The sequence below is a fragment of the Astatotilapia calliptera genome, chromosome 7, assembly GCF_900246225.1.
Source record: "Astatotilapia calliptera chromosome 7, fAstCal1.2, whole genome shotgun sequence".
Taxonomy (NCBI): domain Eukaryota; kingdom Metazoa; phylum Chordata; class Actinopteri; order Cichliformes; family Cichlidae; genus Astatotilapia; species Astatotilapia calliptera.
Window position 1 is genome coordinate 67,843,826 of NC_039308.1, and position 72,089 is coordinate 67,915,914.

Here is a 72,089-nt window from a genome sequence, read left to right on the forward strand (position 1 = left end):
TCCTCCTCCTCTTCCTCTTGCTCTCCCTCCATCCATGCTTGCAAAGTTCTTGAAATGGCTAAACTGAGGGCTTTTTGTGGCTGGCTAATTGGTGTTCAGTTTTGCAAGTAAGTGCCTTCAGGTGTATATTTGAGTGGTTGCAATTACCCGATGTGTTTTGTATTTTGGATACATGTGTTTTCCAAATGGCACCCTGAAATTTCATTTTTGAACGAAGTGTCTTATGTATGAAATAGAGTGTAGTATGCAGGACCATGTGTGTTGCATAAAGGAGTAAGTGTGTTGCATAATTGCAACCAGAGTGCAAAGCAGCACTTTTGTTTAAGGTATGGGTACATGTGTTTGGGGTATGGTAACAAAAGCTTCAAGTTGTGTTACTTTAGTCTAAGCATGGGTTTATAGTGTTCAAGCAACGAGCAAAAACTGTAATAAGCACACAATGCACCAACTAAACACTGATGGTATGAATAAAAAACACATCTGGCTTTTGCTTTCTCTGTGCACAAGGTAGGCTATGTCAGTTTGAGCTGAGTACAGGGAAGAGTGGGTGATCTGTAAACCAGTTGCGGACCGAAGCAGCCCTATGGAAACTAACATTGTCCCATATGATGACGTCTGCTCTGCTCTCTGAACATTGGTGAGCATGTCATGTAAGGTGTCCAGGAATGTTGTAATGTGTGCAGTGTTATATGGGCCCAGGGTTGCATGATGGTGAACAACTCCATTTTGACTTATAGCTGCACACATAGTTATGTTACCACCACGGTGTCCTGGGACATTGATTATGGCACGGTGTCCAATGATGTTCCTGCCATGTCTCCTTGTCTTAGTGAGGTGAAAACCAGCCTCATCCACAAAAAACTGCTCATGACCCATCTGCCTCGAGCTCCATCACTCTCTAGACAAGACAAAACAAATTCAGCACAGCAGGCACATGCACAACACTACAGTGTGCACTTCCAGATTCAGTACCAATGATACTATAGCTTACCTGCACATATCGCAGCTGTTTTACACGTTCACTATTTCTTTCCAAAGGTGCTCTGTAGATTTGTTTCATTCGGATTCTGTTGCGGGCAAGTACACCACCTAATACAGAAATGCTCACATTTCGTATGTTTTGGAAGGTGGTGTCATCCTCAATTATGTGCTGCTGAATTTCACGTAGTCTAATGGAATTATTTGCAATCACCATATTGACTATATGGGTTTCTTGGTCTGCAGTGGACATGCTTCCTCTGCACCAGCATCTGGTCAGCTAGCAATTCTATAAAGTAACAGTTTCAGTATTGTTACATCTATGGTATTGTTGTGTTCCTCATTAGCATACGGCAGTGCTACAAGTCTTAGTGCAAAGTGACTGTACTCACCGATTCTCATTTCAAAATGCTACAGTGTAGCGGCTCGAGTTAGGCTGAACCCGTTGGCCAGCTTCGCTCAGGGTCACTCCATGGTTGATTACATGGTCCCTTCCACCTCCCCCTCCTCGTCCTCCTCTTGCTCCTCCTTGTCCTCTTCCTCTAACTTCACCTCCTTGTTCGTGTCGTCCTCTTTGTCCTGCTGCTTCACCTCCACGTCCTCTTCCTCGGCCTCCTCTAATTCTCACTCTTCTCACTCTTCCTGCTCCCTCCATTGTACTCCACACGAACAGCTTACCTGTAGCTTATTTATAGTGCGTAGGCTGATTGCAAAGTGAACTAATTATCTAAAACAGTTTTCACATGAGACAGTGCGCCAGACAGTTGGCAAAATAGTGTAACTAACAGCCATAAATGTGTATAGTTTTGTTAGGAGTTTGTTGATCATTTGGAAATTCAGTGTAAAGCAGTGAGTTGTGTTTACAGTTCTGCAAAAAGAGTGCTGTGCAGTGGATTGTAGCTACAGGTTTGCAGAGTGTGTCTTACAAAATGGCAACCTGAGTGCAAAGCAGTGTTTGTGCTTTTAGTTTTGAAAACTCGGTGAGTGATTTTGGTATAAGTATTAATAGTTTTTGAAATTGTGCTGTAAGAATCACAGTTAGGCTTTAAGCATTCAGAAAAAACTGTAACATCACTTTGGGTTCTTGGCTAGCTTTGCATTAGCACGCTCTCTGTACTGAAGCTTGCAAAGAGCTGATGTTGTGCTGGCAGCATCAGCTGTTTCTGTCCTGGACGTACACGTTACAATCACACTCTTGTCCTTTTGTGTAATAACAAGAAGTAAGTGCTGTGGGCCACTCTGCCATTTTGTCCTCTTGCACATGAACTGTAATGCAGTACTGGAGTTGTCACTACAGTACTGCATGTTACACCCAACACTGCCACCCACCTAAACATGATTGTGCATCATGAAGTGATCATAGCAAAACCTGAAAGGAAGCAAACAACAGGCTTCAAACAGGATGCAGAAATATTCCGGCTATCCAAGAGAAAAGCAAGAGAAAAAAAGAGCCGTGGTAATACGAGAGGACATTTGTATGTGTGCAGAGTACAAAAGACTTATGGTGCTCTTTTTCTTGTAGATGAGTAGGAGGGGACAATGTGACGAGCCAGACTTCTTTAGTACTCTTTAAGTGGAAGCTCACAGTGGGAGGTGTGAAATGCTGTAATTCTATTTGTTTGTATGATTACAGATTTTGGAACTTGAAAATGATTTGCTCCAAATTATTTATAAACTGCCAACACATTCTTATTGTTTGATAGAAATAATCTTGTTCTTGTGATGAGCCACTTTATGTGTGCTTGGTGTAAACTCAGACCCTTTTCTTGAGCCTACCTCTTCTGTCCAATCTAATAATAATAATTTTTAAATTATGACTAAACTAGTATTTGCTGGTAGTGGTAGTTAGCTCCTGATCTGTAGTTTTGGAAGCAACGTTCATTTAAACTGAAACAGCTGTCTGTGATTTCATTAAGAGGCTTCCTCGTGCCCTTGAACCAGCTCCATGGTGCTCCTGTGTAGTGACACTCAGGGACAGCAAATGAAGCAATTATCTAAAACATTTCGTTTCCTATAGATGTGTGCATTTGATTTTCCACCTCTGTCTATATGGATATAGCTGAAAACAATAGTGTAGCCTACACTGTAGTAGAGGAAGAATAAATCTAATTTCATATCATGTATCCATGTGCAATAAGTATTAAGACTAAAATATGCCTGCAAATAGAGAATGTGATACTTGTTCCTCTCGGCATTCACACCTAATTAACTTCCAAACAGCACATTTTAGTCCAGTGACGACAATCGGACTCTTTCCAGACAATATGCTGACTGACTAAAGCCATATTTTTCCTCACTTTACGCTGGCTTTAGCTGCTGCCTTTGTTCACTAATGCTGTCTTTACACTAATGATTACACGCAGAAGTCTTTTCCACACATGAACTTTGATTAATTATAGTCTCTATTCTCCGTTTTACCCCCAAAAGATGAACTTTGGTGATCTCACTTCCAAAATGTCACAGCAGCACTGCGCATCCTCAGTCTGTAGCTGCACAGCATCATCGGCCAGCAGGCAGACAGACAGACGTGCGACGATGACAGACAGACAGGTAATTAGGCTGGTAGGTGGACGGACAGACAGTCGGGACAGGAGACAGGCCTCGTGTCCGGAGGCAGTGAATATGACACCCATGATCGCTCTTTAATCTCTGCTGTGGAAAAACAAACACATGCGCACACAAAGCGGGTGTGTGGTGACAGCTTGCTCCTGTCTGTCAGTCCAGTTAAACTGCAGTCAGGCCAGTGTCACACTGACAAACAATGAGCTCTGCTTCTCCAGGGTGAGCGCGACAACCTCCGACAACTAACCCACACACGCCCAGACACTCCACGCTGACTGTCTTGGCAAAAGAGCTATGTGGTCATGGGTAAGAAGAAGAAGGAGAATGGGGGTTTGAGTGTGTGGCAGCATCTATATTTCAGTGTATGACAGAAAGACAGAGAGAGAGAGAGTGACAGAGAGTAGATGTGGCTTGTCCCCGGCGCCCTGCATCAGAGAGAAGTCCTTTTGGCCTGTCATTCACCGTCAGCTTGTATTAGAAGCTAAAGGAAACCCCTGGGAGAGAGAAACAACAACGGGGAGATGGTGATGAGAAGTGCAGGAATGACAGAGGGGAGGAGAAACACACACACAGAGAAAGACAAAGGCAGAGGATAAGAGATGAGAGAGGTTAGAAGAAAGAGGAAAAGGATGGGAAACAATTAAAAGTGGTGCTGAAGTGGGGGAATGGAAAGTGAGAGGAAGGAGGATGATACAAAACGAGGAAGACAGGTCACGTTGCCAAAGTTACACTGTATTTACACGCGTTTTACTCAGCATGAATTACAGCTTCTGTTTTTCATTTCATCAAGTTTGTCGATACAAAACAGCTACAAAAGGCCAAACTGCAACAATTACAATGCTGCTCAATCACACATGAAATCTACCACAAATGGGAAACACTCTAAAAAAAGATTTGTAGGTCACTGACTTTGAAAGTACCTCATATCTCAGTCATGCTGCATATCTGTAGTGATATGGACTGGTTAGTGTGTTAGGTACAAAAAGGGATGCCACATTGTCAGATGGAAATGAAAATGATCACCCTACAGAGGGCTGAACTAAAACACGAAAACTCAAAGTGAAAAAGTTGACGTGGCATGAGGTGTTGATTTTGGGGACTATTAATTTTCGTCGTAGTGCTTTTATGGACAAAAACAAAGACAATAAATTTTAAAAAAGCTAATGCGAGAGGACAAAAACTATAATGAAATGTATTGATGAAAATAAGATGAAAATGTTCTGGATAGACAAGATCCAATCAGAACTAATCAAGCTGTGTATAAAGGCGGGATGAGTTTGGAAATGATCCAATCAGAAGTAATCTCTTTGTGCAGTGAGGCTGGATCACACCTAGCTTCCTGTTTCTCATGAAAACGCAACAAAATGTCAACGCTTGGTAGGAAGAGAAGGGCAGACATGTGGACACGCTTCCTGTTTAAAGTCTACGAAAATAAAACATTTTGTCAACCATGTGGAGCAACTCTCTGGTAAAACCACAACAAACTTTTGGATATTAGTTTTAATTTTCTACGGCCCCCACATGCCAGACAATGTTGGCGGATGTCCCTAATTAGACGATGGATAGCGTCCTGAGGGGTCTGTACTTCCAGATCTGGAGCAGGGCATCACTGAGCTCCTGGGCGGTTCAACCTGGTGATGTCAGATGGACCAAAACAGAACTCTCAGAGGTTTTCTATTGGCTGTAGATCAGGTGTGCATGGGTGCCATTTGGTGGCCTTGTTTCCACCATCCTCCAAGAACTGCATACTCCGCACCACATGATCAAAACTCGGTGTTGGGGAGTAATGGAATACATGTACCGCCGTTACATATTTAAAATACAAAATATGAGTAACTATATTCCGTTACAGTTACCGTTTAAAAAGCTGGTTTTTAGAATACAGTTACTTTGTTGAAATAAATGGATTACACAGCGGTCTTTTCCTGTTTTATATTGTGGCGGGTCAGGACTGTTTGGGTTTGTTTGATAGCTATGCTCTGTTGTTCCAGGCGGCAGCCATGGTGACGCTCTCTCGCGAGGAGGGAGAAAAAGGAAAAGTACGAGCTGTCACCGAGCAGAAACGGGAGCTGGAAGCATGTAAATATAATAATAACCACTGCAGCCAAGAAGAGAGCCTGACGAGCCCAGCTGTAAGTAAGCTATTAAGACTCGACTGTACACCGTGTTCGTGTTTTCCTCCGAAAACAATAAGTTCTGTTGGAGCAGCCTTTCAACGCCTCTCTCTGTCTCTGCTAGCAAAGTTGACCCAGACAACAAAGTAAAGCTATTTTTCAGCTACAAGCCCGACACGAACCCGACGTATTAGCCAGAGGTCCGGTTTGGAGTCGCGGACCTTCAGTAACAGTAATAAATCACACAGCAATAGGACATTCATGTAGTTGTAAACAGCATTATAATATATTAAGTAATCCAAAGTATTCAGAATACGTTACTCTCATCGAGTAACGTAACGGAATACGTTACAGAATACATTTTGCATGTAATCTGTAATCTGTAATGGAATACATTTTATAAGTAACCTTCCCAACACTGTCAAAACATGAGGCCGGGCATTGTTGTGTACTGGCAGGAACCCAGGACCCACTGCACCAGTGTAGAGTCTGACAGTGGGTCCAAGGATTGCAGTTGCCAGGCCTGTAGAGGTCTGTGCATCCCCAGATCATCACCATCACCAAACTGGTCATGCTGAACGACTTCACGAGGCCACTGTTTTTCTGATTGTTTGGTCAGAGACATTCACACCAGCGGCCTGCTGGAGGTTATTTTGTAGGAATAATGCAGGGCTGCTGATGGCTCGAGGATGCTCTACTGTCCTGTGCAGCTCTCCTGGAGTAGCTGCCTAGTTGTTACCCCTCTGATGCACCTGGTGTTATTTCATTAACACCAGTGATGCTGAAATCTCCTCTGTTACTTACCTGACCAGACCAAGGCCCCAGAGGTTTAACTGACTTCATGTTATACTCTAAATAAAAAAGGTTTTGTTGTTGTTGTTTTTTAGCAATGTACACGTAGCTATAAGGTTAACAGATTTTATATGTCAGAGTTAAATTATTATCTATATCAAGAAGCAGGATTATTACAGTTTTGTTTTTCTTATTATTTTATATTTCTACATATTTACCATTTACTTTCTGAAGGTCTTTAACTTACAGTCATGTAAACATGTCAGTGCTCAATAAGAGTGTGATGCAAAGCTTCATCTGGCAGCTTGGGATCACTAATTTGACGATACACACCCAAACTAAAACTAACGAAATTCTCGTTCCATGTTTTTTTGTTTGTTTGTTTTATGAGTACAAAATATCCTTTCAAGCGCTGCGTTGGGCTGGTGAATAAGTCTCAGTGCAGAGAGATATTGAGGTGAGAGTCTACTACCAGTGCCCACCCCATATATCCACAGTCTGGGAACCAACTCTATCGTCAAAGATGGCAACGCCCAACCCCTCAGGGTAGGGTTTGTCAGGGACCTCCAGAATTTGTGAGTGGAGGAATGGCCGGCCTGCAGTCCTGACCTCAACCCCATTGATCACTTGTGCGATCAGCTTGGGTGTGATATTTACGCCAGAGTGACCAACAAAACCACACTGGCTGGCAAAAACTGGTTGAAGTGTGTGACCAAGTGTAACAGTGTTTATGTGGTATTATTCCACTTGCCACAAATGTCAGTGTAATGGGGAAACAGCGCCCCCCCCTCTCGGTGTGGCTGGTTAGGTGAGGCTGGCTGCAGTAATCGCTGCCAGTCTGCCGTAGCCATACGAGAGGTGAGTTGTATTGTTCCGCACACGATGTAGCTAAGTAGTACAGACACATAAAACATGTTTGATTAGCTGATGGGCACCGAGTGTAATAAGTGCTTAGTGGACACATGTCCAACACCAGTTTTATGTACTTTTCATTTGTTTATTATTGTGTAAAACTGTATGCTAAAGCGGAATGCTAATGGGTTGTTCTGCCGTAGTGGGCTGTGCGGAGTGGTGTGTGGCGAGCAGTGTTGGTCAAGTTACTTGAAAAAAGTAATCAGTAACTAATTACTGATTACTTCCCCAAAAAAGTAATCCAGTTACTTTACTGATTACTTATTTTCAAAAGTAATTAATTACTTAGTTACTTAGTTACTTTTTAAAAACACGATTTACAACCTGAAGAGGTGATAAAGTGATAGATCTTTAAGCCCAATTCTACTTTTTCTGCATAATCCATCATACAAAATGTAATCAAATGGAAAAGTCTCTTTTTTTTAACTTGTTTTATTAGTTTGAATCTTTTAACTTTATGCATCAAGCAAACATTAAATTATATGCAACATTCTCTGACTGGAAGAAATTAGTTTAACATTGAAACCTATTTTCTGCACATTCCAGCACATAAAATAAAATATTTTTTGTGTTTACACTCAGTCTTTCAAATAGATGCAAGTAAAACACAGCAGAAAATAAATAAAGTCAAAGACTCAGCGGTCCTGTTGCTCTATTTTCACCTGTAAAGCAGGAGTGGGGTAGGCGGAGGTTTACCCTGGTGCAGGTGTGCCGCGGTCAGTGGAAGAATCCGCGAGTTTCTCTGAGTTTCCCATTACGTGGTAGCTACTCGGTGCTTGTTGGAAGTTTAGGGGTTTTTTCGCTGTAAAAAGAAGTTTTCTTCCCACGCACAGCGGACACTAATGTTTTTGTCACTTTTTATGGAATCAAACTCAAAGTAAGGTCAGTACTTCCACGCTTTAAACGCTGCACGCTCATACTCTCTCTGCACTCCATATATGATCCATTGTTGATCTGCACACAGCTGTTGCCAGAAGTCGCACTGGCTTATGTCACTGTCATGAGACATTCTGGCAAAAAATCACGGTTTTAGTAACGCAGTAACGCAGCGTTCCTACGGGAAAGTAACTGTAATCTAATTACCGTTTTTGCAATAGTAATCCCTTACTTTACTCGTTACTTGAAAAAAGTAATCGGATTACAGTAACACGTTACTGCCCATCTCTGGTGGCGAGCCTGTGCACTGATACAACACTGTTGTTTCCATTCAGGAAATAAAGTGGCAACGATCGATCAGAGACTCCTTGTCTTCTGCAGAGTCGTGTTTTATATACAAGCTCAGGCCCATGACAAATACCAAGAGCGCAGAAGTGAGAGCCTCTGTAAACTGACAGCAGTGTGATTTTTAAAGCACAGCCACGATATACAGTGGCATATGCATATCAATATTTTACACTGCCATAAAGAACTAATGTAGGCCTACTCTCACTTAGGGAAGTAAGTGATGTGATGGCTAACTGAGTGGAATATAAGATACTTCTGATTATACTTCATGTGAACAGTAGTCGCAGAAAATACTGCAACCCTGGTTCGTGTAACCAGTCTGTGATCTTATATGTGTAGGATCCAGTTATGTTTTTTCTATTGGCACGACATCGATACTTTAAACACTGTATTGGATGCATCGATGCTTTGGAGATCGATACACCTAGCGCCACTGCAGGGCAGTAAAAGTCTACGTTTTACTCAGTGACACTAAATCACTAAGATGATCTTTAAAAAAAGGACTCGTGATGTTTTTGTCTTTATTTCCCAGCGGTGCTCATTTGGCACATTCTGCATTATTTCAACACATCTATCTGTCTGTAGATAGATAGATAGATAGATAGATAGATAGATAGATAGATAGATAGATAGATAGATAGATAGATAGATAGATAGATAGATAGACTGTAAAAAAGAAATTGAAGCAGTAGTTTGGGATGGAGCAGGGACAGAAAGAGAGAAAAGGAGAGAGGCTCTCTTAAGTAGTGGGGCGGGGAGGGGGCGGTCCGCACGCAGTGATTGGAAAATATCGAAGACGCGCACGCGCTAATCCGATGATGAGTCTCCGTTACAGAGGCAGGGAGGGGTGTGTGTGTGTGTGTGTGTGTGTGTGTGGGGGGGGGGGGGGGGGGTCTGTGGAAATAAAAAAGATAAAAAAAAGAAAAAGTGGGACCTGGGCGGGAGCATCTTTCGCTCGCGCGCCGCGTCCCTTCTGAGCCTTTTGTGTTTGAAACTCTCATATCCCCCATATCAATAATTCAAGCGCGCGCGACAGAGCAGACGGAGCTCCCCCCTCTGCGCTATGAGTTCTGCTGCCTCGTCACTCGTCCAGGGCCCTTCCGCTGCGCGCACGACTCTCCCTTACTGTGTTTCCAAGTGACAGATAAGCTGCCGAGAGGTGGGAAAACAGGAAAGGAACAGGTGAAAACTGGGGACTCGCCTGGAGATACGGGTTAATAAAGCAATTGTTGAAAAAAGGAGCAGAGACGCCTAAAACTAAACCATCTGGGTTTGAGACACTCCGCCAGGGAGTTCACGTTAGGCTAATTAAATCCAAGAAAGCGGAGTAGCACCTAGTTGTAAAACGAACCTTTTAAGGTTAATCGAGGAACAGTGGGAAACTCTTCCTACCTGACATTTTTTTTTAAAAAGGGGAATAGACCCACTCCGGTTTGAGGTGTGAAGACGACCTGAACAAGTTCACTGCTCGGTTCCGGCATGCTGGCGTTTTGCCTTTTAAGTGCCGTGTGGCTTGCGGCGAGTCCGGTCCGCGCTCAGAACGAGACGGAACCAATCGTCCTGGAGGGAAAGTGCCTCGTGGTGTGCGACTCCAACCCGACCTCGGACCCCACGGGCACAGCGCTCGGGATCTCGGTGCGCTCGGGAAGCGCAAAGGTGGCGTTCTCCGCAGTCAGGAACACCAACCACGAGCCCTCCGAGATGAGCAACCGGACTATGGTCATCTACTTCGATCGGGTAGGAGACAAAAGATATAGTCCAATGTGACAGAGAGAAGAAAAAAAGATTCCAGCTCAGTGTTTGTCTGTTTTTATCTTCTTACAACCTGAAGAAGGAATGTTGTAAGACATAAAAGTTTCAGATGATGTTTTATTGTGTAGACTATAGAATGCGTGCTGTTTTAGGTGAACTGTATTAATATGCTGGGAAGACAGTTTTTACTACTGATGGCGGGGGTGGGGGTAAAATATAATTTAGTCGATGTCACAAAGGCGTCAGGAATAAAACTGGCATTTTCCCCCTGCACGTTAGAGCACCACAGATATTCCGCTTCGCCTTCCCGCAAACTACAAATTTAGAATGTGCGCAACAAATACTCCACTTAGTCAACAGACATGTTGCGTAAGACCATTAGAAAGACGAAAAACAAGTATCCGGGTTAACTTGGGGGATAGATAATACCACAGCGGCGGAGCTGTGCGCAGATGCATCGTGTCTCCGGTGGTGTTGGCTGTCGGAGGTAACAGACTGTGGATTCATTTTTTAGGTAGTAAATTTTATTGGTAAAGTGGCTGTGTAGCCAGGTATGCGAGGCTTTTCAATATCTCAACTTTTTGAGCTGACGGGGTGGGATATGGGAACTGACATCTCTCCAAATAATTTAGTAAGGGAAGGTCACGAGAGTGAGATCGTACCCGGCTGCCGTTAAAGGTTAATTCTCCCTCAAACTGCCGTTCAATTTCACGTCATAATTCGCCTCCATCCATAAAATCAGACATTTGGCTGCAGGAGTGCATAATTGAAAAATTCATTTGAAAGCTCGATCAAGTTCCCTTCCAGTCCCCATAAAGTTTAGAAGTTCTGACAAGGAGAAAAATCCCCGATAAAAAGCAGAGAGTTTTCCATCTACATGAGTGAATCTGAGTGTGTGGTCTGGGGCGGGGGGCACAAGAGTCTTAACAGGGTGTCTGCTCCAGAAACACGTGGGTTGAATGGATTAGTCAATTCCACACCAAATAAACAATAGAAGAAATTCTGGATGAAGCATTTGGCTGTATAAGAATCCATTTTCTCCCAAAGGGCAGCACAAATTAGTTTGTTTCCTCGTCAAGTCAGTTTTGAAATAAAAATATTTTGAGTTGGTTGCAGTTGTGTTTCGCACAGCATGACAAAGCGCTTGTACCAGTGAATTTCTTTCTGTCTGTCTGTCTTTCAGGTTCTTGTAAATGTTGGGAGGAATTTTGACGAAGAGAGAAGTAACTTCATTGCACCACGGAAAGGAATTTACAGTTTTAACTTCCACGTAGTTAAAGTCTACAATCGCCAAACTATACAGGTAACGCCTGTTTGTGTATTTGTCGTGTGTGTGTGTACCTGTGCTTTTCTGCTTTTCGACCACACTGCGTGACAGCTGAATGTTCTTGCCCATATAAGTCGAACATGAGCTGCACCGTCGGTCATTAGATGTTTGAGACGTCTTTCTCCAGAGACAACAACAGCAGAGGCCGCCGTTAATAGTGTGAAAGCTAGCCCTCCGCCACCTGCTGGGCCAATCATAATTAATCAATACATGCACAGAGGATGGAGCCAAATGAAGCCCGTGTAACGAGCAGGAGGACGGGGCTGCTGTGGTGAGCGCGAGGGGTGCGTGGCTCCGGCGTCTTTACTTTCAGCACCACGGACAGCAACGTCCCCCTCTGTCTCTTTCCCTGACAAAATGAGACGACAGGAAGATTTTGATTATTTAGAAGAGATTTTGAAGAGAGCAAACACAGACAGGCATTTTAATTTTCTCCCTCAAGCACACAACGTCACACACAAACAGGTTTTAAGTAGAAGTAACATGTTTTCTATTTATTTGTTTGTCACACCCTCACTCGCATGCACCGCCTGGAGTGTGGTCTGTCACAAGTCTTCTTTTATCCCACTAATTACTCCTCTTATAGCTTAGCTGTAGTTTCCACATTTCTTTTGATGTGTCAAGTGATAGGAAGCTCTTAAGCAGTCCCATTTTTAACATTTAACATGCGCGTGATGATGCTTTACAAGCCACACAGCGTTAATTACAATGTAAGTCTTGCAATTTAATCCGTTGTGTAATTATGCTGTTGGCTCCCCTGAGGCTTTGGCATTATGTTTTGCTACTTATACATTATTATTGGAGTCTTGCATTAATTAGCATGGCAGTGGAAGAAACAATAACAGCAGCGAGGAGAGCGGGCAATATTTGAGAGGGAAAGCTGTGTGTGTGTGCCTGTATGCAGAAGATGCTGGATGGCAAACGCTTGACTCTTGGTACTGTCACATTATCATTTATAGCTACGAGATATAAAAGTAAAAACTTTGAGTTTTAAAAGCACTTTGGGCTAAGTCCTGTTCAATATAAGCCCTCTGAAGTCTTAAACATTTTAAAATCAATAACTGTTGAAAACTGATTGTGGATGATTCGAAGAAGCTTTATTCTGGCATGCTTTCTGACATAAAATAGACCAGTGTAGGTTGTCCTCTCTCCTCCAAGCATCCAGCCTGCGTGCTGCTCACCCTCAACCTCTTCCACTCATCCTCCTCCCATCCATCCAGCGCATCTGCTGTGTTGAAAACTCCCACTGTTTGATTGCCTTAGAGGCAGCTACTGTGGTGCATGCAGGAGACGAAAGACAGCAGGAAAAGAGTAGCAGTTGAGAGTAAATTAAAAAAAAAGAGGGACAAGGGGATGGAGAAGAAGGGGGTGGGCGCACAGGGGTGAGAGGACAAAGGAGAGGAAAATGGGGGATGATAGAAATGGAAAGGAGAGACAGGAATGCATTAAAGAGAAAAGGAGACATAATGGACCAAACGGGAAGAGAACGAACAAATGAGACAGGAAAAAGCCAAATATCACGAGTCGCTATTGATTAGCAAATGCTGCATACATGTAGGAAAGGATAAACATTTTGTTCCGTCTCATCAGTCTTTTCCGGTGCACAGATCTGCCTGTTTATCTGGGAGGTTCAGAGAGGTAATGTGGGTGTCTTTGCTTTATGCCTCCGAATTAAAAATACATATGGAAAATGAAACGCGGCATATTCTCACATCTAAAGGGAGCTCGTATCGCTCTAGCCATCCATGTCGGCTAATAGGGGGCTTATTTACAGTGTTTATAAAAATCACGGACTGTATAGCTATGAAATATTTTGCCACTTGTGAAAATGAGTTGCATTTGCAGCATGTGCCACAGCACTCAAAACAAATAAAAGAAATAAATTCCACATCATGAATTCTGAATGTTTCACATCTGTAACTCTAATATCAATAAGACGTTCACACAAGGTGCTGGTAGACTTCAGTGGGCTGATTTTTAATTAGATGTTTATTTTTTGTGCATTTTTGAAGACGTGATAATCTATATTGAAAATTACTGGAGGTAGTAAACAGAGGTTAATAAGCTCTTTGACCACTGCGCAGCAACTTTATCAAAACACAGGATCACAGCCTATTATCAACAGCTTGTTATTACTAAGTAGATGTTTGCATTGTTTTAAAAATTGGTTTCAATTATCTCTGTGAAATTTGCACTGGATATTCATTTTAGCGACCTATAAACAATTCTAGTTTTTGTTAGTAAAAGATCCAGCAGAACATTATGAAAAATATATTGCCATCTGGTTTTACAATGTAAAAAGGAGATATTTTACAGCAGTATTTTAAGCATGTGAGCATATTCAGAAGTAGCTTTCATAAAAGCCTCAAGTCAAAGCCGGCCTGTAGCTCTGAAAGTGACACAAAGAACAGCTAAAATGCCTCACGCTGTGTGTATTATAGGCCTTTCTGTTACTTGGATTTTCCCATTTAGAGCAAAAACCCAGAGGCTTGACTTCAAGCTGCTCATAGTACAAGGCCCAATAACAAGAAATGTTACCTTTTTACACACAGCTCTTCGACCAAGTAGTTGCACATGTCCCTAACACACCTACATGTATTCCCAAGGCAACGTTTTTTATTCTCAGCTTAAAGTGAGTGGGGTCATTCAAATAAAACATCTTTATTGTCATTACACATGTATAAATACAGGCTAACAGTTTGCATCTAATCAGAAGTGCAATAGGAGCAGATTATATACAGATGTTTATATTGCTATACAGAAAGCAAATGTACAGAAGTGCTGCTCAACACGATTTCAGAAGTCATGCAGTACAGAAACCCGGTGTTCACTACACTATAGCAAGAAGACCACAGGGGCCCAATATAACGTTAGTCTGCTACATCCACAGTGACACTGAGACGCATGTTTACCATCACCGTTGGTAACTGTCGTCACTTACTGTGGCACATGAAATCACATTTATCTGAATGATATTATAAAGAATGCCAGTTTATCAGTTGTTTAAGCTTAAAAGTAAAAAATTGCATTTGAAGCAAAACGTTAAATATTTCAACTGCTTCATATTCTGAGCAGTGCTGCTATTAGTTACATTAAAAAGTAATTATTCTGATTACACAGTAACATGTAATAAGATATTACAAAGAGCATAGTTTGAATCAGATTTGGTCAAATCTATTTTTTTAGAACGTACAGTATTAAAAATCTATTTAAATAAATAGGAGTATATTTTGACAATTATACACTCCAAGAACATTGATATAAGATCTATAAATTCACAGTATACATGTTACTGCGTTACATAAGGCCATAGTTTTTAGTCATGTCTCAAGTGGTTTTGCCATAGAAGCACCACTTCATTAAAGTGTTGGCAAATTCTGTTTTAAAAACACTTTTAAAGATTGATACGTGCACACACCACTGAGATGAACATTTGCATAAGCCACATTCCTTCTAAACGTACTTAAATATCCTCAAACAGTTTATTTAATATAGTGTGACTCCTCCGTGCTGCTCTCCACTGCAGATAACACATTTATTAGACACAAGCACAAAAATGGGAGGCCACGTTACCTCAACCGAGGTGTGTGTTAAGACGCGGCAAATAATTATCACGCCAAAAAGATTAAAAAATGATTTCTGAAAATGGCAAACGGTCGTAGTTTCAAGCTAGGGCCTGAAAGAGCCTGCTGCCTCGTCTGACACTATTCAGCACTGAATTCAAACAAGCGTACAAACATTGTTTAAAAAGTGCTCTTTGATGCCTTTATGTTAAAATGCTAGACGCCCATATGAAAGATGGCTGAAGTTTTTAATAACTGAACTTTAAAGTCTTTAACACTTCTTGACTTTGGATGATGTCAAAGTATTTTTTCATTCAGTTGTCTCAGGCACAGTTCTGGCGTTGACCACTAAAGGCACCACCCATCCGCTGTTCACATATTCTGTGTGTTTGTAAGGTGGAGCCGGTCGGGAGAAAAAAGGGCGGTTGGCCTTAAAAGGAGTGAGCTAAAACAGCTTGTTTCAAACCGAAGGCTGCCCCAGCACCCAGTGTAGCGCCAACACGTAATATATGTGTAGCCATTTAGCACCTGTCACTTGTTCAAAGTGTATCTAATGTAGAGCGTTAAACACTACAACAAGGATTGGCACAGTAAATTACCACTAGTGGTAATGCCGATGAAGGTCAACAAATACACATTATAATTATGGTGCACATTGTACCGTGATGATAATATTTATTTGATTTTATTGCTGGAAATGGGAAAAAGTTAAACTACGTAGCTTCAATTAAAAGAATAGACTGAAACCCAGGTAACCTAGCATTAATGTGGAGCAGACTGTACTGCACATGGATCTGTTGCACCGTGAACAGAATGACCTGCATGAAATATAACAAATAAATAATAGAAATACGATAGGCTTCTGCTCCTGGTTCAGAGAGTGTTTCATGCAGTGGAAATGAGAGGCGAGTCAAAGCCACATAAATAAACATCTTATCTGTTCTTAGGTTTTCTTGACTTGAAAGTATGGCAAGGGTAAGCATTGCTCTACAGGTAATCAGTCAGTCTACTGTTTCACACCAGTGCAACCGTTATGGTCATCTAAAAATCACTGTATTAAATTTTATATAAAGGGTACATATACGAGGACACATACAAATTTCAGTGATCAGCTGCGTTTTAAAGCCAAATGGGTACCACCATTAGCATTTGTGATTCAGGGCTCAACTGTAATGTAAAACCACCCTATATACGCACCACATTGTACCAAGTCGATACACAAGCAATGCCACCCTCATGTGAAAATATCACAACATTTGTAAACAACATACATTTTTGGTAGCGTCCTGTTAGCTACATGGTTACAGCACACACGTGTCTGTGCTTTGGTTTTATTCCAGCGGTGTACCTGTGACCTGTGTCACTCCGCTCTCCTAAGCTTCCATCTGGCTCTGTTACACTTAAATGCCCCATAAAAGGTAAGAAAACATAGAAGTGTTTGAAGAAGAAAAAAATCTTGCCAGCCAAAAACAATTGTGCCAGGTGTTAGTAACAGTGAGGATGGATCCACGGTGATGCTTTAAGCAGGAGACACATTCCTCAATAAACTGCTGTGGCTCTGCATTAGTGTGGCACAAAAGATCCACCCATTTTTATTCTTGGACTTACTTTATGCTAATTATAATTTACAGATCATGCAAATTTCCCAATTAACTGATACTCATCAATAGTCAGCCGACACTAATAAGAATCTAAGAATGCAGAGCTATGCCTTTTGGTTGTGTTATGAAAAATATGCCAGGAGGTCAAACAGAAAGTCACCTTTGAGCGTTTGCCATGTATTCGTTTTTTGCACACTCTGACATTTTAATGAGTTTGGTTGGGCGATTGTCAGAAGATGAAGCATTTGATTAGAAAACACTGCGCTCTTCCAGAGTAAAGTGATAAACAGGCGAATATACAGAACATCGTTAAAATGTGAGAGGTAATTAATAGCTACACAATATTATGATTTATGTAGAATACATATAACAAAGAAGATGTTTCTACGCTTTTCCTTTTCATTTATAGTTCACACACACACACACACACACACACACACACACACACACACCCTTGTTTTCACTGCGTCAGAGGACAGTACAGTTTTATCCTTTCAATTAAATGACTTATTTTGTTACATTGTGGGGGATTTGCTTTTTCCCACCAAAAGGGTGGCAGGTACAACTTGATTCTATTGAAGTGATACACACAGATTTATACAGTGACACACAGTCTGCCAGCCAGATGCTTGGTGTCGTATTTATCTAATGAACCTGTGCTCAGTCTCGCAAAGGTTGCACTGAATTTATGCTCATGTGTGAAAGAGAGGAGGAGTCGGCGTTCTTTGGATATTCATTTTCTTTAAATCGAACAGGGTTGATGTAACAAATGAGTCATTAGGACATAATGTGAAAAGATTTACATATCTCACTGACATCTCTCTAAACAAAGAGCAATATTTAAATTTAGCTCTCAGGATTATAGGAAAAAACTTTTAGCCATTCGTGGCTGGACTTGCACCACACAAAACCGCTTCCTGTTAATCACCAGAGTAAAAACAACTCTTGCATTTAGCAGACGCAAGGTGTGTGTCTGCACGGCTGCAAGATGAAACAGGGCAGCTGTGTTAATACCACAGACAGTACACACAGTCTGTAGCATTATGATATGATGGGCACTTAGTCTGAGGTTCAGTGCTTTGCTCGGTATAATTTTATATTCAGTTTTATTTGATTTTGACGTTTGTCTTTCTTGTACTCTGTGTTTTATTGCATGGTATAAATAATTTAAGTAGCTGAATTGTGGGTATATTCAATTTCCTCTGGCTTATGGTGTGTGTAATATAAATATTAGAGACTCATAGGACCATCTGGTCTTGTTGGAGTTTTCAGATGATCTGTCTTAATTATCTTTCATGTGGTTTGACATTTGGCAACAGATCCAGAGTTGCATGTTTTTCTGACTTTCACCAGTGGGAAAAAACAACAACAAAAAAAGACAGTTGAAGGCTCTGCCCAGCGGTTTCCTCAAATTAATGATGTTGTTCCCTGAGGCAGTATCGATGAAGACGGGTGTGATCTGCTGACATTTGTTAAGATCTGTTTTTGTGCCTGTGTGAGTCTATGTGTGTGTGTGTGCGCACAGTTCAGTTGTGACCTTTGCTCTGGTTGCCTCCATCTCTTTGAATAAATGCTGTTTCATTTTTTGATCATTTTCACAGAAACTCTTTACAAAAGCACCAAATCAACTTTTCAGAGTGCTTTGAACAGAAAACAGTCATTTGTGCCAGTGGATGACAGTTAGGCAGCACGTGCAAATCCATGTTCTTCAAAGTGAAGCATTCATTGATTGTTTACAATATAACATGTCAGAAAACATCAACAAATACCCCAAAACATCCAACTCGAATGAGACCTGCATTAAATTGGTACGAGTGCCAGAACAGCACCCAGGAAAAATATGCTGCTATCAGTTCTAACATCGCTGTCCTGTAATGTAATAATGATGACAATCATGTTCGATATTATGTTGTGTTTAGATTCTGTTATCAACTGTGTAGATGAAAGGGCAAATGTAGCATTTTCAGCAAATGTTGGTCATTCTTTTATATATTCTATGTAAAAATGTAAATGTTGCTATAAAACACTCCAGGAAAATCCAGGCTTCTTTCTATCTGGAGCTGTTCAGTGTGTTTGACTCCTTTAGTAAAGCAGCTGCTGTAGTGATGCCGTCAGTGCAGCCTTATCAGCCCAGTCCTCATCACAATAAGTCTGTTGCTAACTTGGGACACATTGTTAGCACTTCTTTAAGTATTCCTTAACAGTGCAACAAACTGGATGTCTCCAAACTGCGTTCGTATATGAATATAACTGATTACACAGAAACCCAGCTTTTTTCTTCAAAGGTTGATGACGACAGTCAAACGATGCTGTGATATACTTTATGGTCTGACACACACAGTAATGGGGACAGCCAGGTGAAGTGAAGACAGCACGTTTACTTCAAGCTCAGTGAAACACACGGACCAAGCCAAACGGTCCCACAGTTCAGTGTGACGGGACAAATAAAGTTAGTGTGGTAGACGCCAACGACAGATTACACATTTTGGTTTTCTCTGGGTATTAAAAGTTTGAACTGCCAGGAGATGACCCCAGAGGCCCGTTACCGAACACCCGCAAACCTGCTGAGCATGAGACTGAGGTGAAAAACGTCGTTAGTCTCTGTGTAATAGCTGCTAGTTTCCTTATCTTGAGCCTTTAATACAGAAAATAGGATCAAAACGACTTCATGTTAAGATGTAAAAGTAATTAAGCAATGCTGAAATAGGGTCAAATAGTTCTTTTGTTAAACTTTGTGACCACAGAGTTTGTGTGCTTTCTTTCAAAAGTTCTGTACCTGCTTTGGTCAGTGAGTCATTTCTTCTGTGCCTGTTTTCAAAATGGCATCTGGAAACTCATTCCTAATGAGGCTTCCTGCTACCAAACGAAAACAATCAGACGTACTGAAGCAGAAATTAAGGACAGTGACAGTCAGACAGCTGGCAAAGGAGAAGAAGCAGCAGTGATCACTGAGTTAATACATCTGAAGACTGGAGAGGCCAGTTCTGGTTTTGTGTGTTAGAATACTTTGTGTATTATTTGTTATCAGAGTGAACAATAACTACACAATAACTTTCTGTGCTTTTTCTAATATATGACTGTTATACCAACACATTGTCATCCCAATGTGTAACATACGGACGACTGTGACAAATCGTATGTTAGGAACGATAATGCTCTGGTTATACTGGATGTACACTCTTGATTGCTCGCTTCACAATCGTAACTTCAAATTAGCAGCATACGGTCGCTGTGCACACACAGCTTTGTCTCCGAGTTCCTTTTATGCACATGTTTCATCTGGAATGGTAAAAAATGCCTTTTTTAAATGATTACAAAACACAGCCATTACCCACTTTGAGATTCCTTTTCCTTATTGTATTCGAGAAAGCAGCTACTGTTTCCTCAAAATCGGATGAAACGGTGCAACAACAAAAGCAGAAAATCTGAAAATAGAGAAGATGGTCGATAGCACAAAATAAACATGCAGAGATGACCTAAATAACAGCAAACATGCTCCACATTCACATAATGATTCAGCTTGTGAAACAGTGAAAGCTTTCCCCCCCAAAATGCAAAGCATGATAGTGGAAATGATCAATTTACTGAGTTTAGCCAGAAACCTCAGGTTTACTGTTCATCCATTAAGAAGTGGTACTGCTGTAATTATCTATGAATATTCCTATTGTGGTTGTCTGTGAAGGTTCTCAGTCATCCAGGTCATCGTAGTCAAAGGAGCTTGCAAAGAAAAGCGTCTGGACTTCTTTAAGAAAGAAAGTCCAGACGCTTTTCTTTGCAAGCTCCTTTGACTCCTATTGTGCTTGTTATCACTAGTCCTTCTGTTAGTGTTGTGTTATACCAGGAACTGCTGTTGTTTCCATACTGTTGATTTGTCATGACTAATGTGCTAATGTGTTAACATCCTTCACAGAGAAAGCAGAGCCCTTCAGGATTATTCCATTATCCTGGCTGTGGGTGGGGCAGACTGCCTGTTTACATTTACTTTTGATTTAAATTCCATTTCATTTCAATTCTGTTTTATTTACACAGAGACAAATCACAGCAATCAGCTGAAGGTGCTTCATTTTCATTATTAAAGGATAAAGATGCAACAATCATGGAGGAAAAGCCCAACAGTCTGACGACCCCTTATGAGCGAGCACTTGGTGAAAGTGGCAAAGAAAACACCCTTTTAGCAGGAAGAAAGTTCCAACAGAACCAGGCTCGAAGGACCGAAGGTGTCCGATGAGGCGCTGGACTGCTAATCTGTTGTGCTTTGTGCGTGTGGGTTTGAATCCCATCCTCATCGTAAATCCTCTTCTGCACTCCGACCAAATCCTTTCGCTTGTTTTCTATATATTCCTCTAGTTTGAAAGAGATGACATTGCTCGGCTTGGCGGAGGTGGACGGCGACGTCTAAGCTTCTCTGCTCATGCTGCTGTGTAGGGAAATGAATGGGTGGACCCTAACTAATAGGAGTGGGCCAATTAATATATTCAACGTTTCTCAAACAATATTACCACTAAACGATTTCAGAGGCACGCACTTTGACTTAGAGTGCATACAGAATATCCATCGTATCCATCCTTACCCACTGAGGCACACAGCCTTCTTTTGTTTTTGTTATCTTTAGCCATCTTCACAATGACCCTGGAGGAACTTTAGAAAACTCTGGAAACTTGCTGTTTTAAAGACGGAGGTGTCACAGTCCTCAGACAGATGCACCATTATGTAGCTTATGTATCATCACTCTGTGTCTGTAAAGTGTGGATGAAAATGAAAATGTGAAAGGTCCAGTGGGGAAAAAGAAGGGAAAGCAAAAGATGGGAGAAAAGGAAACGTGTTGAAAAGAAGAAAGATGAAAAGGGTGGGGGACCACCAGAAGAGTATCATTGTCATGTCAAGACAGATAACCGGACAGGAATTGATGATGCAATAACAGGATGTCATCGTGTCGTTAAACATTAAGTGCAGCACGGAGACGTCAGACAAATTCTATTTGCATAGAGAAAGACAGATTCTGTCTTTGCTGTCTCTCGGCCCTCTCTGACATCCTCCTGCCAGTGCAGCCGTCTCTCTCTCCTTTCTCTGCGCTTCCTCCTTCTTCTCTCACTCTCCTTCGTTATTCTGTCTCTCCTTTCCATTACTCAGCCAGTTAATTGGTGCTTATGCATTAATGAATGCAGATCGATCGCGGCCTGACATGACGCGAAGCCCTATTATCATGCTTTTATATTTATGGCTGCTAATTGAATGAGTGTAGGTGTAGCTGAGTGTGAGGGTGGGGTGGGTAGATGGCCACACAGAAGCACAGCCAATGCGGTTTTTTTATTTGTACAGGTGTGTGTGTGTGTGTGTGTGTGTGTGTGTGTGTGTGTCTGCATGTGTGTGTGTGTGTCTGCATGTGTGTGTGTGTGCGTGTGTGTGTGTGTGTGTGTGTGTGCTGACTGCAGTCTCATCCTTCCAAAGCCACTGTCACAGCTTTATTAGAACCATACATCACTGACCCTGTAACACAGAAACACATCCAAATCTGAAAACATGACTTTATTCATATGTCCTCTGTTCATAGACCTCATGTGTTACAGTCTGAATTAAAATCATCATCAAGCTATCAAATGATTTGTTAGCTGCTGTGGTGTCTCACATGTTGGAGCCCGACTTGGCTGGACACAAATCACACAAGCCCACTTGGCACTGTCCCCTCATTGTCCTGTCATTGTGTTTTAACAAAGTGTGTGCAGCCCCCCACCCCGATTCTAACTGATAGAAAAGCCTGCCCATGTTTGAATTTTGCAAGTGTGCAGGGACAGCAGGGGAACACATTTTGACAGGTAGAGAGATCACGTGTGTGTTTCATGTATATGTGGGGAACCATGCGGGACTGGAGGGATGGAGGCTTGGTTTGTAGGTGTCCCCAGGAGTGACTTGGTTGAATGGCTGGGTAGTTGTGTGTGCTCTTGTGTTTATCTGAGGGTAACGGAGTGATGTAGTGATGCTGGCTCTTCCTTGTCTGCCATCTCTGTCTCTCTTTGGAAGCATTACACGCACACTGGACACGAACCATGTCCCCCCTCCGTCTCTGCTGTCTTTCTGCCTGTTCCTGTGTTTAATGGCCTACTTTTCATCTGTTGTTCGTCTGTGTGTGTTCCCATCCTGATATCTCTGCCTGGTTTTCTTCTGCTTCTCCTGTCTCTCCCCTTCTAATGATTATTTTATATTATGATATGAAGGGTTAATAAGGCTAACCCGGAGTCTTCGGATGCATCTCTCCACATAAAATGTTCTCTTTAGCTTTGTGATCCTCATCTGTATTCTAAGTGTACTGGGCCCAGCTTGATATTCGACATGGTGGAGGAAGTACTTGATGTTTTTTATTTGAAACAAGAAAGAGTTGGTACATAAAAATACAAGTTCATACATTCATCAAGCATCAACGAAGAGTAATGTTTAGATTTCTCTGCTTCTGTACTTGTTTCCTTTGGACATTATCACTCAAAGATCAGTTGAAGTGATGCAGATATTGATGAAGCTTGCGTAGCAGGATGGGATCCAGTGTTGAGATTAGTATATTTGTGTTGAAGCAATCCAGGCTCATCTCTCTTCAGTGATTGAAGACTCTTGGAAACAGAGTAATGACTACAATCAATCAATGCATGCACTAAAGCAGCGTTTTTCTTTTTCACAGTCTGGAGTTGCAATACAAATGCAAAACTTAACCTCCAGTTAGACACATACAGTAGTACTGAAGGTGTCAGTGACAGTGTCACCAGATGAATCGTCAAAGGAAATCACTGGTTATCAGCAAAAATAGATTGTGCATCCCCGGCGTATATATTTGATTTCAAAAATTGCCTCATCAGTCCACGTATTAGCTGTTCATAGAGATATTTTTATTGTGTACATGATGTTCTTTAAATGTAAGCATTACACTGAGGCAGTGTCTCAGATGAATTGATGGCATCCATGAAATACAGTTAGAGTTTCGATTCTGTGAGTGAATCTTAGAGGCCATCAACCACACTTAGGGATACATTTGTCAAAGTTTGACCTGCTGCTGTTTTACATCTGATCGCCTCTGAGCAAAAGTTTTGTTTTACAGACTTTATATTTAATATTTTTTATACATCATTCAGTCCTTCATCACTGGAAAGAAGTCGGTGCCTTTAATCTGATGAGAAGGTTTAGCGTGATTAAGATCATCACTCATCAAATATAGTTTCCTATAACCTTCAATTTAGTTTAATGCTTTAGGTGTATGAATAACAATTCATAATTTAGTCATTTACAAATGAAGACTTCCTGAGTGCACTTAACCTAGAATGTCTGTTTATAACTTCCAGATATCTTTTTAGCTCAATAAACGCAAAGATGCTGAAGTGATTTAATATTCTGACTGCTGTTTGAAACTTTACTGGATGTTCAAAGTTGAGGTAAGACGGCCACATACAACGTACTCTCCTCTCATACCGACACACCTCCATTGCTTTCCTCTGGTTAGTCTCCCCCCTAACCCTAACCTAACCCTGACAGTGCAAAGGCACTCCCAGATCTAAAAACTGTATATACTTGGTCACCTGTACAAAATGTGGTATCCAGTATGTCGGGGAGACACGTAATACACTGTTGACCAGATTCACACAGAACAGGCACAATATCTCAAAGAGAAAGAACACCCATAAGTACCTGGTAAGACACTTTGTATCTCATGGCTGGGAATCTGTGAAGGCGACTGTGATACAGGCAAATCCCACATGGTCAGTCCAGCAGAGGAGGACGGCTGAAAAAGTTTGGATTGCCAAATTAGACACAATGTATCCCAGGGCACTGAATGAAAAAGGATGTTGAAAAACACGTCTGGTGTGATGTACATAGTTATTGTTCTATATGTGTTTCTAGTGCTGTTATGTCCCATTCAACACACACGGTTCTAACATCCCACCCTGAGACTTATCCTAAACCTAACCTCACTAAACCCCATGCCGGGATTTATTTGAGCCCTAAACCTAACCTTTCCCCTCTCCCCCTCTCCTCTCCCCTCCCCCCCCTCTCATTTTCTCTCCTCCTCTCTCTCTCTCTCTCTCTCTCTCTCTCTCTCTCTCTCTCTCTCTCTCTCATTTTCTCTCCCTTCCCCCCCCTCTCTCCCTCTCTCTCCTCTTATCTCCCTCTCTTCCCCCCCTCTCTCCTTTTCTCTCCCTCTCTTCCCCCCTTGCTCTTCCTCTCTCTCGCTCTCCCCTCACCTATCCCTCCTCCTCTAATCCAACTGAAAAACAACTGATATCCCCAATTGTGAATGAGGAATAAAGTCCTCTTACAGGTCTGTAGTGGGACCATGTGGACCCTTGAGTGGAGACTAAGGAAGGCCTGTGCATTGAAGCCCGGCCGCCTTTGGCGACTGAGCTTCCATCTTGGTTTCCCTAACCCAAACATGACCCAAACCTAACCCAAACATGACCCAAACCTAACCCAAACATGACCCAAACATGAACCAAACATGACCCAAACCTAACCCAAACATGAACCAAACATGACCCAAACCTAACCCAAACCTAACCCAAACATGACCCAAACATGACCCAAACATGAACCAAACATGACCCAAACATGACCCAAACATGAACCAAACATGAACCAAACATGAACCAAACATGACCCAAACATGACCCAAACCTAACCCAAACATGACCCAAACATGACCCAAACATGACCCAAACCTAACCCAAACCTAACCCAAACATGAACCAAACATGACCCAAACATGACCCAAACATGAACCAAACATGACCCAAACCTAACCCAAACATGACCCTTCGGCTGCACCAGCTACAGGGGCGCTGTCACTTGGTGTCGCTCTCTCTGTGGTAGAGTATCACTTCCTGTTTCTGCTCAAACACAGTGGTGTTTTTGAGTAGCTTATCTGCTTAGCAATTTAGTTAAAAACTTTTAGATACATTTTCTTTCATAGTATAATCTTCACATGCTTCATCCGAAGCACACTCTCTGTGTACTCACCACCTAATTTATAGCCAAAGTATTCACTCACTGTCTCTGTACTGTTTCGCTAGCTTGGCTTAGCTCGTAGCCGACTCGTTAGCAGCATGGCCTCTTCACCTGTCCCTCCTGCTCATTGTGTCAGATGTTTAGTTACTCCTCGGCCTCCTTTAGCAGTAATATCTGTAACAAATGTAGCATATTTGCAGCTCTGGAGGCCAGGATTACTGAATTGGAGACTCGGCTTCACACCCTTCATTCACCCATAGCTAGCCAGGCCCCTGTAGCTGGTGCAGCCGAAGATAGCGTAGGCCCCGCTAGCTGTTCCCCGGCAGACCCCAAGCAGCTGGGGAAAGAGGGCGGCTTGGTGACGGTGAGGAGGAAGCATAGTCTTAAACAGAAACCCCAGGTACACCACCAACCCGTTCATGTGTCTAACCGTTTTTCCCCACTCAGCGACACACCCGCCGGGGGTCAAACTCTGGTAACTGGTGATTCTGTTCTCAGACGTGAAGCTAGAGACACCGGCAACCATAGTCAATTGTCTTCCAGGGGCCAGAGCAGGCGACATTGAAGGAAATTTAAAACTGCTGGCTAAGGGTAAACGTAAATTCAGTAAGATCATAATTCACGTCGGCAGTAATGACACCCGGTTACGCCAATCGGAGGTCACTAAAATCAATATTGAATCGGTGTGCAACTTTGCCAAAACAATGTCGGACTCTGTAGTTTTCTCTGGTCCCCTCCCCAATCAGACCAGGAGTGACATGTTTAGCCGCATGTTCTCCTTAAATTGCTGGCTGTCTGAGTGGTGTCCCAGAAACGATGTGGGCTTCATAGATAATTGGCAAACCTTCTGGAGGAAACCTGGTCTTGTTAGGAGAGACGGCATCCATCCCACTTTGGATGGAGCAGCTCTCATTTCTAGAAATATGGACAAATTCATTAAACCCCCCAAAATATGACTAACCAGAGTTGGGACCAGGAAGCAGAGTTGCACTCTTACACGCCTCTCTGCAGCTTCTCTCCTCCTGCTACCCCCCAAAAACCCATCTCCATAGAGACTGTGTCAGCTTCCAAAAAGACAAAAAACAAACTAAAAACCAGCAACAAACAATTTAAACATAAACAATTACGAAGAAAGAACAATACAGTATCCACATCTGAACCAAAGAGTAAAACGGTGAAATCTGGATTATTAAATATTAGGTCTCTCTCCTCCAAGTCTCTGTTAGTACATGACTTAATAATTGATCAACAAATTGATTTACTCTGCCTTACAGAAACCTGGTTGCAACAGGATGATTATGTTAGTTTAAATGAATCAACACCCCCGAGTAATTCTAACTACCAGAAACCTCGAAGCACAGGCCGAGGGGGCGGTGTGGCAGCAATTTTTCACACCAGCCTATTAATTAATGAAAGACCCAGACAGACTTTTAATTCATTTGAAAGCCTGATGCTTAACCTTGTCCACCCCAGCTGTGAAACTCAGAAACCAGTCTTACTTGTTATCATCTATCGTCCACCTGGGCCTTACACAGAGTTTCTGTCTGATTTCTCAGACTTTATATCTAATTTAGTTCTGAGCTCAGATAAAATAATTATTGTGGGTGATTTTAACATCCATGTAGATGCTAAAAATGACAGCCTCAACATGGCATTTAATCTGTTATTAGACTCAATTGGTTTCTCTCAAAATGTAAAAGAACCCACCCACCACTTTAATCACACTCTAGATCTTGTTTTAACATATGGCATAGAAACTGAACATTTAACAGTGTTTCCTGAAAACCTTCTCCTGTCTGATCATTTCCTGATAACATTTACATTTACAATAATTGATTACACAGCAGTGGAGAGTAGACTTTATCACAGTAGATGTCTTTCTGAAAGCGCTGTAACTAAGTTTAAGAATATAATCCACCCACTGTTATCATCTTCAATGCCCTGTACCAACATAGAGCAAAGCAGCTATCTGAACGCTACTCCAACAGAGGTCGATTATCTTGTTAATAATTTCACCTCCTCACTACGTACGACTCTGGATACTGTAGCTCCTGTGAAAACTAAGGTCTCTAATCAGAAGTACCTGACTCCGTGGTATAATTCTCAAACAAGTAGCCTAAAGCAGATGACTCGTAATCTGGAGAGGAAATGGCGTGTCACAAATTTAGAGGATCATCATTTAGCCTGGAGAAATAGTTTGCTGCTTTATAAGAAAGCCCTCCGCAAAGCCAGAACATCTTACTATTCATCACTGATTGAAGAAAATAAGAACAACCCCAGGTTTCTCTTCAGCACTGTAGCCAGGCTGACAAAAAGTCAGAGCTCTTTTGAGCCAACCATCCCTTTAACGTTAACTAGTAATGACTTCATGAACTTCTTCACAAATAAAATTTTTATCATTAGAGAAAAAATTACCAGTAATCATCCCACAGATGTAATATTATCTACAGCTACTCTTAGTACCATCGATGTTAAGTTAGACTCTTTTTCTCTAATTGATCTTTCTGAGTTAACTTCAATAATTACTTCCTCCAAACCATCAACATGTCTTTTAGACCCCATTCCTACAAAACTGCTCAAAGAAGTCCTGCCATTAATTAATTCTTCGATCTTAAATATGATCAACCTATCTCTAATAATCGGCTATGTACCACAGGCCTTCAAGCTGGCTGTAGTTAAACCTTTACTCAAAAAGCATCTCTAGACCCAGCAGTCTTAGCTAATTATTGGCCAATCTCCAACCTTCCTTTATATCAAACATCCTTGAAAGAGCAGTTGTCAAACAGCTAACAGATCATCTGCAGAGGCTTATTTGAAGAGTTTCAGTCAGGTTTCAGAGCTCATCACAGCACAGAAACAGCTTTAGTGAAGGTTACAAATGATCTTCTTATGGCCTCTGACAGTGGACTCATCTCTGTGCTTGTCCTGCTAGACCTCAGTGCAGCGTTCGATACTGTCGACCATAATATCCTATTAGAGCGATTAGAACATGCTGTAGGTATTACAGGTACTGCACTGCAGTGGTTTGTATCATATCTATCTAATAGACTCCAGTTTGTGCATGTAAATGGAGAGTCCTCTTCACACACTGAGGTTAATTATGGAGTTCCACAGGGTTCAGTGCTAGGACCAATTCTGTTTACATTATACATGCTTCCCTTAGGCAGCATCATTAGAAGACATAGCATACATTTACACTGCTATGCAGATGACACCCAGCTCTATCTATCCATGAAGCCAGATAACACACACCAATGAGTTAAACTGCAGGAATGTCTTAAAGACATAAAGACCTGGATGGCCGCTAACTTTCTGCTTCTTACTTCAGATCAAACTGAGGTTATTGTACTCGGCCCTGAAAATCTTAGAAATATGGTATCTAACCAGATTCTTACTCTGGATGGCATTACCTTGGCCTCCAGTAACACTGTGAGGAACCTTGGAGTCATTTTTGACCAGGACATGTCCTTCAACACACATATTAAACAAATATGTAAGACTGCTTTCTTCCATTTGTGCAACATCTCTAAAGTTAGAAATATCCTGTCTCAGAGTGACGCTGAAAAACTACTTCATGCATTTATTACTTCCAGGCTGGACGACTGTAATTCAGTATTATCAGGAAGTCCTAAAAACTCCCTGAAAAGCCTTCAGCTAATCCAAAATGCTGCAGCAAGAGTCCTGACAGGGACTAGAAAGAGAGAGCATATTTCTCCTGTTTTGGCTTCCCTTCATTGGCTTCCTGTTAAATCCAGAATTGAATTCAAAATCCTGCTCCTCACATACAAGGTCTTAAATAATCAGGCCCCATCTTATCTTAATGACCTTGTAGTACCATATCACCCTATTAGAGCACTTCGCTCTCGCTCTGCAGGCCTACTTGTTGTTCCTAGAGTATTTAAAAGTAGAATGGGAGGCAGAGCCTTCAGTTTTCAGGCCCCTCTTCTGTGGAACCAGCTTCCAGTTTGGATTCAGGAGACAGACACTATCTCTACTTTCAAGATTAGGCTTCAAACTTTCCTTTTTGCTAAAGCATATAGTTAGGGCTGGACCAGGTGAGCCTGAATCCTCCCTTAGTTATGCTGCAATAGACGTAGGCTGCTGGGGGATTCCCATGATGCACTGAGTTTTTCCTTTCCAGTCACCTTTCTCACTCACTATGTGTTAACACACCTCTCTGCATTGAATCATATCTGTTATTAACCTCTGTCTCTCTTCCACAGCATGTCTTTATCCTGTCTTCCTTCTCTCACCCCAACCAATCACAGCAGATGGCCCCGCCCCTCCCTGAGCCTGGTTCTGCTGGAGGTTTCTTCCTGTTAAAAGGGAGTTTTTCCTTCCCACTGTCGCCAAAGTGCTGCTCATAGGGGGTCATATGATTGTTGGATTTTTCTCTGTATCTATTATTGTACGATCTACTGTACAATATAAAGATATTGAGGTGAATGTTGTTGTGATTTGGCGCTATATAAATAAAATTGAATTGAATTGAATTGAACCCTACCATAACCCAAACATGACCCAAACCCTGTTACTGTGATGTACAGCACAGTCAAAGACGGGAAAAAAATGTTTGGTGTCAGCAATGAATTTAATTTCAGCTTTACTGATGAAATTTCAATTTTATGAAATTGAAATCTGCCCAAGGTCTCACATATATTAGCCTGAGATCTACGATTATTTTAGTGAGTGGTTTAGAGTGATATTTTACGTGTGGCAACAAATCTGTCTTTCTGCTCATACTTCATTGTAAATGTAAAAGCAAATAATTCACATTTATCTGGTGTAATAAACTCAGTGACTGCGTTTTCAGCCGATAGTGAAATGTAAATTTGTCCATGACCTGTGCCGCGTTTCCTTTGTAAGAATTAAAAAAATAATTTCAGTATAGTCTGAGTATTTTCCATCAGATTCAAAGCTGCCTGTTCAAAGCTGCACACACGCACCCACACATGCAGATACAGTCTGAGTCGCCATGTTCAGTTTGCTATTAAGAGGAGTGCTGGGCCAAGAGAGCCCTTGACTCTGACAGGCTCTCCATCTCCTGCCCACACACACACACACACACACACACACACACACACACACACACACACACACACACACTCCTGACCATCAGGCAGAATGACTTGGATAAGTGTATAATTATGGGATGTTTATGACTGTGTTCCATCAGTTGGTGACGGTTTTACAGTTTTTTACCTCGAGAGCAAACAGAAATATTTTGACATGTTTAGCTCTCAGCTGTAAATTTGAGTTTTTCTTCCTGATGTCCATACTTTAAAGATCATGTAGACAGGTAACATGGCCTGTATGACGTTTGTTTAAGGAATCAAAATCTTTCAAACTGCAGTCAGCTTCTTGAAAATGAAAACACTACTACACCAGAGTGACCTGGACAGAAACAAACAGCCAGCGTGTTGTTTCTGTGCACCAGGAGGCAGATGACAATATATGTTGGGAGTTTTAAAGGAACGAGTGGTAGAAGAATAGTGCCCAGTCCATCTTTTAATCCATCTAGCCATCCAAGAAGTTGTCCACCAGTTTGAGATACAACATACTCTGTTACATTTACTAATGTGTGCATTAGGTGTGACCATATGGTTTTCACTTGGAGAAAAATAAGATATCGATGGCTGATTGCCCTTCCAAGGTCATTCTTTGACATTTCCAGCCTCCAGTAGATTCCTAGATTATTAACTAGCCTGCACATCTGCCTCTGGAGTGTACTCTGGGTCTCTATCAGATCAGAAAAGTACAAAAAAGCTAACTTTTAAGTTGAATTTCATTTTGGGATAGAGGGGGAAATCCAGTGAATGCAAAAAAATTGTGTTGGTGTGACCAAAAAACCCCAACACATTTCCTGCAGCTTCACTTTCTCTTTCTTTGAAACAGTCAAACTCCAGGCTGAAAGTTTCACCTGTGAGGAGCTTCACTGCACACAGCCTGGTGAAAGCGTCTCGCATCTATACTGCTGGTGTAAGATAGAGACCGAGCTATCGGCAGCGTTTTTTTATTATTCTAATTAATAAATATTTTTTATGCTGGAAAATCTATTTTTCACGTCAGTGATTCCTGCAGAAAATAATTAGTTTTAGGCACATTTTAACATCTTATGATTGTATTTTAAAATAGGAGCATGACATAACAAACTCACATCAGCCACCCTAGTGTTGTAAAAAACAAGACTCGTACAAGAACCTGAAGAAAGGCAGTACAACAGAAACATTGTGTTGCTTCTCTTATCAGGTTGCAGTGAGACTTCTCACAGGACGGTCTGTAATCTCACAGGGTTTATAAAGTGTGTTCCTGCATAAACAGACGTTCGCAGGTACCAGAGGTAGAACGAATCGATGATTTTGTTTAAGTGAAGTGTAAGGGGGAAACATATAGGGAGCGCTTGTTTTTCTGCTGTAGCTCAGAAGCGAAGCGATGAAAGCCGTTGTCAGGTTTGAACCTGGGCGAGGGAGGGGACACAGCGCTCACAGCTTCGTCTCTCTGTAAGAAGAAGAAGATGTTATTCCCCACGGAAACATTTGTTGAATCAGACACTGTGTGAGTGTTTGTGCGCATATCTCTGTCTTTCTACAAGTGGATAATGTGCAGAGCACAAAGCTTCAAATGAAATCTTTGCATGCGTTTCCTCTTTAAAATATGACAACTAAAAAGTCCAGAAATACGATGCTGTTAGTCCTCATGGAAGCATCATTATTGCACTGAGTGTTTTGGAAGTCTGCCATGCCATATGTTCCTGCTTCTGTGAGCAACTTGAGGACTGTTTGTCTCTTTTCCACACTTTTCATTCTATACGCCGTCTGTCCTTTTCATCCAGGTGAGCCTGATGCACAACGGTTGGCCAGTGATTTCGGCATTTGCCGGGGACCAGGACGTGACGCGTGAGGCAGCCAGCAATGGTGTTCTGATCCAGATGGAGAAGGGAGACCGGGCCTACCTCAAATTGGAGAGAGGAAACCTAATGGGAGGATGGAAATACTCCACCTTCTCAGGCTTCCTGGTGTTCCCCATGTAGAGAGGAAGAGGAGGAGGAGGTGCAGGGATGGAAACAAAGGAGGACGAGCTGGTGGAAGCTGGAAAGCAAAAGGAAGATGACGAAAAGGCAGGTGGAGGAAGAAGAAAAAGGACATGGTTAAGATGGGAGGGAAACATGACAACAGACTTGTGTTTGGGACGCTGCAGAGGAAGGATGAGATGTTAGAGAGATATGAGCGTGATGTGAGAAAGTTACAGAGCCGGCACATGAGAGTGTACGGTCAGCTTCTTCACTTTGCTTCTTCTTTTCATCCATCCTTTCATGCATCCTTCTCCTCCCTCTGTTTCCTCGTGGCTTGACTGCAGCTTTGGACAGCCAAAACCTTTTCTATACTCTGCTGACAGATCGATCACTGATATGGTCCAGAGTGTTCTGAAGCCCACGTGTAACCCTCCCTCCTGTCCCCACAATCCCATCATTTCTTCATCAATCACCATCTGCATAAGCTTTGACCAATATTACTTGAGCAACTATTCCTCGCTAACCCCAGTTTACTGTGCCCATATGTGTGTTTGTGTTTTTCTCATGCTCGACATAAACGCCACTGATTTTGGATCAGCTTCTTCCCCTGAAGCCAAACTATACTTTTTAGAGTGTAAACAGTAAAGTCTGATCACAGAATCAGGGGCTAACCTTTTATTTATCATCATAATCACAAGCCTTTTACAATAAATGCATCATTTGTTCTTTAAACACACGTCTGTTTCTCCTCTTCATTATATTTAGCACGTAGCAGGATTCAGCTTTGTAATGGTTATGGTTCAGCGCTCGTAGCAGTGGGGTCAAGGTTAGGAAAACATGGCTTAAATACTTTGCTGTGTGTGTTTAGGCGACAACATTTTTCTACAATAAACTGAAGTTTTTTCTACACTCATCCGAGTGCCCCCACCCCACCCACTAAGACTCGTGGTCCATTAGTAGGCAGTCATTAAACTTGTATACAAAGTGCAACTGGGGAGAACAAAAGTCAGTAGAAGACAGAACAGTTCAGTTTAATAAACCGTCTCCACTCTCTAGTCAGGTACTCAATACTTCTCCATCAATCTCTGGTGTCTATATCTAATGAACCGAACACTGATAGTCAAACAGGAAGTAATACTTTACTTTGTTCCTCCACTGTTTTAATCACGACTCTGAATCAGGCTTCTGTGCACCTGTCCTTTCACCCGTACAGTCAGTCTGCTTCCTCCCTGTCACTGCTGCCATGTTTTAGATATAGTATCTCCATGTAGGATCCCTTTTCTCTCTTTAACTATGCTGTTTACCCACAAGTGCAGGTTTGGCTTCCTTTTAGCACACCTCTGTTATCCCCTCCATCCTCCCTTCCTCATGTGTGTACTTTATCCGCTGCTGCTCATTTGCCTCCTAGCACGGATCCTTTCCTGCTTTTCTTCAATGTGGACTGTGGACAATGAAACAACCTTCAACTTTACAAAATTATATATATATATATATATGATGAGATACAAATGGATATATAAATATAATGAAATCTAAGCCACCATTTCTATTCTCCTAGTTTTAAGATGAAAATAATGGTAATACTAATACTGAAAACGTAATCTGGTTGATGACTACAGTATCTGTATTTCCGTACTTCAGTGTTATATAATGAAAAAAATATTCTAAATGAAACTTAGTGATTGTGTGGAAATCTGAGGCTGCCATTGCTCTTCTGATGAAAACATGCTTCTTGTTTTTGTTTTGGGTCAAACCAAGTTGTGGCTAAAAAGCTGAGACTACTACTTATATAAAATAAACTATAGCTAAAAGGTACTTTTATTATTATCATTATTATTATTATTTGACTGTAAATTACATGTGAATATTTAGACTATGACAATATTTGATTTATGAATCAATCAAATCGATTTATCTACTGTTTTCTTATTTATTTGCTCTGAAGAAATCAATAAAACTAAATGGTACTTTTATTTTTCTTAAACCTACTTTAAGCCTGTCCTCGTACTTTATTTTGTTCAGTCTTGAAAAACAAGCAGAAACTCGTTGATCCCTGATGACATGTCTAACGGTGGGCTGTGTTCACTGTATATGACCGTGTGCGTGTGTCTGTGTGCATGTGTGTGTCTGTGTGCATGTGTGTGTCTGTGTGCGTGTGTGTGTCTGTGCGCGTGCGTATGTCTGTGTGCATGTGTGTGTCTGTGTGCATGTGTGTGTTTTGGACCTATGGAGCTTTTCAGTGAGTCACCTTAAACACACACTGACTGAAATCTGCTTGATCGTGTTCTTCTCCACTACCTCTGTCCTCCTTTCTGTCTCCCCTGGTCCTTCACTCTCATTCCTCCTTTTCCATTTACTGCTTTTTTATGCTCATACACTCTCTCTCACCCCACTCTGTCTCTCTTTCTCTCCCCACTCTGTTGATTTTTAAGGTTTTGTGGTTCGTTCCTCTCCAGACTCTAATGAGCTCCAGGGGGAAAATTAGTGCTGGAATAACAAGCAAACATCAACATCATCTCCCGTCTTCTTCCCGATCCCTCCTTCCTCCTGTTCTTCCTGCTTTCACTGTTCTTCTTCACCTGAAGTCATGTCCTCTGTTCATCGTTTGTTTTTCCAACACTTGATTCTCCTTGTATTCCCGCTTTTCACATCTTTTCTTTAACTTTCTTCTGTTCTGTGCATCTGTCTCACTGTCTTTGTCTCCTTCTTTTCAAACCTTTTCTTTTCTTCTACATCTTCTTTCCAAATTCTACTTGGCAAATGTTGTGGAATATAAAACATGAAGCAGTCTTTTGTTTCTGGACACACCTCCTTTGTTCTTCTTTCTCTCTGTTTCTCATTCACTCCCCACATTTAATAAAAAGGCAATGAGTGCTCGCAGGTTGGCATGTGCAACTGCTTAGTTTAGGCTTGAGTCACACAGGCCTTTGAACCGGTCAGTGAACCTCTGGTAACCACAGCATGCATATTTAATGAGTGGAGATATGTTGCAAATGGGTACATAGTGCTCCTCTGAAAACATCTTTCTTTGGTTGCTCACAGTTGCACAGAAGATGCCAACTTGTTTGCAAATCCGAGTCAACTACAAGCTGAAACTGGACATTTCTTTTGCCTTCAAAGTAAAAGGCCATATTTCATGCAAAACACAGGAGACCACCACATTCTGCTAGTGATGAAAGAAATCACACAGAGGTTTTTGGTGCAGCACCTTCTTTGTGACTGATTTTACTGGTCATCAACCTCCTCTATATCTGCAGTCTATGCTAAGCCAACCATCTGCTGGGCCTATAATCAGCAGAAGGCCACGGGACAAGGCTGAATCTGATCATGGAGCTCTGAGAAAAAGTGAGCAGGCCAAGTGAATAAATGTTCAAATGGTGACGGCAGTCTCTCGTGAGGAGACAGAAGATTACGTTTCTGAGTAAATATTTAAACCATAACAGGTCAAGAGAAATGTTCAGAAAAGCTGAATACAGCCCACGTGTGACCTTTTTGTTACAGTTGGGGTAAGCAAAGTCGGTCTGTTAGGGAACTAGACTTCTGTAGGTCATCTGTCCTCTAAAGTCTAGCCTGGAAACATTATCCAATCAGAGAACAGCTGCAAAGCAGAACAAAGACCACAGCAAATCATGCAAAAAGTAAGCTGCAGTGAAACACTGTATTAAGGACTGAAAGAGCAGATTTTAAATTCTGCTGGGAAATCAAAAATCATTCGCGACCTTTCAAAAGCTCCTTGACCTCGTATGACTACAACTGGGCGTGGCTTAGAGAGGAGAGGGGAGGGTTGCAGGAAGTTTCGCCCTGATGCAGCTGCCGATCGCTCATCTGAAAGAAGGAGCAACAATACAGCACAGAGAAATAACTGCATGTTGGTTCTTGCTGACACTGTTTAAGGATTCAAGTCTAAAGTTCAAGTCTAAAACTCAAAGAAAGTGTCAGTCAGACGTCTTTATGCAGGAAAGTAAATCTCCAAAGGTTGATTCTGTTCATCTGGACGTAGCGTTTTGTGGGAAGTATAAATACTACAACTACAGTTTTTTGACATTAGAATTTAAAACATATAGTATCTGAATGTAGTACTCAGTATAATTCAGTCGGTTTTGGTGTTGTTATTAGAGAAAAGTCATGTATTACACATCACTCATTATGTTTCGTACAAGTAATGCAAAAGCAAATCATTATGTTATTTATTAACTCACAGGAGAAAGCGGTTAGTTACACTACACTCACTACATTACCTTCTTGTTACTCCATAAAATGACCTGAACCTGAACTTCACACACCAACACAAATCCCTGATCTAATGAGAACACACAAATGACCTTTCTTTCAGTTTCTACATATGAAATGGTAAAATGGTAAATGGCCTGTATTTGTATAGCACTTTACGCTTTAAATGAACACAAAGCTGACAACACAAAGGCTAAAAACTAGACTTCAAAGTTATCTCCACGGTGATTGGAAGCTTCACGTCCGACTGCTCATCTCTGCCTTTGTTTCACTGCTGGGCTGGGGTCTGCATGCACTCAGGTTTAACATTGCTCTGGATTCTTGGTGTGCTGACTGTGTGGTGTGTTAGCAGTATAATGGGGTTGTGTCTGTCCTGGATGCAGTTGAAAATAAAAGTATTGTCCACATCTCTGCTGTAAACCGCTCCACCATTTTCCTCTTCCTGCGCATGAACTGAAATCAGCTGTGCTGCAAACGTGCAGGAAGAAAAAGACATGTTGGTTTGACTTGGTTTCTTTCTATCCAACCAGCGTGCAGCTCACTAAATTTAGCGCTATAACATGCTATGTTACTGCACTCCTAAAAATGTAATGTGATCACAACCAACAGTGTTCACAGTCATAGTGATACCAGCTATGATTGTAGTGGATGAAGTGGGGTGGGTTTGTCCGCATTGAAAACCCACTGCATCATTTTATTAAACGTGTTTTGAGTGGTGACAATGTTGCAACGCTGTCTTTCCCCATGGATCGGTTACCCTCTCTTTCCCCACTTCACTGTTATTTACTCTTCTTTATTTCTACAAGGGTAAATTAGTTTGGTCATATTTCCTCTGTGGCACTCTGGCCTTTCACAGCACCTAAAGTCTACAGGCCACGACTAAAACTATTTCAAGTCTTCTCTTTCCTCCGGACAGTTGGTTAATTTGAACATCCAGATTCATGCAAATATCAACATTTTCATTTGCAGGGTAAAAAGCTGATTCTGTTTTTCTGCTGTTTTGTTGGTGACACATATAACCACAGCCCTGTGGCTGTGCCCCACTGCGGCTGGCTTTACTCGCTGAGTGTCGGTGGCTTAATTTAGAACTGCAAACAAACACGTGCATCATAAATGTCCATTTATAACGTCTCCTTACACTTTGCAGCCAGTGGCACCAATCATGACTGTGTGTGGGCAGCAGGAAGGAAAAAGAAGATTTTGGTGTTTTATAGAAAACCCATGTAGCGTCTGTTCTCTCTAACAAAGAACAATCAAGCTGTTCTTTCACATCATTAGACATCTCTGACACGCTCCATGACACTGTCTTGTAGGTGCTCACACCAGTTGAGTTTCATTTTACTTTACCTTACTTGCAACACGATCCTCTGTGCAGCATATATACATTTAACCCTCTTAATTTCCAACCCTTTTTCTGCTGAGCTGGAAGGAAAAACAAAAGCTATCTTCATAGCTGACTCACAGTCGGTGGTCCCAGATTCCATTCCTAAAATCAATTACATCATGCACTCAAACATTCTTCTTTGTGCTGTTAAGTGGAACTGTTAAATTGATCTCATGTATCTTTTGCACATCACGCAAGTTGTGACAGATGGCAAGCAGTCGGCATCCTGCTGTACATCAAACAGGTCTCATTGTCATCTCATGACTGGAATCGAGGACTTTTCTGCTGAACACTGTATATAGAGCTTATTGAGCAGGCACCTATTGCTGGGATTTACATTTTAGATTTGATTTCTTCCAGGATTGCCTACTAATCAATGTCAAAGTTCTCCCATGAAAAATGAAATTGCACCAGATTTAAATGTGGCGATAAGCCTTCAATGTCATCTTCTCTTTGCATCTGTCCTTTCTTTAATTAACAATTTGTTTACAACATGTTTGTTTCCATAACGACGGAGATGATGGCGTTTTGAGAGATCCATCTCCTCGTTTATAACTTACTTGTTCGTGCATCGTTTTCTTAGAATGCATTTACTCAAATGTGTCTTCGTACATAAATGTTAGCCATAACGTTTATAAAATAATATAGGTGCATGTGTGCGTGGTGGAATGTGTGTATTAAAGTGAGGAGTTGTGTGTGTTCGTGTTTTCATTTCCCTCGCAGCGGTGGGTCTCTTCAGAGGCCTTGTCCTCCACCACTAATTTGATTGTGGCAGAGCAGAGGAGACATAATTGTCTGCAGCAGGTCATCTCATGCCAAACAAAGCGTGCACGTGTTTGCTGTTTGTACTCTCCATCGTACTCCACCTCTCTCCTCCCAATGTCACCAGAAAGCTGACAGTTGGGTCTGATGCAGCATTGTATTTTCAGCTCTATGGAAATGTGCACACACATACTTGTTTACAGTTTCCGAGAGTATGCACACACTCAGACACACACTCAGACACACACTCCGCTCCTGCTGCCATCCACAGTTTGCCCCCGTGCCCTCTCACTTCAGCCAGATGGACAAGGAGACACACACATTAAAAAAGAAATACTAACAGCCAGCAATGCAGACTGACATCGAGATAAGGAAAAAAAGAAGAAAAAAGCAGGACCAGCAAGTTTTTTGGTCCAATCCAATCCAATTTTATTTATAAAGCACTTTAAAATACCCAGCACAGGAACAAAGTGCTGTACAAAAAATAAGTTAAAACAATAGAATAACAGAAAGCAGCAAAATAAATAAATAAAACACATAAAACATAAAATTAAAACAGCTCTATATTAAAACAAAAACAAGATAAAACAGTATCGAATCACCTAAAAACAACTGAAATAAAAATAAAAACCAACATCTCACGTGGTGTCAAAGGTCAGGGTAAAGAGGTGGGTTTTCAAGAGTGACTTAAAAACAGGTAAAGAACTGGCCTGTCCAATATAAAGTGCATTACAGTAATCCAGCCGAGTGCTAACAAAGGCCTGGATCACTGTCTCAAAGCGCTGCCGAGAAAAAAGAATTGGCTTTATTTTTGCAGATGCCTGAGGTGAAAGAAACTTGATTTTACCACTGCCTTAATCTGACTGTCAAGCTTCAGATCACACTTTGACCCCCAGGTTTGTGACAGCTGGCTTAACATACTGGGCCAGGGAATCTACATACACATTGGGGGGTCTCAGTGGGGCTACCAAAAACCATCACCTCTGTCTTTTAATGTCATTGAGACACTGAAGTAATGGCTGTGTAAGGTATCCGCCTTTTTTCTTTAGAGGGACATAGATCTGACAGTCATCAGCATAAAAGTGGAAAGCAATGCCGTGCTTTCTCAGTACAGAAGCAGATATAAAGAGAAGAGGAGGGGGCCTAGAACCGAGCCCTGTGGGACACCACACAAGAGGGGAGCGGAGGACGACACATAGTCACCGAGGCTGACACAAAAACTTCGCCCCGCCAAGTAGGACCTGAACCACTCCAGTGCTCCAAACGAGAGAATAAAATGGCATGATCCACGGTATCAAACGCAGCTGTCAAATCTAAAAGCACAAGAACAGCACAGTCCCCAGCATCAGTCGCTAAACATATGTCATTGAAAACTTTTAAAAGGGCTGATTCAGTGCTATGAAAGGGTTTAAAACCAGACTGGAAAACCTCTAACACATTTTGCTTTTCCAGGAAGGCCGTTATTCAAATGAAAGATGACCTATGACCTCTACACCCCAACTCACTCTGAGGTTACACAAATACAGAATGAGTTTCTATCATTTTTAAATGATCTGGCACCCATGTTTACGCCCGTCCTCTTTGTTTCACACACACACACACACACACACACACACACACACACACACACACACACACACACACACACACACACACACACACACACACACAAACGTGGGTCTCAGGAGTTGAGTTCATGCAGTTAAATGAGACTCACATACACGACTAACAACATTTTACGAGATATTCCAAGAACACTAAGATGTTTCATTGAAGTTGCAACCATGTATCCCAAAGGCAGGATTTTATGATACTGTTGTGAAACTGGTGCATATGATGTCAAACTTCAAACAGACTAAATGTAGCAGCAGCGACACAGACTCAGAGAAATGGCCTTTACACTTTCTGTATAACTGAGTTGTTTCCAAGCAGATTTAGATGGAGGCACTCTCTGACTGGATTACAAAAGCTTTTTCCACATGACCAGAAACTGTAGGTCGACGCAGGTTTACACAATTACAACAACATAATCAATTTCCTCAAGCAACTGTTTCTCTGCAAATTATTTATTTACTGCCCAAAAGAAATAAATGAATGACATCAACACTTAATAAATTAGTTTTCATGATGATTATTTTTAATATTTATTTTTAAATTAAAATATTTAATGTTTGTTACATTCAGAGGAAGCTGTAAGTCATGATGGACACATGTGCTGTGATTCTGTGAGGCTCCAGCTTCACGAGCAAAACTGCCCGTGTTGATTTTGTGTTATGAGCTAAGGTGATGGGGGAGCACAGGTGAGAGACCAGGACACAGAATTACAGACAGATACAAGACACAACAAAGAATAGAATATAATAAACCCATGCAGCTCGTACTGAGCTGGGATGTTCTCAGAAGAACACAAACTGATGAAAGATCTTCATAAATATAAAAATCGTGCTGCTCAACTACATTTAAAATGTTCAATTAAAAGAATATCCCAAACCAGACTAAATCTGTTCTTGTCCTTGTACTGTCCACTGAGAATACACACATTACATTTTTTAAATAAAAAATATTAGTTCATTTTGAATTTTATGGTAGCAGCACATCTCAGGTCTATATGTTTTTGTAATTTAACAACAGTCTATAAATGTCTGTGATCCGAGGAGACCAGCTGCTGGACTTTTGGCATTTTGGTGTTTATGACGTTAAAGATTTTATGTCTCCTTTTCATGTCATAATGTGTCAAATGTTTCAGTAGATTAATATATGCATCAGATTTGTCACTCTGACAGTCACAAACTCTTTTTGAACACCTAAATGCTGAGTACCAGGTCTGTTCAGCGTAAACACATAAATCAGACTATTGCAAAGAACAAATTAAATCCATTTGGATTTGTTTTTGTTAAATTAATAAGGTCAGTACATCGTTGTGATCTGATTTCCACATCTGTCTTCTCCGCGTACATGGACTAGTATTACCAGTGCCTAAAAAAACTTAAAACAAGAGTTTTAATCTAAATTCTATTTAATTTGTGTCACGGTGAACACTTAACATTATCTCTTACTATCTGCAGTGTCACACATCATTTCACAGCTTGTGCTCCAGTACTGCACACACTGAGGAACCTGGATGCTTCTGTGATTACACATGTGTCCACTGCATGTAGTCAGTGTAGCAGCATGACTGCAGTGCAGTGATACAGGCTTATGTGTGAGTGTGCAACAGCTAAGGGTGCAAAGCCGCTCTTTGTACCTTAAGCGCTTGAAAAGAAGGCAGCTGGACTTCTTTAAGTAAGACGAAGACACTTAAAGAAGTCCACTCACCTTCGTTTCAAGCTCAGAGATGACACTGACCTGCATGATGGAGAACCTGCACAGACATGTTGTAAAGATAATACAGCAGTTCACTACAGCTCAGCCTTTGCGTGTCACATCAAATGTAAGTGCAAAACAATGCTAACCTTATGCAGGTAATTAAACCATTAAAGAGGCTCTGCACAGTGTGCTGCAGCTGTTAGTCCGTAGAGGAACCAAGGCTGCACATTTTAAACCCACATACATTTCTACTAAATAAAGATGGTGGACTTCGGATGATAATAATGCTTATCACAGGCATAAACAAAAGCCTGAATGTGCAGTTAACTGAACATTATTTATGTTATGGATTATATGTATGTTTTTCCTCCTGCAGTATGCTAAAATATTTGCTGTGGTGACGAATCAATCCATGAATGTGTGTTTTACTTTAGGAACAAACAGATCAATGACCTGACAGATATTTGTCTAATGTGGTACACTGAATAAATTATTATTGACGGAATACAACATTTTGTAAAGATTGCTTTCATTAATACAATAATAATAGGTAATTAATTCAGTATTTATCTGGCAATTTGTTTCCATCTTCTCTCTCCCCAGTGCAGGAACTTCGCTCGTGATTATGAAGCTAAATACCTTCATGCATGAAGCCAAAGTCGAGTCACGGACATGTGATGGTGACGAGATGTGACCCTTATCACCTCAGTCTCAAATATGTCAGTTCAGTCACAGTTTTTAAGTCAAGAAATTATGACGATTGCCTTTAATTATAGATGTGGGACATTTTTTTCTCATTTTCTCAGAATCACACTGCTGTTGTTAATAAAATAAGAGATGAATATGTGTGTTTGCAAAATGGACCCTAAGGAGACGTGGGAGAAAATGAACTAAGGTTAACCACAAAGCGAGCCGCTTATTTGGCTGAAAAACATGAACACAAGAACAAAGCAAGGCGAACATGGGCGAGAACTAAAACATGAAAACTCTGACATGAACATGGCCTGAACACGAACATGAAAAACTACAACGTGAGATAAACAGAGTACGAGCTTGAGGGAAAAACCTGATCCATGAAAAGCCAAAACTCACAGGAACATGTAACCAGACAAACACACAATCCAAGACATGAAATACCTGAGGAGACATGGAAGATGGAGACTAAAGCACTGGCATAACAGAAAGTAAAACACAGGACAAGACAGACTATATAGAGGACAGGAAAAGACTCATAAATCATGGAGACATGGTTGAAACAAAACCTGAACTAAATAATATCACAACAACTTTATATTATGGCACACTAACATAAGAAAAATCAAAAATACAAAATAAACTCAAAACACTGGGTCACAGCCCCTGACAGCGTCGCCCTCTGACGCAGACAGTTTTGCCTAAAAGTAAAACTTAGCTAACATTATTGTAACAAAGTATTTATAATGAATAAAATCTTTATTTGTACCAGGGTAAAGGAGGCTCACAGATCTGTCACAGAACGAATGAACAGGATTCAGGATTAGTTAAAACAAAGTGCTAACTATGAACAAGACAAGTCTGAGATAACAGAAGTAATATGTGAAGACCCGAGCGACGCAGGTCCTGCAGTGCTGGGGAAAAACATGAGAAAGCAAAGGGAAAGAAGAGAGTGGAGTGAGAGAAAAAGATGACAGCAGGAGAGCGTATATGATGAGAAGAAGAGAGATGAAATGAGAGCACAGAAGTAGAGCTCAGTGCAGAGCAGAGGAGTGCAGGGCTGCAGTGAGAGCCTCTCACACCACACTAATGGTTTTGTGGCATCCAGCAGGTAGCCAGTCTGGCCAGCCGAGTTTGGACGAGAGTGAGGGGACTGAAAAGTGACTATGTGACAAGAACGAAGGTAAATGCAAATTTACAAGACTTGTGCCATGTTTTTAAAGCTTAAATACAGTTTTGGTTTGCTTTTCTTTCCCCCACGTGTCTTAGTTACTAGGAGTCTGTGTTTGTGTTTTTAAATGAACACATTTAGAGTCAACCTGTGCTTTCTGCTCGTTTACCTGTTTCCCACGTACTTACTCACCGCGAGTAGGTGGGAAACAAGCTACGTTACTGTTCATCACATCTGCCTCTTAATCTGCATCTCTGTCCTTAATCTACAGTTTATAATCTACAGGGCGATTGTGGCTCAAGAGTTGGGCGTTCGCCTTGTAATCGGAAGGTTGCCGGTTCGGGCCCCGGCTTGGACAGTCTCGGTCGTTGTGTCCTTGGGCAAGACACTTCACCCGTTGCCTACTGGTGGTGGTCAGAGGGCCCGGTGGCGCCAGTGTCCGGCAGCCTCGCCTCTGTCAGTGCGCCCCAGGGTGGCTGTGGCTACAATGTAGCTGCCATCACCAGTGTGTGAATGTGTGGATGACTGGATGTGTAAAGTGCTTTGGGGTCCTTAGGGACTGAGTAAAGCGCTATATAAATACAGGCCATTTACCATATACACAAATCCAAAAAAAACCGACTGAAAGTAAACAAGCTGATATTTCTGATTCTTCCAACAATGTGTTTTCCATTTTTATCTTTTCTATAATAACTCAGAAACTTATAAAGTCAAAGAGCAGCAAAAGCCAAAAGTGCAGAGCCGCTTAATTTCATGAACAAACGTCGGTGGTTAAACATAAGACATGATATTGTCTCAGCTCAACCTTATTGGTCAGATGAAATGCCGCAAAGGTAATGCAAAGCTTCTGACTGTCAGGTGGTTAACAGTGGTTAATGTCAGAGTTGAGACTGCTTAATGTAGTCAAAGAGCCACTTGGACCAGTTAAACTAAACTTAGCATCATTAGTGGGTCGGTGCAGTTTTAGTGATATAATGCCATCAGTACCATTGTACCAATACCATACCGTCCTTCAAGAAGCCTGGAAGCCTGCAAAATGGAAAATGGCTGCAGACTTTTGCATGCTGTGAAAGAAGAATAAATCAAATCAAATCAAATCACTTTTTATTGTCACATCACATATGCAGGTACATTGGTACAGCACATGTGAGTGAAATTCTTGTGTGCGAGCTTCACAAGCAACAGAGTTGTGCAAAATACAATAATGTAAACAAGCAAAATACAAGAATGGCTACATCTGAAACTAATAAATATATGTACAATATATAATAGTATATGCATTTCTGGATGTGTATACTAAATATTTTTTTACGTGTGTGTGTGTGTGTGTGTGTGTGTGTGTACACATATTTTACAAATTAAATAGAGTAAGCAATAAATAAAATATATAAAAATATACAGAGTTGAGACATGTGCAAAACAGTGGCATTACTGTACAGTGTGGAGTGCATAATGTTAAAGTTCCAGTAGTGAAGCCATGGCCAAGACCAAAGAGCTTTCGAAGGACACCAGGAAAAGTATTGTAGACCTGCACCAGACTGGGAAGAGTGAATCTACAATAGGCAAGCAGCTTGGTGTGAAAAAATCAACTGTGGGAGCAATCATCAGAAAATGGAAGACATACAAGACCACTGATAATCTCCCTGGATCTGGGGCTCCACGCAAGATCTCATCCCGTGGGGTCACAATGATCATGAGAACGGTGAGCAAAGATCCCAGAACCACACGGGGGGACCTGGTGAATGACCTGCAGAGAGCTGGGACCAAAGTAACAAAGGTCACCATCAGTAACACACTACAACGGCAGGGAATCAAATCCCGCAGTGCCAGACGTGTTCCGCTGCTGAAGCCAGTGCATGTCCAGGCCCGTCTGAAGTTTGCCAGAGAGCACATGGATGATACAGCAGAGGATTGGGAGAATGTCATGTGGTCAGATGAAACCAAAGTAGAACTTTTTGGTATAAACTCAACTCGTCGTGTTTGGAGGAAGAAGAATACTGAGTTGCATCCCAAGAACACCATACCTACTGTGAAGCATGGGGGTGGAAACATCATGCTATGGGGCTGTTTTTCTGCCAAGGGGACAGGACGACTGATCCGTGTTAAGGACAGAATGAATGGGGCCATGTATGGTGAGATTTTGAGCCAAAACCTCCTTCCATCAGTGAGAACTTTGAAGATGAAACGAGGCTGGGTCTTCCAACATGACAATGATCCAAAACACACCGCCCGGGCAACAAAGGAGTGGCTCCGTAAGAAGCATTTGAAAGTCCTGGAGTGGCCTAGCCAGTCTCCAGACCTCAACCCCATAGAAAATCTGTGGCGGGAGTTGAAAGTCCGTGTTGCTCGGCGACAGCCCCAAAACATCACTGCTCTCGAGAAGATCTGCATGGAGGAATGGGCCAAAATACCAGCTACTGTGTGTGCAAACCTGGTAAAGACCTATAGTAAACGTTTGACCTCTGTTATTGCCAACAAAGGTTATGTTACAAAGTATTGAGTTGTATTTTTGTTATTGACCAAATACTTATTTTCCACCCTGATTTACCAATAAATTCTTTACAAATCCTACCATGTGGATTCATGGATTTTTTTTTCACATTCTGTCTCTCACAGTTGAAGTGTACCTCTGGTGCAAATTACTGACCTCTGTCATCATTTTAAGTGGGGGAACTTGCACAATCGGTGGCTGACTAAATACTTTTTTGCCCCACTGTATATGTACAATATATAATAGTGTATGCATTCCTGGATGTGTATACTAAATATTTTCCTACGTGTGTGTGTGTGTGTGTGTGTGTGTGTGTGTGTATACACATATTTTACAAATTAAATAGAGTAAACAATAAATAAAATATATAAAATAAAATATACAGAGTTGAATATGTGCAAAACAAGTGGCATTTATATACAGTGTGGAGTGCATAATGTTAAAGTTCCAGTAGTGAAGCTGAGGTGTCTATGACGTGTTCAGCAGTCTGATGGCCTGGTGGAAGAAGCTGTCTCTCAGTCTGCTGGTACGGGACCGGATGCTGCAGAACCTCCTTCCTGATGGAAGTAGTCTGAACAGTTTATGGCTGGGGTGACTGGAGTCCTTGATGATCCTCCCCGCTTTCCTCAGGCACCGCTTCCTGTAGATGTCTTGGAGGGAGGGAAGCTCACCTCCAATTATCCGTTCAGAGCACCGCACTACTCTCTGGAGAGCTTTGCGGTTGTAGGCGGTGCTGTTGCCATACCAGGTGGTGATGCATCCAGTGAGGATGCTCTCAATGGCACAGTGATAGAAGGTCCTGAGGATGCGGGGGCTCATGCCGAATCTTTTCAGTCTCCTGAGAAAGAAGAGGCGCTGCTGCGCCTTCTTCACTGTTTTGTTTGTGTGTACTGACCACGTAAGATCCTCAGCCAGATGTACACCAAGGAAGCGGAAGCTGCTCACTCTCTCCACAGCAGCGCCGTTGATGGTGATGGGGGTGTGTACTTCTCTGCACCTCCGGAAGTCCACTATCAACTCCTTTGTCTTTGCGACGTTGAGGGTGAGATGGTCGTCTTGACACCAGTGGGTCAGGGCGCTGACCTCCTCCCTGTAAGCCGTCTCATCACCGTTGGTGATAAGACCCACCACTGTAGTGTCGTCCGCAAACTTCACAATGATGTTGGAGCTGTTAGTGGCCGTGCAGTCGTAGGTGTAGAGTGAGTATAGGAGAGGGCTCAGTACACACCCCTGTGGAGCACCAGTGTTCAGTGTGATGGGGGATGAGGTGATGCTGCCCAGTCTGACCACCTGGCGTCTGTCAGACAGGAAGCTAAGGATCCAGCTGCAGAGGGAGCTGCTCAGTCCTAGATCCTGCAGTTTCCTGTCCAGCTTCGAGGGAACGATGGTATTGAATGCTGAGCTGTAATCTACAAACAGCATCCTCACATACGTGTCTCTCTTCTCCAGGTGTGACAGGGCAGTGTGTAGTGTCAGGGCTATGGCATCATCAGTGGACCTGTTGTGGCGGTATGCGAACTGTAGAGGGTCCAGTGAGTCGGGTAGTGCAGAGCAGATGAAGTCCCTGACCAGCTTCTCGAAGCATTTGCTTACGATGGGGGTCAGGGCTACAGGTCGCCAGTCGTTCAATGAGGAGATGGTGGAGGATTTGGGTACAGGGACGATGGTGGCCATTTTGAAGCAGGCTGGGACTACAGACAGAGAGAGGGAAAGGTTGAAGATGTGCGTGAACACTCCAGCCAGCTGAGCCGCGCATGACTTGAGGACGCGGCCGGGAATCCCGTCCGGACCAGTAGCTTTGCGTGCGTTCACCTTCCTGAAGCACTTCCGCACATCCTCCTCAGACACAGTGTGCGCACTGACGTCATCCGCGGTGCGCACACTGTCCGGTCTCGTGGTGTTCGCTGTGTCGAATCTAGCGTAGAATACGTTTAGATCCTCACACAGAGAGGCCGTGGTCTGCGGTGTGCTGGTTTCCCTCTAAAGTCTGTGATCGTGTTTAGTCCCTGCCACATACTCCGAGGGTTGTCAAACTGTTGCTCCACCCTGTCCCTGTACTCACGTTTGGCTGCTTTGATCGTCTTCCGGAGTTGGTAATGTGGGTGTTTGTAGTCCGATGTGTTCGCGGAGGCAAAGGCGGTGCTCCGTGCCGCCAGTGCCGCGCGAGCATCTCCGTTAATCCAGGGTTTTTGATTTGGGAAGGATTTAACTGTTCTGGATGGGACGACATCTTCCACGCATTTCCTGATAAATCCACAGACTGAGTCTGTGTATTCATCAATGTCTCTGGCGGCCACGTGAAACATTTCCCAGTCCGCGTGATCAAAACAGTCCCGCAGCGCAGACTCCGATTGGTCCGTCCAACAGTGCACCGCCCTCCGGGTTGGAGCTTCCTGTTTCAGCTTCTGCCTGTAGGCGGGCAGGAGCAGGATGGAGCGGTGATCTGATTGGCCGAATGGGGCGCGGGGGAGGGCTTTGTACGCATCCCGGAAAGAGGTGTAGCAGTGGTCGAGTAGCCGGTCTCCACGAGTGCTAAAATGGATGTGTTGATGGAGTTTGGGTGAGACTTTCTTCAGGTTTCCCTTATTAAAGTCTCCGGCTGTGATAAACGCTGCCTCTGGGTGTGCGGTTTCCTCGCTGCTGATCGCGCTGTACAGTTCCCTGAGTGCTCGGTCAGTGTCGGCTTGTGGGGGAATGTAAACAGCCGTAATAATCACTGCTGTAAATTCCCTCGGTAGCCAGAATGGCCGGCACTTAATCATCGGGTACTCCAGGTCCGGTGAGCAGAAGGATTTGACCGGGTGCACGTTCGCATAATCACACCAGCTGTTGTTGATCATGAAACATACACCACCGCCTCTGCTTTTCCCAGTAAGATCCTGTGACCTGTCCGCGCGGTGCACGGAGAACCCCGGTAGTTGTATTGCGGAGTCCGGTACCTTGTCCGATAGCCAGGTTTCTGTGAGGCAGATCACGCAGCAGTCCCGCATCTCTCGCTGGAATGAGATCCGTGCCCGAAGCTCGCACAGCTTGTTCTCCAGAGACTGCATGTTAGCCAGTAATAAACTGGGTAACGGTGGTCTGTTAGTGCGCCGTCTCAGTCGAACCAGAACGCCAGATCTTCTCCCTCTGCGTCGGCGTTTGCGGCCTCCAGGGCCAGAGAACAAAGGCGTCTCAGGTGAGATGAATGGGAGGTCTGCAAACGGAGCGTCGGTGTTGCAAAACTTGAACTCCGGAAAGTTATAAGAAAGACCGTCTTTTATGTCCAGTAAGGTTTGTCGGTCGTACACAAGGAGACAAGTGCTGCTCGTGAAAAAATAAAGGAAAAGTAAAATTAAACACAGAAGAAAGCCGTTGCTTGGGGGAGCTCGCGACAAGGCTGCCATACTCGGCGCCATCTTGTTTAGATGTCATCATCATCATCATGTCAATAGTGGTATCATAATATGTTGCTTAAACTTAGCAGCACAAACAGGATATCTGGCATGCTGTCCATGGAAGGCACTTTCAGTTAAATTCAAGCTCACTTCTACAGCACCCGATTACAAAAACAGAGACAAAACAATTACTTTAAATCACTTTATACTGTAACACTCGCGATTCTTTGGTGCTATCTGTTTGAATTTTCTATTTTAAAGACAAAAAGAGCATGTAAAGAAAAACGAGAGAAAACGTACGACTTTTAGGACAACTTCTAACATCCCACTATACGTAGTTAGCTTTTATTTGCAATTTAAGGGTTTCCACTGCAAATATATTCACACAATTAACATGAAACTTCATGTTTGGTGAGAAAGCAACATGTCAGTCGAACTGTTTAGGCCGCTGACGCTGACAGGAGGGCGCAGCGACAGCAGTAATACTGAAGCACATCACATTTGGGACTTTCTTCAGTCACGTGCAGTCCCCCATATTAGTCTGTCAATGCTGCCAAGGTCATGTATCACATAATGCAATCATTTAAATAAACAAGCAGTATTTCTGGATAATTTCATAAATCTGGAGATGTTTTAAGGCACCAACAGTCACGTTTATTTTCTGCACTGTGAAATGGTAAAACCTATTACAGCATCCTTACAGATTCTGAGCACAGAATCAGAACCTGTAACATGGAACTGCAATAAAGATCTAATGTTTAAAATCCTCGCAGCATACACACGGCTGAAATACTGTCCAATTATCCAGGTGACGCAACCACTTCTCTACCAGAAGCAACACTGAGAGAAATTTCTTCCTTAGGTGAAGGGACATGGAGTGCAGTGACAGCCCTCGCTGTGATTTTTAATTCTTAAAAACAGATTCACTCACACAGTAGCTATCGTTTCCTAAACATGGAGAACAACTCACACAGATATATGTTTCCAAAAAATCACAACATAACATATAATCACTGATAAAAGGTGTTTTTCTTTGTCTTTGGCTCTACTGCTGCTGCATTGATCGCCACACATCACATTAAACAGGTGAGAAACAAGTAGTGGAGGCAAGCGTAGGAGTAGGAAGAAGGCAAAGGGAGGAAAAAGGAGACATGTCATGTCCACTGGCAGAGCTCTCACTCATGCACAGGTGTGGCCCTGAAAAATTGGTGGCAGGAGGGCAAGCTGGGAAGTGTGAGTCCTTGTACATCTCTGCGTTCAGACAAAAGAAGGAAACAGAAAAGAGGCGAGCATGGGACAGAGTATCTGAGTAACGTATGAACAAAGGAGGGAGATGGGAGAGGGAAGGCAAGAAGGTGAGACATTTACTAGGACAGCGAAACAGAGTGCGAGGAGAGAGGAAGCGAGGCCATATGGCATCGCTTCAGGAGACGAGAGCTGAGCTGATTGATCGAGGAAGAGGTGACTTAGAGCACATTTGGTCCAGTGGGCGACAGTTATCACACGGAGAATCCACTCAACATGCTTCAATCCAAAGGCAAACAGCACAAAACACAGGTCTTACTTTATACACATACTGAAGAGACGACATCGTTGTTTTATAGCCACTGCATCTTTTTCCTCTGACTCGTGCCCGCTCTGTGTTCACCTCTCATTTCTTATACTGAGGCTTTTCTATCGTTTTTCTCTTGTCTGTATTTAAAGGGACACAGCCAATCAGTTTAGTTATCAAATAAAATAAGTGAAAGCTTCTCTTAATTCTCTGTAAGTTTGTAAAAATAGACCAGAGCCTCTTAACATGTAACATAATCAGCTGTACATATTTTACCTACCAAATACAATACTTACAATACTTCTTTGGCTCCCTGAGCCAATTTAGTCACATTTTATTTTATTTAGTGCATGTATATGAAAATCTGTGGAGCTCAAATCAAGCTTGAATTTGTTGAGAGGTTCAAAAAGTAGGAACAGCCACTAGCCTCTTCCTGTGTCCTTCCCCTGTTCCACAGGATTTAAACTGCTGTATTAACATCACGCTTTCAAATATGAACGTAGTCACAAAAGTCAGTGACACTGCAGATAATTCAGTGTTAAGAGTATCCAGTTAAATATGAGATTGCCTTACGAAAGTGTGTTCAGAGGACAGTCCCAGTCTTTCAGCAGGTATTAACCTTTTCCTACCTTACCTGTGTACAGGTGTGGTAGGCTGGCCATCATCTCAACGCTGTGGTCCTGTTTTTGTGTCACAGCCAGGCTGCAGACTCTGGGCTGTAACAGGATTAAAACAAATGGTTAAAACATTTTTTCCTCTTAAATATCTCACTATCAATGAGGTAAAGACTTCAGATTTGCTGAACTGGACTTCTGTGCTGCGTTTACTTAATTACTTGCCGGAGACAGTAATCCCTTGTGTCCTCTCGCCACTGCTCTACTCCCTCTACACTTCAGACTGTGTGGCCACCCACGGCTCCAACACCATTGTGAAGTTTGCTGACGACACAGTGGTGTTGGGTGCCATCTCCAACAACGATGAGGCGGCCTACATGGATGAAGTGAAGAATCTGGCATCGTGGTGCCAGGACAACCACCTCCAGCTGAACGTCAGCAAGACCAAGGAGCTGGTGGTGGACTTCAGAAGGGGTCAGCACAGAGACTACAAGCCCATTATCATCAATGGAGCTCCAGTGGAGAGGGTGCAGTCCTTCAAGTATCTTGGTGTCCACATCTCCTCAGACCTGACATGGGCTGCCCACATTCAGGTCCAGACCAAAAAGGCTAGGCAGCGCCTGTATCACCTACGACAACTGAGGAAGTTCAGGGTCTCTCCAAAGATCCTCAGGATTTTCTATACAGGCGCTGTGGAGAGCATCCTCACACAGAACATGACATCGTGGTTTGGGAACAGCTGTGTGAAGGACCAAAAAGCTCTCCAGAGAATGATCCGTACAGCAGAACGCTGCTGCAGGATTGCTCCCCCCCCACACACACCCGCCCTCTCACATCATCCATAAGTGACTGAGACACGACTCTCTTCCAGACACTCTAAACCCACCAGCACAATGTACATTTCAAATTCCTTTAATTTTAAATATGTTCACATTGTCCATCCTGTAAAATAGTCAGATTGTCTATTCTTATTTAATTTACACAATGTACAGAATTCACCTGCTTGCTGCAAACATGCTACTACTGCACATTCACCTAATGAATATATTATATATAATGTTCTTCCCGCCACTTTTACACAAGTCGAGGAGCGTGTCAGGTAACATTTCACGGTGTGTTATACTTATATAACTATGCATGTGATGCATAGAGAACCTTGAACCTTACACTGCCAGTTACAGTAGTTTTTGTTACTCCGTAAGATGACCTGAAACACTTCGTCACATAATTACTAGTTAACTATTAATAGGAGCCTGCAGGCTACAGTCTCACACATCTATGCAAGTTCCTGTCCTAATGAGGATCATTTTTACATATGAGCACAAAGCAAAGATGAAAAGCGGCCTAAAGACGCTTCAAACCGATCTTGATTCTACTTTAGACACATGAACTGGTAGAAATGGAGGCTACAAGCCCTTCTGCTGCCTTTGTTACCCCACGAAGATCAGGTGTGACTGCTGGGTTGGGGTCAGCATGCACTGAGTTTCAGTATCACTCAGGGTTCTTGGCTAGCTTTGCGTTAGCATGTTGTGTGTTTAGCTGTTCCTGTCGTGGATGCATTTTCCACTTTACCATTGCACTCTTGTCCTTTTGTACAATAAAAATAAAATTAACCTCCACCATTATACCCGACACTGGGTCCACACATGAAGTCTGTGAACTTCTATTTGATTAGTTATCTGGCCAGTAAAGGCAGCTGGTTATCATGTGCATCATCTGACAACTAACCCTCTCATCCAAATGTGGTAGCTTCTGGCTTCATAAACTGCCTCTGCTACCTAAAAATAAAATAATTAATATAAATGTAATAATAATTACAAGCTAATGCTTCAAAATGCTATTTCTAAAACATTTTTGTGAAATAAAGAGCTCACCAAAGAAGGACAACTGTGTCAACACATGATCCAACGAAAGACAGCATCCACTGTCTGAGATCACATTTATTCACTGAGCTATTGAAATTACTGTGGCTCTTTGTGTGTGTGTGTGTGTGTGTGTGTGTGTGTGTGTGTGTCCAGTTGGTATTTTGAAATTTCCTCCCATAACTGCTGATCCATGAATAGCTCAGCTAGCTGCTTCGCCACATGTCCTGTCATTGAGTGCCTAATTGGCAAAAAACATACACAGTGTTGTTGTACACACACAAAGAGATGAATAAGTATGTGTGCGCACACGCACAGCACAAGGCGCTCGAACATACAGCCACATTTTGTTGCACAGCCACAAACACAAACTGAAACAAATAAACGTGCTCCTGCAATCCGAAGCAAAGAGAGGAAAACACAATTAGAGGAGAAAAATGTCAGGGCTACTTCACAGTGTGTCGACTTCTCAAGTGGACCCCCGGCCCTAGCTGTGCTGGGAATGGGAATTAACGGGGCGAGCTCATAAGGAATAAATTCCTGGGATCACTGTGCTTCAGAATGAAGATGCTTTTAATTAGAAACATTCTTGACGCTCATGGAAAAACCGTACCTGAAGTCTAAAGATGAAGCCTTCTATTTGAAGCGACTGCTTTGTGATCGAGGTCTCTCTAAGTGCGGTAACAGAGAAATTATGGTCGTTCGTTTTTTCAAATTGGATCCTGATTTGTCACTTTCTCAAATGATTGTTTTATTGCCTCCAATTAGTGTGATAAAGTGAAGCAGCAGAAAGAAATTGTCTATAAACAAATGTAGCAGCAAGATGTTGATGTTGTTTGTTTCTGGTGTTGTGTAATCCATCTTACGTGATTTGTTAGTTCTTCTAATGCGCTGATAGTCTGTGTCGCTCGCATTAAACTGGTTTAGCTCATTTGCTCATAATAAGGTTCATCTCAGCTGATTCTACATTACAAACCTCCTTCCTCAAACAATAAAAAAATAACTTGCACAGTTCGGCGAGTCAGTGTATAGAAAAAACCCCATTTTACGCTGAGTTGGTTCTTCTCTCTCTCTCACACACAGTGACTGACTATCATAGCCAATTTTACAGTAAATTACTCCCTAAACAAGCTCAATAGAGACAAGCCCAGCAGTCTGGCACCCGGCGCTCGCGTGTAAACATGATTATATCGAGGAAGTGGCTTCACATTTTCAGGCACACAGTGACAGCCAATTAGGGCCTACGTTAGTGCGGCTAATTCTTCAAATGCAGTATGTTGAGAAGGGACAGACTGGGATGGAGCGAGAGCAGAGGAAGGAGAAGAAAGGATAGATAGAAAAGGAGAGTGGCAATTAAAGAAAAGCACCACGGACTGTGAGACACCATATTAGTGCTATTCACTTATATGTACTTATATATATGTGTGTGTGTGTGAAAGCTGAGACATTTAATTATACCTACAGTTCAGTTCTATTGGCTGTTGATAGCGAGAATCAAACAAGAAATAAAGTAATTTCCATTTTCTATTGACAAGAGGCAGGAGGACTCAAATTTGCCTTTGAACAGAAATGGTACATGTGGCAGGTCCGAGTTGGAAACACACCTGTAGTTGCTGACTGGTAGGATGCCTCTGCTGCGCCCTCGCCCGCAGTGGAGCAGGTCACGAGGCTATCGGGATAATAATTTGGGGAGCTCAATTAGTTTGTCCTCTCTCCTCCCCTTTTCTCTGTCTCCATAAACAAAAAGCACATTACACATCGATCCCTGGGAGCTGCTGGGTAACAAAGCGGTGACGGGTCTTTAATGAACTGTCTGGTGCCAGCAGCTTGAAAAGGCTCCTCTTCTGATTCTGATAATGAAGTTAGTCCACATCAGATTGAGAGGCGTGAGGTTCTTACAGCCATTTTCACCGTTTAATTTAGCCGCTTCCTCCGGGCCGACCCACAGGGAGCAGAGTTCATGCCTTTCAGGGTGATGCAACTTGGGTTTCCCCTTGCCAGTGATGCTTCTTTGATTGTTGACTGAAGGATTTTCAGGGTGATAGGCTATTTTCACCTTCCTGCATTTTTATTAACGAGGTTACACAAAGTGCAGGTCATAGATCGGGGCTCTGTGTTCCCATATTTAGTGGATGGACTGGGTCTTATAGTGCTTTTCTACTCTGATTGACCAGTGAAGCTGGTTAACACTCAAAACAAGTCAGCTTATTTCCCATAACACACACTGTGACATGCCAGGGACGTTAAGCAGGTGGCAGCAGGTGGCCAGTAAAGGGAGCATCTTGTTAGTATAAAATATCTTCGCCCAACAGCCAAGTCGAGGCAAACTGTTCAGACGACATAAATTTGAACAGGCAGCAGTCCCTGCCTGGCATTCGGGCTACAGTGAAGAAATGTAAGCCACTGCTTTCCTTAAAACTATAAGTCATCCTTAAGAAGTTAAAGGCTCTGTATTATTATTAAAACTGTAAAGCTACACATCTCACTCTGCCCCTACACCCCTGTCCTCGGTGCCTTTTTATTCCCTCCCAGTGCAGCTGTTTTTAATCTTTTCAGGGCATGCTGTGCTACACTTGTGTGTGTAATTCTTGTAATTCCCATGTTAAACGGAACATAATCACACTAGCACTAAAAGGCAATTCGGTTCAACCTCAGAAAATGAAAGGAAAGGGGGGAAAAATGACCCCGCACAGGTTATTGCTTTCTGTTGAGCATGCGTCAACAGCTCTTGAATTTAATGCATTCCTGCAGCAGAGATCAGCTCACCGGCCCTCAGGGGAAATAACTGCGTGCAGTCGTTTGGGGATTATGGACAAGTAAAGGAAGAAAAGGTGTGAGGCATATGCACTGTAAGACTGGAGGATTGTGCACGTGGGCCCTGAGGTGTCACAGATGCAACAGCTTATAAATGACAGGCGCTTCTGATGAGCGTTAGTAAGAGCACTTTTTTCAGTGAGCTCAATGTTGTGTTTGTAGTTTTGCTGATACTGCAAAATTAATTCTGATAAGAGTCAGATGATTTGAAGCCATGCAAACCTGTTCGGTGACTATTTGGCACAAATTTATTTTTAATTATAAATCGTGCACAATTTTTACCAACCAACATTTACACACAGTCAGCTGACAACATTCTTCATGGCATTTGCCAAAGTGTGGATTTTATTGTGCAAATTAGAAGCCTTGATAAAGTAGATATTACAAAAGCATGCAATAATCCATGCAAACTCAACTGCCAGTAAATGTACAAATAAACTCAATAAATATGTTTTATAACTACTGACAATAACTTTGGCGAATCCTTATATATACCCAGGCTTATCGACACGCAATATTATATTGTGTTATAAAGCCTTATGAGCACCTCATTAACTAACCGTGCTCGCACTTGTGTCCATAAACTGACTGGAATCCAATATTTTTAAACTGGATTTGTTTGAATCATCGATACATGTCAGGTGTTTCTGTCAGGCCCATGCTTCACTTCTTTTTCCTGCACAAGTTCATGAAACGTTTCAGCACAAACATATTCAAGTATACGAATGAATCATCGAGTGCACATTGATGCTTTGAGAATGCGCCTCTTCCACATACTGTGTTATTCAGTGAACGTTAACACAGACATATCAGTGGTCTGTTCAGTATATAAACCATTCTGTGAGTGCGCTGGTGTGTCTGTACTGAGATTTGTTTCTGATGCTAAAGCACTTTTCTAATTGGCAGAGATAAGCAATTCTTAACATCTCCTAAATATTCACTGGTTCACACATACACACACGCCATTACAATAACACACAGCATTAGAATATTGGGTTTACAGCCCTGTCGTTTGTCAAGGGGCTCTTTAGGGGCTGTAAAACTGTCTGAGTGTGGGGATTTGTCATCGCTACAAAGGCCCGCTACTTCTATTAGTCATAAAATATATAGAGAGGCAAATACAGGCTGTGATGAAGACACAGCAGCGAGACAGAGGGAGCTGGAATGTGTGTGTTGGAAGTCACTGCCAGCTATGCTGATGCTAAGTTTCTCAGTGAAGTTTTTTGTTCTTCTTATTCAACATGACAAACAGAGAGGGGGGGAAATGGAAAGTCATACAACGCGCTATAGAGAAGTATATGCTGTGCATCCTCTGCTCTGCTTCAGTTCTGTTTCTGTGCATGCCTCAGTGTGCATATGTGTATGTGCACCTTCTTTGTTGCAAGCAGTAATTTCCCATTTTCAATATCCTGTTCTATTTCATTCTGTTCACTGTATTCCCTTTAACTTGCTCCCTCTCACACACAAACACACACAGAGACCGACAGTGTTTCTATGAAGAAAGATGACGCCATTGAAGATGATGACAACTCCCATCTGACATTTACTAACCTTTTGAGCGGAGAGATGGGTATGGAGGAGGGAAAGAGAAAAGGAGGAGTGGGGATGGACAGATGAGTCGGGGAAAGAAGGGGGAATCTACGCACGGCATTCCTGTTTTCCATTCTTTTCACCGTCACATTGTGTTCAGCTCCCTGAAAATGCTTTTGTTGTTGTCTGCACCTATTTTCAGGCTTATAGCACACAGCTTTTTGTACTTACAAAGCCCCTCGTTTTTTTCTCCATCTTTTTATTTGGCAGATGAGGTACTCTGCTTTGTACGTGTGCGTGTGTGTGTGTGTGTGTGTGTGTGCGTGTGCGCGTGCGTGCGTGCGCGTGCGTGCGTGCGTGTGTGTGTGTGTGTGTGCGTGTGCCAGTCGATGGGGGGAGGGGAAAGTAAAAGAAAGAAAAACTGTTTAGTCACAGCTGATAAATGATTATGGAAAAGACCTCGTCCACATTGAGGCCGAAAGATTTGGAAAATGACACTTTTACATTATTCAAGGATCTTAACAAAAGTATTACATTTACTGTATTGGAATTACAGCCGTTCTTTCAGAGAGTCACATATTTTCAGAGGCTAACATAATTTTAAATATGAAAATGTTTTAAATATTTGGATGAAAATTAATGACTGCCTGAAGTCTAGAACCTTTGGATATCACCTGTCAAGGCCGGGACAACCAGCGTGTTTGAGGAGCGCACTCAAAAGCAGGAAACACGAACTGGAGTTTAACAAAAAGCAAGCCTTTTATTCTGGCTGTTAGAAAAACGTAGAAACAAAATTGCGAAAACTAAATTATGAGCTAAACTGGGAAAGGTAAAGCTAGACATGGAAAACTCTACGTACAAACATTAAACATGAGCATGAACATGAGATGACATGAACTCCAGGAACATGAGGTGAGATAAACAGAAGACCAGACACTGAACAGAGGGAGACAGAGGACTTAAATACACAGCAGGGTAATGAGGGAAGTGGAAGCGCCTGGGAGACAAAGCTGACACAAATGAACCTGAACACCACAGGGGAAGCGAAACTAAACACACCGAACATGGAACACGAGACTCTTCAAAATAAAACAGGAACATAACGGGATGTAGACATGACAACACAAGCTGACAACATGAAACACATGACAGACACAAGGACAGACACATGAGGACAGATGAGGGAGATGAAGGCATTGGAATGACTAAACACAGAAGACAGACAAAGACTCAAAACTAAAGGGACTTTGATGATAACATAGACAAGACTAAACCTTAACTAAAAATAACACAAGAAATTATTCAAATCTAAACTAAGAAATCAAAATTACAAAATAAACTCAAAATGCTCCCTGACAGTCACATGTGTTTCCTCCCTTACAAAGCTCTGCCAGGCCTGCAGCCATCAGTTGTTGCTTGTTTGTGGGTCTCTGTTCATTCAGTTTTGTCTTCAGTAATGGAAAAGTATGATCTACTGGTTTAACCTGGCCACTGAAGAATATCCCACGTCCTTGCTTTGATAAACCCTTAGGCTGTTTTTGCACTGTACTTTGGGTCATTATCCATCTGCACTGTGAAAGCACTGTCTGATCAGTTTTGCAGCATTTGGCCGAATCTGGGCAGAGAGTATAGCCCGGTACTTCAGAACTGATCCTGCCACATAAACACCAGTGACCCTGTTCCACTGACAGCTATATGTGCTCGTGGTTCGCTTCCAATCACAAGCTGTTTTTCTTTTCTCTTCCTGTCATTATGGTACAGGTCTTGTGCAGAGCTAGGCAGCTAGGCAAATTACAGTCTGACCTTCTTGTTCTCCAGTATAACCAGTGGTTTGCACCTTGATGTAAACCATCCATGTCTCCATTCATGAAAGCAGCCCAGAATTTCACTTTGAATGACGAGGAGGGGCAGGATCAAGAACATGTATATCAGAGAGACAACTCAAGTTGGTGCAGTTTGGAAAGTAAAAGAAGCCACGCTGAAAGGGTTTAGAAAGCTCCAGAGGAGGGACACTGAAGATACTGGACTAAGGATGTTGAAGACAGAGCTGCCAGGCAGGAATCAAAGACAAAGACCACAGAGGAGGTTCATGGATGTAGTGAACAAGGACATAAGGAGGTTTGGTGTGAGAGAGGAAGATGCAGGAATAGGCTGGGATGGAGGCAGATGATCCGCTGTGACAATCCCTAAAGGAAGCAAACAAAAGAAGAAGAAGAATTACACTCATAAAACAGTCTCTTGGGTACAGACACTGATAACAGCCCGTTCTCACTCCCGAGGCGTAACATCCTGACGATTTGTCACGTTGGCGTTCCTGAGGAACATGAAAGGCGACCTTCGGCGTTCTTAAGGTATGGGTGTATGGGTGAAATACAGTAGAATGACGGTCCTGCGGTAAAACCTTATCGCTAACCTTAACCAGCACTTTAATGACATGAAACAATATTTTCCAAAGCGATTTGAGGAAAATGAACAAACGTGTGGATTGATTCCAAACGGTTCTCATGTTTCCTAATTTTTCCCGATGTCATCATTTAGGAACGTGTTGGGTGCCCAGAAGCGTAACATGTTGATGATTAGTCACCTAGCGTAACATACTGAGAACGTGTTGTTGATAAAGGCGTGCCCACCTCCTCCAGCATGTTCTTGGTTGTATGTTGTAAATGGGTTTTTGTGAACCAGGGAGACAGCTCTGCGGCTATCCACTTTAGCTGTGTTGTGTGGTAGTCCAGGCTTGTTGGTGTTGCTGAGGTGCCCAGTTGCATTCCTTCATTTTAAGAACATACCAGATTGTTGGTTTGGCCACTCTTACAGATTTACTTTGGTTTTTCAGCCAAAATAAGGATGGCATCCTCATTGGCATCTTTTTCAGAGCTCATATTAAGAACGCCAATGGAAACAGACCCAACACTAGGAATCAACAATGGAGCTTTTATCTGTCTCATCTGTCATGGAAAAGGGAGGGAGCAGACCTCACCTGATCACAAAACTGTCCATCTGAACATCTATGGATAAAGATGTCTGTAATTCCTGAATAGTTAATACTTTTGTTAAACCTCTAAAGCAGATGGTCTGCTTTGCACAATATGAAGAAGCCTAACAACAACTGTTTTTGGACTGTGGGAAGAACCTGGAGTACCTGGAGAGTACTCCACAGCCCCAGGATGGCCCCACTTTGAGGTGACAGTGCTACACTGTGCCGCTCAATCCTTAATAACAACATCACTGTTTTTAACGCGTGATTTCTACATCCCATATTTAGACATGATATGCTTCATTCTTTGGTGAAGCCACTGAGTTTATTTCTAAACAGTAAACTGTCTCTGTGCAAATAAGGAAGCAGCAAAACCATCAGTTTCTTACCAGTTCCTTTGCGCACTGTAATGGTTTGTCCAAGTTAACAACCACCACCAGGGATTCGAACATGAGGAACAGCGCAAACTGATGATGAAGAGTGCTGGACAGAGGGAGGCTTATATACACAGGAGAGAAGGTAATTAGTATAATTTGCTGATGGTTAATGATATAGTGCTGAGATCTATAACTGTGTGGAGCACGATGGAGTGAAATAGTGCATACTAATCCACAGTGACTGCACTGTAGGTTACTGAGCATGAAACAGACACTCACAATGTAAACCAGATCAGTTATTTCCTTTTATGTTACCTAAAATCATTTTGCTTGGACAACTGTGAGTTTGTGACATATGAAAACACTCAGATCAGATAAAGTGGTTTATGGCTTCATGGCTGAAGGAACCAAAACAAGCTTAGTCTTGACTGAGACTGATTATGACCATGTGTGCTCATGCAAAGAGCAAACAGGTTGGCTGAATATCACTGTTACAGTCCCTGAAATAAGAATATCATTAAAACTGTAAAGTCAGCACAAGAACACAGAGAACTTTGGAATAACAGGGATGTACTGTAAGGAAAAGGCCCCGAATCAGCAGGAGTCTTTGTACAAAAACCACCAGTATATAGTGAAGAGGATTCCCCTGCTTTTATTGGTTTGATTGGCATGGAAACCAGCTGTGCCAAACACCTCCCGGGTCATGAACCTACACAAAGTCCAGTGTCAGCTCTTCAGTGAACTCAAACACAGACACGAACCCTCCAAACAATCAAACACAGAGCGCGATGCTGTTGGCTTCTCACTGACGTTAGTCAAAACTCGGGATAACAAATATATTTTTATTGACTTTATAATGTAAAGATTTCTTCCTCTTGGTCTCAGATGTGCTGATCAGATCCATGCTCTCCCACCACTCAACACTGTTTCCTGCTAAATGATTACAATGCACATTAATTCATCATTAATTCACTCGCAGCATTTACTACACAGAGGTAAGCTGTAATATATTACAAAGAGCTTGTTTTATGCACTAGGGTACATATTAATTTGTTCATGCTGGATATGCAAGAGTAATATTACATAAGACATAGACACCTGCTATCCCTTCTCTCTGCTCCAGGCAGTGCTTGTGGCAGCACTGTGCACTGATGGTTTGTCTGTCTTCTGTGAAATGTGCTGCTTTCTCACAAGTACACAAGCACACCTCTGTAGTCAACAGAAAATGCCCTTCAGGAGATGTCTTATTCTGCGTTTTATTTATTCCCTTCCGTACCCACAAGACAAAATATTCACCTTTTTATTCAGAGTTATACAGACATAGATTTTTGAGTTTCGGTACACAGGAAGGAACGGGCAAATATATTATGTATTTTGTGTAAGTCGTTAAGCCATACCTTACTAACGTCACAAATGCGTTAATATTTTATACTTGATTCTAATCTGCTGCTAAACCTCTTATACACAGCTGAAAGTAGAGCTACTAGAGCACAGAGCATTAGCATACCTACTCAATAAGAGTAATTTCACTTTGATCTGCAGACAAAATAAAGCCATTTTCAGGTCTCCTTTATTAGGACTTTTAAATGTATCCGGGTGAAAGTTTCATACCTGTAATGTGAACAGTTGCACTCGGTGCGGCAGGACTGACAGAGCATTAAAAGAATGAATTCAAATGTTTTATTTATTGTTTTTACACGTGTGCACTAAACCCCAGAATTGACCCTGTGCACGAGAAAATGCTAACTTCCTGGTTTGAGACCGGATGTGGGGGTGTGCATTTCCAGTAGCTTTACTTTGCGGTCAATCGCTACTGCGACGATATCCTCCAAAACCGTGTCCAAAACTTGAAAACAGAAAGATGGCGTTAAGTTACAAAACGCAGAAGGTGGGAACACTCACCACTGCTGTGTCATAAAAAATCTAATGATCAATTTTGACGTTTAAAGCGTTTCGATCGATCAGTTGTTCACTCAACACAAGCAGAACTGCATCACTGCAGCAGAAGACACATCGTCCACATGCAGAAGCACATCTCTGTATAGTGACTGGTCTGATGATTCAAACAGGCAAATGTTCAGCATTCAAACTACAGGTGAAGAATAGTCAAACCAGATGTTTCCCGTTATGTCGAGATCAGCTCGTCAAGTACACACCTACACAGCATGTTAACAAACCGTGAAAAAAGCCACACAAAAAATGAATGATTGCTGGTAACCGTTTCTATACATTAGTATGTACAAAGGGTATGTTGTGACTTACCTTCAAAATTAGAGCGGTCCCTCGCTATAACGCGGTTCACCTTTCACCTCGCTGTTTCACAGATTTTTTAGTGCAAGTTTGCATGCTTATTTTTTTATTTTTTACATCACATTGTGTCCTGCGTCCTGATCGCTACTGTCAGGGTTCCTGGGTCGTTGACCCAGTGATTTCAGGTTGTTCATGTTCAGTTTAGTTCGCCACATTAATGTTCTCACTTCCTGTTTTTTCCCCGTGTCAGCTTGTCTCCCGTGTCATTAGTCAGATTATGTTCAGTCCTGTACTCACCTGTTTCCAATCATTGTCATCATTCAACCTGTGTATTTAAGTTCCTCGGTTTCACCAGTTCTTTGTCGCGTCATCGATGTTATGTCGTCGTTCCCGTTAGTGCTCAGTTATTCAGCCAGCCACTCAGTCTTTCAGTCAGCTAGTCAGTTCTGCCGTTCCTGCGTTGTTCATTCACCCACTCCAATAAATCCTCATCATTTCTGCACCGTGAGTCCTGCGTTTGGGTCATCTCTTCCACGCCTCCACACCTAACCTCTGACAGCTGCAGACGATCTCCTCCGTGACGTCTCTCCTGTACAGTACAGAATCGCTGCATCGATGCTAACAGTGTGACTCTGAAGTGCAGTGCTGTATGTCCACGATGTCCACCAAACGTTTTGCACCGTCAAAAAATAAAATTGGCTCCTTGATTTCACCTCTCGCTGGTTATTTTTAGAACATAACACCCGCGATAAACAAGGGACAGCTGAGAGATATAACATCCATCGGCTTCCACTTATCCTTTTCAGGGTCGCGGGGGGCGCTGGAGCCTATCCCAGCTGTCATAGGGCGAAAGGCGGGGTACACCCTGGACAGGTCGCCAGTCTGTCGCAGGGCTAACACACAGGGACAGACAACCATTCACACTCACATTCACACCTAGTGACAATTTGGATTAATCAATTAACCTATCCCCACAAGCTGCATGTCTTTGGACGGTGGGAGGAAGCCGGAGTACCCGGAGAGAACCCACGCAAACACGGGGAGAACATGCAAACTCCACACAGAAAGACCCCGGCCTGATGTTGGAATTGAACTCAGGACCTTCTTGCTGTGCGGCAACAGTGCTAACCACCGTGCCACCGTGCTGCCCAGATATAACATTTGAATCCCTTTTCTCTTTTGCTCTGAGGCGCAGGGAAAAAATATCGACAAGTCGATGAACATCATTTACAGATATATTGGGTAAATGCCCGAGACATCTATAGAAATGTAAATCGCCGCTTGATTCATTCATTTGCTTAACTTGTTTTGGACCGTAAACCAGGCGCGAAAAGGACACCGGAAACAAAGCTCCCCACAGGAGTTTCCGCACCGGAAGTAGCACATGCTAACGTGCACATAGTCAATTAAGCATGAATCTCCTGCCTTATTTACAACACTGTTGCATTTGATTGTTATATTTACCATTTTATCATCATTCCCTCTGATTGGAGTAGGCGTCAGACTTTGGAGAAGAAGAGTTATGCTCTGCGTGAACAACCTGTTTCTATGTGACCGTGCATGAAGCTAAAGCACAAAGTCTGGCTTTGCAGAGAAGGTTGATAATCACAGCTGTGGAACCTTTATCGTTGGGGAAGGAACCTGGCTGTGGTGGACACCCCTCTGGTTGCATCTTGGGTTCCCTGGTTGCGTTCGTCCCCCACGTTTTTAGTTGTTTGGGATTACTTCCTTTCTCTGAATCATCTTCCCATGTTTTGGGTTTATGTTAAGTGTATGTTATCATCTTCAAACTTTCAGGATTCCTAGGAAACTGTCACTATTGTAAGCTCATGACGTCACTGACTTTATCGGTTGTTGGTTTCTGAGCTCGAGGATAGTTTGCTGTTTAATGATATGGCTGTTTATAGGGAGAATCTAAACTCTTATTAGTTGTTGAAATAAAAACGCCCCCTTTTTCATCACAGTAATGAATTCTGGGCACTGAATATAACCTTGTTCCTTGAGGAAACATTTATTATTTTCACTGTAAGAGCAATATAATGTTGAGAGAGAGACTTGGAAAGAAAACACAGTGTTTGGTGACTTGGTGTGTTTGATGATTGAGTGCAGGCAATGTTCACAGATATCATCGCGGCTTTTCTCTGAGGCTCACATTTGTTTTGGAAAAGAAAATCTGACAATAAAATATGAAATATGACCACTAAACATAATAAAACAAGGTGAATAGCTTAGCATATCAAGGCCACCAAGTTTAATTGGTACACAGATAAAAAAAAGAGTGTTTGTGGATCGTGAAGCATGATTTGATGCAGTAAGACTGACTGCGTGGTCTCTGGAGGAGGCCTATATCCTTCAGTGAAGTGGTGTGTTAGTTCTTCAAAATCTAAATTATGCCAAGCCCTGGCAGTTATATGAAGATATGCAGTAATCAACTTTCCTCCAGTATTCATGCCAACTATAAGAGCGGTATTGCATTGTTACTAAAATAAGAAAGTGTGAATTCCTGCCGTCTCGATGTTTGAGTAATTTTATTAAAATAGTTGAAAAAATCCTTTGTTTTTTTGTTTTTTATTCTGCCACACTTTCCCACCTGCAGCTGCTTTATTCTCCAACATTTAACAACGAAGCAGTTGAGGTGTTTGCTTGAAGTGCCTTGCATGAGTGCACTTTGACAGCACTTGTTGGACGGTAGGACATCATTGCTCACTCATGCATAAGAGCAAAGACAAGAGAAGTGTGACTGCACTAAAAAACTCAGGGAACAAGATAAATGTTTAATTTATGAAAATCAGGTTTGTTTTAAGTGCATGCAGCGGAATGCTTCAGCAGCTATTTGTTCATAGAAACAATAAATTCACACACACACACACATATATGCAAGAAGCATGTGAACACATCAGGGATGCTGCGGCTATGCCTGAATGCAGCTCTTCAGTGTTGCTGCTTTAATAATCAGTTTTAATGAGCATCACTAGTTGTTATTCCCTTCAGCATGATTCTCTCTCCCTGCATCTGTCTGTCTGTTTCTTGCACACATCATCTCTCTCTCTGTCTCTTGGTTTCTTTGCAGTATCCTCCCTTACCCCCGCCTCTTCTATTCCCTTTAGTTTGAAGCTCAATTAATGCCCCGTTTCATATCTGCTGTACTCAAACGCCCCCTGGGACTCCACCCCACCACACACAAGCAGGCACACACGCTGGGACCGCAAACGGAGATATTGTGTCACATTCTGTTCAAATTAATTTCTGACGTTGTTATGTGTGCGCCGGTGTGTTCACGTGTTTGTGTGTGTGTCTGTGTGCATGATGATGTTAACCTTTTCAGGCATGAGAGTTTGTGTTTTTACAAGTGGCAACTCAGCATGATTTTTTGACATGCACGTTAGTCTTTTTTTCTTCGCAGCTGGAAACAACATCATCATGTTGCCTCATGCTTTGTTGCTGTCACTGACAGACAAACTGTATCTGTGGATTAGCCACCTGACACAGCAACAGTAGCGAGTCTTCTCTGCGACCCTTGACTTTCAAAAACACCAGTGGGATTTTCATCTGCATGTTCGGTTTGTTCAGAAAGATAAAGCTGGCCTAGTTGAGTTATTGAGTCATGTTATGGATTATTGAGAAGTAAAAATGTTGCAGAAAACAAGACTTTGTTTAGCTTTGCAATTCATTATAATTTTCATCTTAATTTGAAATGATACAGTGGGGCAAAAAAGTATTTAGTCAGCCACCGATTGTGCAAGTTCCCCCACCTAAAATGATGACAGAGGTCAGTAATTTGCACCAGAGGTACACTTCAACTGTGAGAGACAGAATGTGAAAAAAAAAAATCCATGAATCCACATGGTAGGATTTGTAAAGAATTTATTGGTAAATCAGGGTGGAAAATAAGTATTTGGTCAATAACAAAAATACAACTCAATACTTTGTAACATAACCTTTGTTGGCAATAACAGAGGTCAAACGTTTACTATAGGTCTTTACCAGGTTTGCACACACAGTAGCTGGTATTTTGGCCCTTTCCTCCATGCAGATCTTCTCGAGAGCAGTGATGTTTTGGGGCTGTCGCCGAGCAACACGGACTTTCAACTCCCGCCACAGATTTTCTATGGGGTTGAGGTCTGGAGACTGGCTAGGCCACTCCAGGACTTTCAAATGCTTCTTACGGAGCCACTCCTTTGTTGCCCGGGCGGTGTGTTTTGGATCATTGTCATGTTGGAAGACCCAGCCTCGTTTCATCTTCAAAGTTCTCACTGATGGAAGGAGGTTTTGGCTCAAAATCTCACGATACATGGCCCCATTCATTCTGTCCTTAACACGGATCAGTCGTCCTGTCCCCTTGGCAGAAAAACAGCCCCATAGCATGATGTTTCCACCCCCATGCTTCACAGTAGGTATGGTGTTCTTGGGATGCAACTCAGTATTCTTCTTCCTCCAAACACGACGAGTTGAGTTTATACCAAAAAGTTCTACTTTGGTTTCATCTGACCACATGACATTCTCCCAATCCTCTGCTGTATCATCCATGTGCTCTCTGGCAAACTTCAGACGGGCCTGGACATGCACTGGCTTCAGCAGCGGAACACGTCTGGCACTGCGGGATTTGATTCCCTGCTGTTGTAGTGTGTTACTGATGGTGACCTTTGTTACTTTGGTCCCAGCTCTCTGCAGGTCATTCACCAGGTCCCCCCGTGTGGTTCTGGGATCTTTGCTCACCGTTCTCATGATCATTTTGACCCCACGGGATGAGATCTTGCGTGGAGCCCCAGATCGAGGGAGATTATCAGTGGTCTTGTATGTCTTCCATTTTCTGATGATTGCTCCCACAGTTGATTTTTTCACACCAAGCTGCTTGCCTATTGTAGATTCACTCTTCCCAGTCTGGTGCAGGTCTACAATACTTTTCCTGGTGTCCTTCGAAAGCTCTTTGGTCTTGGCCATGGCGGAGTTTGGAGTCTGACTGTTTGAGGCTGTGGACAGGTGTCTTTTATACAGATGATGAGTTCAAACAGGTGCCATTCATACAGGTAACGAGTGGGGCACAGAAAAGCTTCTTACAGAAGACGTTACAGGTCTGTGAGAGCCAGAGATTTTCCTTGTTTGAGGTGACCAAATACTTATTTTCCACCCTGATTTACCAATAAATTCTTTACAAATCCTACCATGTGGATTCATGGATTTTTTTTTCACATTCTGTCTCTCACAGTTGAAGTGTACCTCTGGTGCAAATTACTGACCTCTGTCATCATTTTAAGTGGGGGAACTTGCACAATCGGTGGCTGACTAAATACTTTTTTGCCCCACTGTATGTGTCGCTGCTTTTCCACAATGTCATGTTTTTGCTGAAAGGTCAGAGTTCATTCAAGTCTTATTTGCTGCCTGAGTCGTATCCAGAATATCTCATTAGCAGTGGCTGAGTCAGTTTGACAGTGCTCGGACTCTGTACAGGTTTTAGTTCAGGTTTAATGACAGATGTCCATCTGTGACCCAGTGCAGTGATTATGACGGGAGCACTGGAAGCAGTGCAGAGGTGCACAAGGAGATGATCTTGAATGTTTATATCATTTTAGTATTGCAGTACTGCTGCCAATGTAGCATTTATGGATTTAATTAGATTTAATATGAAATAATTTCTAATGCAGTTAATTTAAATAACAATAAATAGATTTATTGTTGATTAATTGGTTAATTGGTCTGGGCGACCGTGGAACAGGGGGTTGGGAAGCGCATCTGTAACCAGAAGGTCGCCGGTTCGATCCCTGGGCTTTCTGTCCTGGTCGTTGTGTCCTTGGGCAAGAAACTTCACTCTACCGCCTACTGGTGTTGGCCAGAGGGGCCGATGGCATGATATGGCAGCCTCGCTTCTGTCAGTCTGCCCCAGGGCAGCTGTGGCTGCAACTGTAACTGCCTCCACCAGTGTGTGAGAGTGAATGAATAGTGGCATTGTAAAGCGCTTTGGGTGCCTTGAAAAGCGCTATATAAATGCAATCCATTATTATTATTATTATTCCTATGTATCAGATTTAGAAAACAGTCTGACTGCTTTCTCATCTGTGGCACATCACCCATCTTTCACATACATTTGTAAATCTCGCTGTAGGGACGAAGGCCCTGACTGACATCAGATGTATGAGTGACAATAAATATGTGAAATTGATTCTGCTGTGTAAGGTTTCCTTGGACTGTAAGTTCTCACATGTGAATGAGTCGACCATTTCATTCAGGAGTGCGTCTGCTCTTCTCTAGCAGCCCATCACAGCAGCTGCATCATTACTTGCAAAGCCAAGAAGCCATGCATGTAATTTCTTCAAAGACACCCTTCATAACTGCAGGCTATTGCAGACAGCAGCCCCAGTGCAGAGCTGTAATTTTAGACGTTGAAAAAGAAACTACAGGACTCACCTCTCTGGGTAATTCTGACACAGCAGGAATATTCATGGATTGTATTAAGTCACCTGAATCTGTAGATCTGCTTCACTTCACTTCTCTTTTATTTATTTTTTTATTTTTTAATTTTTATTTATTTATTTATTTATTTTTGCCTGTCTCGTTTGGATCTTTAGCCATCAGAATTGTTGTCTGAAGGCCAAGAAAGATGCCAAGTGTGCTTTGAGGTAGGAGCCAAAAAGGGTGTAGTTTGTGTGTGTGAGCACCCATGTGTACACCTGTGAGCATGGACGCGCTTGTTTTTAAGAGGTTCCTTCATGTAATGATCTGCTAGAGGGTGTGGGGGGGCCACAGCCCCGTCCTCCAGGGCATGAAGCAGGTATAGAGGAGATCAAAACTCCAGACATCCAGAGGCCCCCAGAACACAAGAGACCAAGGAAGACCAACAGAGGGGCAGCTGCGCCACTGTCCCAGAAAGAGCTGAGGAGAGTCCCAGATGAGGGCTCACTCAGCAGCCACGGAGCAGAAGCCAGGGGGAGTTGCAGTGACGCGCCCGTGAGCTCCGCCGGCAGCTGTGCCAGAGTGACCGAGCCCCAGGCCGAGAAGCCGGGGGCACCCCACCTCCGAAGTGGCCCGAGCGAGCCCCAGGCTCCAGACGCCTCGACAAGCAGCCACCAAGGAGTGAGCCGGTTGGTACCTGGACGCCCACCCCCGGACACAAAGAACCACCAATGCACCGATGTCTGAGGGCGTCTGCCACCGGTAGGGGAAGTGATGGTGGGGGGAGATAGGCCTCCAAACCTTGGAGGGCCTGAGATGTCCCCAGAGAGGTGGCGTCTGATACCCAACCTGACATATAGACACAGACATACAGGCACACACAGATACAAACATCCATTCCCACCCTCATGCTCTCATATGCACTTACTCCACACTCAACCAACGTGGAGACAGACATAGGCTGTATCCCAATTCAGGGTCTGCAGCCTTAAAGGACGCAGCCTCAACGATCCTCAAGGGCCGCATACTCAAAGACCGCTAAGGTCGGAAGTGCGAGGCTTGTGTAATGGGACGGTCTAGCCTCCGTTGCGCTGATACTGTTGTTTGTCAATAAAGTTAAAAAAAAAAGCCTCCGTCGCGCTGCCCAGGTTGCCTAGCAACCATGATACTAACAGCTGGAAACGTGTCATACAGCTGTGTTTGACAGAAATGAAGGAGAAAATCTTTTGTTCATTTGTTTGTTTGTTTGTTTCTACATGAGCTTTGATCATTCTCTGTAAGATTGAGCTCAGCTATTGGACGTCGTATATTTCAAAGTAAAGGCTTTAAAACCAAGTTAGTACAAACGTCACTAATGTCACATGACTTTGCCGACATGTGGCCAACAGTAATGTTTTAATGTTCTTCGTTATTAAACATTTGCACATAAATAAGCGACATTATATTCAGTAATTAAAGTTTACTCTTCGGCCGCCCCTCATCCGCCGTTTTTTTCGGCA

General features: G+C 42.5%; 1 protein-coding gene across 1 annotated transcript; it reads left to right on the top strand.

Annotated features, from left to right (window-relative positions):
* The first annotated feature begins 9,549 nt into the window (after nt 1-9,549).
* cbln1 (cerebellin 1 precursor) lies at nt 9,550-33,548 on the top strand. The gene is made up of 3 exons (XM_026176819.1): nt 9,550-10,319; nt 11,518-11,637; nt 32,637-33,548. The coding sequence occupies exons 1-3, from the start codon at nt 10,062-10,064 to the stop codon at nt 32,832-32,834; spliced, it is 576 nt and encodes a 191-aa protein (XP_026032604.1). The 5' UTR covers nt 9,550-10,061; the 3' UTR covers nt 32,835-33,548.
* Nucleotides 33,549-72,089: the final 38,541 nt, after the last annotated feature.

What these genes read in the sequence shown, in the direction of transcription:
- cbln1 (XM_026176819.1), top strand. Translation starts at nt 10,062, where the DNA reads ATGCTGGCGTTTTGCCTTTTAAGTGCCGTGTGGCTTGCGGCGAGTCCG. An exon ending in TGGTCATCTACTTCGATCGG is followed by an intron (nt 10,320 to 11,517) that starts GTAGGAGACAAA and finishes TCTGTCTTTCAG; the next exon opens with GTTCTTGTAAATGTTGGGAG. An exon ending in ACAATCGCCAAACTATACAG is followed by an intron (nt 11,638 to 32,636) that starts GTAACGCCTGTT and finishes CTTTTCATCCAG; the next exon opens with GTGAGCCTGATGCACAACGG.